The sequence below is a fragment of the Dipteris shenzhenensis genome, chromosome 4 (assembly GCF_047967505.1).
Source record: "Dipteris shenzhenensis isolate YYH24624 ecotype China chromosome 4, Dip_SZ_1.0, whole genome shotgun sequence".
Lineage (NCBI taxonomy): Eukaryota > Viridiplantae > Streptophyta > Polypodiopsida > Gleicheniales > Dipteridaceae > Dipteris > Dipteris shenzhenensis.
This window is the reverse complement of record NC_141599.1, coordinates 37,606,808-37,678,896: the sequence shown is the minus strand read 5'-3', so window position 1 is coordinate 37,678,896 and position 72,089 is coordinate 37,606,808. Positions and strand designations below refer to the sequence as shown.

The 72,089-nt window shown below is 41.9% G+C and overlaps 4 protein-coding genes and 2 pseudogenes across 4 annotated transcripts in view; 4 read left to right on the top strand and 2 right to left on the bottom strand.

The window, feature by feature from the left end:
- Positions 1-12,604, top strand: part of LOC147902814 (26S proteasome non-ATPase regulatory subunit 1 homolog A-like) — a 19,816-nt gene extending 7,212 nt beyond the window's left edge. Inside the window, exons 2-14 of the mRNA XM_087373826.1 lie at positions 3,452-3,515; positions 3,618-3,723; positions 7,405-7,516; positions 7,635-7,803; positions 8,329-8,463; positions 8,544-8,926; positions 9,102-9,237; positions 9,452-9,700; positions 9,848-10,068; positions 10,412-10,670; positions 10,811-11,043; positions 11,308-11,845; positions 11,952-12,604. Of these exons, the coding sequence (XP_087229952.1) occupies positions 3,452-3,515; positions 3,618-3,723; positions 7,405-7,516; positions 7,635-7,803; positions 8,329-8,463; positions 8,544-8,926; positions 9,102-9,237; positions 9,452-9,700; positions 9,848-10,068; positions 10,412-10,670; positions 10,811-11,043; positions 11,308-11,845; positions 11,952-12,269 (2,923 nt within the window). The 3' untranslated portion in view covers positions 12,270-12,604. The remainder of the gene's footprint in view (positions 1-3,451; positions 3,516-3,617; positions 3,724-7,404; positions 7,517-7,634; positions 7,804-8,328; positions 8,464-8,543; positions 8,927-9,101; positions 9,238-9,451; positions 9,701-9,847; positions 10,069-10,411; positions 10,671-10,810; positions 11,044-11,307; positions 11,846-11,951) is intronic.
- A 26,021-nt stretch (positions 12,605-38,625) lies between these two features.
- LOC147902813 (arogenate dehydratase 1 pseudogene) lies at positions 38,626-39,642 on the bottom strand (annotated as a pseudogene).
- An 8,265-nt stretch (positions 39,643-47,907) lies between these two features.
- Positions 47,908-48,384, top strand: LOC147902812 (pentatricopeptide repeat-containing protein At5g50390, chloroplastic-like). The gene has a single exon (XM_087373946.1). The coding sequence runs from the start codon at positions 47,908-47,910 to the stop codon at positions 48,382-48,384; it is 477 nt and encodes a 158-aa protein (XP_087230072.1).
- Positions 48,385-48,402: 18 nt separating this feature from the next.
- On the top strand, positions 48,403-49,335 carry LOC147902811 (pentatricopeptide repeat-containing protein At4g16835, mitochondrial-like). Its single transcript, XM_087373945.1, has one exon. It carries the CDS (start codon positions 48,403-48,405, stop codon positions 49,333-49,335), a length of 933 nt encoding a protein of 310 aa, XP_087230071.1.
- A 7,324-nt stretch (positions 49,336-56,659) lies between these two features.
- Positions 56,660-57,701, bottom strand: LOC147902810 (arogenate dehydratase 1 pseudogene; annotated as a pseudogene).
- On the top strand, positions 57,687-66,552 carry LOC147902809 (pentatricopeptide repeat-containing protein At3g24000, mitochondrial-like). Its single transcript, XM_087373944.1, has 2 exons — positions 57,687-57,782; positions 65,104-66,552. Exons 1-2 carry the CDS (start codon positions 57,687-57,689, stop codon positions 66,550-66,552), a joined length of 1,545 nt encoding a protein of 514 aa, XP_087230070.1.
- Positions 66,553-72,089: the final 5,537 nt, after the last annotated feature.

Sequence of the window (72,089 nt, the reverse complement as noted above, 5' to 3'; positions counted from 1 at the left end):
ATGAATACTGGAATCACCTCGGTGATAGCACCTGATAACTTGGATTCTCGAAGAAGAATGCCACCATGAGCAGTAAAGAGATCTGCATGTATTTGACTTCCCATGGCGATTGATGAATGCGGAACACACCGTTTCCATAGTCTGAACTGGTGAACAGATCTCATTTAGATACTTGTCTTTTTGGAGCTGTAGACAGCACGCTCTCCCGCCCACAAGCCCTCTCTCACATGAGGGGACCCATACCTCAGTGCTTGAAAGCAGGAACAATCCCAGTATTATAAGCAAGATTTTTTTTTCTAAATTTGTACGATTGGATATATTCTAGTCGTAAAGAGGTATATGTATATATTATGAGCAAGAGCTGCCCTAGGATCATCAGACTGGTCATCAGTCTTGCCCTTGTCTTTTGATTTGCCCCAGCAATCCTTGGCCAGGTGTCCTCTCTTTCCACATGAATAGCATGGGCTCCAGCCTTTCTTCTGCACTATTGAAGCACCTGATCATCACTTGGAGCTACCTGAGTCTTGGAGACTGATTTTTCTCTATGAGCAGTGAGTGGAGGTCATCCAAATCTAGTTGATTTGTAGTGACCTGGCACCGCATTGCTCAGGAAGCCATGTTGTGCTCAGGGGGAAGCTTCGTGAGAATAAGGGCAGCTAACTGAAGAGAGAATAAGGCAGCACCCATTGCCAGAAGCTGGTCATGGATGACCTTGGCCAGAACAGCTGCATGAGACTCTGTCTGGGGAACTCGAGGCTGTATAGTTGACCTCGCAAAGTGACAGCTCACATAGCAGAATCCCTGACATAAAGATCCTCTAGTTCAGACCATACCTTGGAAGCACTAGTCAACGTTTATATTGTTGGCAAGACCTCCTTTGTAATGGTGCGTATCAATGCCGGATGTGCCTTGGAGTCACGATCCTCCCAATCCCAGGCAGCATCCCAACAGATCAAGTTCTTCGGAGGTTCGGTCTTTCGCTCGTATCCCTGAACGATCTCCCATAGGCCTTTGTGAATAAACCAGACTTTGAGATTCAGCTTCCAATGGCATTATTGGTGCCCGTCGAGTTTTCCCTCCTTGTTCATGCATGGGGGTGCCATGGAACTAGTCCAAGCTCTTACGCACAAAATTTGGAGTGTCAGATGGACAGCCCATCCGATAGTGAAGAAGAAGAAGTGGAAGCGGCAGAGGCAGGGAAAGGACCTCTTGCAGTCCATGTGTTGCTTCAGCATGCCTTGAGCTCCACGAATGGCTATCAATGCCGGATGTGCCTTGGAGTCACGATCCTCCCAATCCCAGGCAGCATCCCAACAGATCAAGTTCTTCGGAGGTTTGGTCTTTCGTTCGTATCCCTGAACGATCTCCCATAGGCCTTTGTGAATAAACCAGACTTTGAGATTCAGATTCGAATGGCATTATTGGTGCCCGTCGAGTTTTCCCTCCTTGTTCATGCATGGGGGTGCCATGGAACTAGTCCAAGCTCTTACGCACAAAATTTGGAGTGTCAGATGGACAGCCCTTCCGATAGTGAAGAAGAAGAAGTGGAAGTGGCAGAGGCAGGGAAAGGAGGAATGGTTTCTCCTCTTGCAGTCCGTGTGTTGCTTCAGCATGCCTTGAGCTCCACGAATGGCTATCAATGCTGGATGTGCCTTGGAGTCACGATCCTCCCAATCCCAGGCAGCATCCCAACAGATCAAGTTCTTCGGAGGTTCGGTCTTTCGCTCGTATCCCTGAACGATCTCCCATAGGCCTTTGTGAATAAACCAGGCTTTGAGATTCAGCTTCCAATGGTATTATTGGTGCCCGTCAAGTTTTCCCTCCTTGTTCATGCATGGGGGTGCCATGGAACTAGTCCAAGCTCTTACGCACAAAATTTGGAGTGTCAGATGGACAGCCCTTCCGATAGTGAAGAAGAAGAAGTGGAAGTGGCAGAGGCAGGGAAAGGAGGAATGGTTTCTCCTCTTGCAGTCCATGCGTTGCTTCAGCATGCCTTGAGCTCCACGAATGGCTGGCCTTCCTTCTGTGCACCTGATCTGCCCACCACTCAATGCACCACGCTCGAGCACTCCCTCTCTGGCCTCTGTACAGCAGCACACCTACCTGCACTGATGTTTGCTGGTTTGTTGCTTTGTATCAGTAGCAATCAGCCTCGATCTAGACGCCTCCAATCGTCTCTTCTTTAGGTCCCAGCTCCGAACAAACAGCTCGCTTTGATAACATACATGCGGAAGCGTGAAACAGAACGAGAGAGAGAGAATCCGAATCAGAGATGAGGCAAGGTGCACTGGTATTTAGCATAGGAACTGTGCACAAGCAGAGTGCGTGAGTGTGAGTGAGTGTGTGTGTGTGTGTGTGTGTGGAAATGGATACCAACAATGTGGGAGGAGGAGCCCATATATAGGGCAGCAAAGCAGCCGACCAGGGAGCTGTACTCAAGAGATGCCCTAACATGTGTCCCAAGGATCTCGATGACCTCTACCATCTGCTGGAACACGAGTCCCAAGGATCCCACTGACCCTCTAGATCAACAAGTATAAATAGGCAAACTGAAATCTTACATTCATCCTCCACAATGTGTGGACCAAACTGGTATGGAAGTGCTCTACATGTAGGTAGCCAGTTGCTGGGCTACCTACAGTGGGAATGGGCCTATACGCCCCTTCTTATAGATGAGGGAGGAGCTGTCTGCATAGTCTGATGTGCCCTATAGGAGGGCCTGCAGTTCTGTGCCAACTGGATGAAGATGCTGACCCTAGCTGTTAGGCGATCTGTCCTGGCCTCTGGGCAGACCTGTTCTGGCAAACCATGGTATGGCTATCCACCACTCTGTAGTTGGCTACCTATCCACTGCCTGCAGGCTTCGAGCCTGCCTGTAAATTCCTCCATTTGCAATGCTTCCAGCCCCCTGGGCCCGATCTCTGCCCATATGGCAGCCTACTGCATCCTCTTGAGGTAGACGTGGCAGCTCCATGTGGATTCCACACTTATCTATGTGGGATGCAAGCATTGCCCATGTGGAATGTGCTTCAGTCCCAATGCAAACCCTAACAGGGATTCCAGGTCAAGCCCTGCGCAACATCTCATATATAGCTGAGAACATGTGGTTAAACTTCGAGCGATCGGGGCTGTCACAATGTATAGGGATTTAAGAAAGAACTTTGCATTTTTTGTGCGTTCCAATGCTGGAGCGCTTGTTTTCCCCCAACAGATGTATGAGATGATTACATAGCATGTTTTGTTCAGTTAGATAAGCCATTTTAGAACACATCTATTTAAATTTAGGTTAACTTTAGCTCAACCAGTTATTTTGTTAAAATTTTAGTTTGAGCACATTGTGACTTGGAAACTTGCTGAACTCCAAGCCAATGGTCAAAGGCAAAGTTCATGTTGATGCTTAAGAGAGGAATTATGGTCTGTTGAAACATTGCTGATCGTAAATTGTCTGCAGAGAGAGCTTGTATGAAGATGACTCTTTTGTCCAAAGGCAGCTGGCGGCATTGGTTGTTTCAAAGGTGAGATATGATTTCCCCCCTTTTTTTGAGGTGGGTTTTCCAAGTCATTGTTTTTTATTGCTTTTTTTCAAGGATATTTACTGGTTATGCATTGCTATTTAGGTTTTTTACTATCTTGGGGAGCCAAACGAGTCATTGTTGTATGCCTTGAGAGCTCAGAACCTCTTTGATGTTTCAGAAGATTCAGATTATGCTCACACGCTTCTAGGTAAGTGTTTTTTTCCTGCCTTATTATTTTTGTATAACAGAGGAGTTTCTTAAGGACACTATTCACCAAGAGGGGCTAATTGTAGATGGATGTGTATCATGAAAAAGAGTGGCAGTATTGCACATATGAGCCCAATAGGCTAGGTTTTTACATCCTCCACAATGTGTAATATTCTGGCAGATTTGACTTGTTGGCTTTATTTTACTGCTTGTGCCAGCCCCCCTCCCCCCCCCTTTCCCCCCCTCCCGCCTTCTTTTCCTTGTTGGCCCCTCTCCTTGTTAAGAAACCATCCCAACATCATGTGTTGAATATTGTGCATAGCACTAACACATAGAGTTGCTATAAAGGAAAGGGTTAGATGCCCTAACCCTAACCCTAAAAGGGTTTGTATATATTCTACATTTTCAACTAAATCTAGTGTATTGCTTTTTTATTAGCCTTCTCCTTTAGTACTAGCCTTCGTCATGGCTGAGTCTGCCCTTCACCTCCAGAGTGACGACAGAAACTCAGTACAAAGACTTTATAAATGGATGCTCAAGTATGTGTGGGTGTTTGGATTTGTATATGTGAGAGCATATTTTTATACTATGGTCTACTCCCACTGTTGGGCGCTGATGGCGTGAGTGGGGATGTCATAGTAGCTAGTCCTTGCTATGCGTGATAGAGTTTATGGTTTTCAATCTTATGAGTGACTATTGTGAGATTGAAACTATGTTGTGTTTTTCGAGGATGAGTTTGGGAATGTTCCTGGATTCATCTAGGTATATAAATCTAGTGTACAGCTAGTCATTTGTGGTGTGCTCTCCAGCTGTGCCCTCTCTCCTCATCTCCACTCTTCTCCTCTCCCCTCTACATATTTTGTAATGGTATCACAGCTCCCTTGCCTTCCGTTGGGCATTCCGATTTGTATGAGAGTGAGTGAGAGATAGTGATTGAGAGTCTCGAGTGATCTTCTCTTCCGCTGAGAGCAACTAGAGTATTCCGTTCATTGTGAGATTCTTGTGAGAGTTCATTCATGAGAGATTTTTGTTTGTTTGAAAGAATTCCGTCTATTCTTTCCAATTCATTCGTTGAGTGTATTTCTTCAGAGATTTCATTGAAATCCTTTGAGAGATTTTTTCAAGATAGATCTTTTCAAGAAAGAGAGAAATAGGGAGAGTCAAGCTTCACGGTGCTCCCTATAGCAAGGCATCAACATCTTCAACATACTCATGCACCAGCCGCTCCTATCTACGACCCTAGAGGCAACAAGCTCCCAGCCTCTATGGCCTCAACGACTGAGTTTGAGATTTCAGTTTGTGTTCTCCTGTTCCTATTCGAAGTTCTCGTGAAATATTGCAAAAATATTGTGTGGAAGTAGCAATCTTTGTTCTTTCTCTCCCTCTCTTAGTTTGTTTTGATTAATCCGTTGCTGCTCCTCGTCAGATGAAGCTATTAGATGCTGTTTTTCCCTGTTATCTATGAAATTCGAAATCTACCTCGATTATTATCTGCTGTGAATTGAAGATCCAGGCTGTGTTTCTGCCAGCAGTGATTCGTTTTTAGGGTTTCAAAGCGGGATACAGATTCGTTTTAGGGTTTTTGGTCCGGTTTCAGTTACTCACCTCGGGCATGCTATATTCTTGGGCCTTGACAATCTGAAATTAGAGTGTATAGGTTGCGCAGCTGATTGTGCAAATATAATGTCATGTGGAGTGCACCTCTTCCCACAAATCATGTGGAGAGTATGATGACTTGTTGTCTCTCAAACCTGACCCAGCCAGTCATCGTAAATTCCATCCCCTAAAAAAAGCTCTGGAATATAGTGTTGCTGGTCTGACTGGAGAGAAAGAGGAGATACTCATCCAAGCTGATTCAGAGGAGATACTCATGCAAGCTGAATCAGCAAGTGTGCTCCTTTTGAATCTCTTGAAGCACCCTTGTCCTACTGGGGAGAGGAGCTAACAGCTTACTGTGCTGTAACGTTTTTATAGGCTACCGTGAGAGCTTCTATAATGGTACACTGCATAACACACTTTTCCTGCTACTCCCTTGGACAGGCAGTGTTTGCTCTGCTGAACCTTGGCCTCCTTGCTGCTGTGTAGGCAGCCCAATGGTGAGGCACAAGACTCCCCACGATTCCGTCCTTGCTGCTGTGTAGGCAGCCGATGATGAAGGCCTCTTGCTGTAGTTCTGGGCCTCCCTGCTGCGGTGGTGGCAGCCCAAGTTGAGGCACATTGTTTGCTGGCCCATTGTGGGCACCTGATTGCCGCATGGCAGTCCTTGTACTTGCACATCTTTTCTGCACCGCACTAACCTGCAGCTCCAAATATAGCTTCTGTTAACTGCACTACTCCAATCTTTCCCTGGATGCTGCACAGTTTTTTTCTACAGGTTGCAGCCTCCATTGCAGGTCCAAGCAGCCCTTGCTCCTGGTCCTGTCACATGTGTTGTCCCACGGATGTTTCGTTCTTCCCATTGGTCAGAGCTTGTCCAGCCACCAATGACAACCTGGTTATGTTATCTATGCTGCTCACATGGCAGGCTGCATGCTTGGTAGCCCTGCCAATGCACAGATATTTGCCCCTGTGGTCTCTGTTGATGCACCTCCCCATTTGGGGGCTCACAGGTGGCGACGTTCCAAACTCTAACAAATAGTGCAACCAGATGATTACATTATCCTCCCCTGCTTAGCTTGGTGGAGATATTACAGCTATTCCCATGGTCTATTTATTGCATGTCATGAGAATATGGATTCTCATTGTTACTTTTTGCACTATAGGAAAAGCATTTCGGCTCTCACTTGGCTATTTGACTACATTATGTACTTTTTTGTTTCATGGAGTTGTAAACTTCAATGAACCCCCCCCCCCCCCCCCCCCAAAAAAAAAAAAAAGAAAAGGAAAAGGAAAATGTATATTTCCTCTGCTTCATCTCCGACACACACACACTCCTGCCTTTTCCTCTTTCTTTATTTCATTCTGTCCATCCTTGAAGTCTTTCACCCTTCATTCTCACCCTAACTTTGTTTTTTCTTTTCTCTCTCTTCTACACATTTCCACCACACCTAGACTATCAAGCCTGTATTTGGCGTTACGCTTCAATTTTTGTTGTAAGCCTTATGATTAGTGTGCTGTGACCCTTTTTGTGTGAATATGTTGTCCTCCTCTTGAGATCTATAATACTACAAGAGGGAACATACTTGCTTTGCTAACATGAGTTTCATGCCACAAAATTGAACTGTGAGTTTCTCATACTAGATCAAAAGATGAGATCTAGACTGATGGCGTTAGTAAGGATATATTGAATATTTGTATTTCTTATGGGAGATTTATTCCTGATAATGGGGTAAGAAATCACTTCCTTCTTGATTTATTCCTTGTTGGTTCTTGAAAGTCCTCACATACTCATGTGGAAGTGAAGTGGATGTGTTGATCTTATACATCTATACATACTCTTCCCCCACATTCGGTGCTGATGAGGTCTGTAAGAGTCGTTCCTGGTGGAGTTGAAGGTCCTTGTGTGCGAGTAAATGAGGTTCAAAAGTGCACTGTGTGTTTTGCTCTTTACATGATAGGTTTGGGAATGTTTCTTGATTCAGCCGGAGAATGTTATTGTGATTGCTGCAGTCATTAGTAAATTCTACGTTGAGTCATGAACATTTTTGGTCTGCCCTAAGTCTTCTTGTCCTGTATGTTGCAGCCAAAGCCATAGATGAGTATGCCGCTTTGCGAACCAAAGCTGCCGAATCCCATGACTCGTCGATTACTGTTGATCCAAGGCTAGTGACTATAGTAGAAAGGATGCTGGACAAGTATGTGACACATTAATAGAGAGAATTTCTGCAGTACCATTGTGGTCACAGTTTATCTACTGCCTCATATTGGAAGGAAGGATTGTGCTCTGATGTACATCTTTTGGCCTTTTCTCAGATGTATAGCAGATGGAAAATTTCAACAAGCCCTTGGTATTGCACTTGAGTGTCGACGTTTGGATAAATTGGAGGAGTCTATCTTGAAAAGTGAAAATGTCATTGGAATGCTTGCATATTGCATGAACATCTCACAAACGTTTGTGAACAGAAGAGAATATCGACATGAGGTGATGCTTGATTTCTGCACAAATTGCTGTGTCATGTTTGATAGTCAAAGTTGGCTCTGCTCCATTCTAGTACTGTGCTTTAGCTAATTAAAGCTTATAGCTTCAAATTAAAAATAACACATGTGCTAATGGCTCTTGTTGTGCTGGGGGTTAACTTCCTTTGCTATTGAAGCTGGCGAAGATGGATGATCTACTTTTCTCCTGCCCGTGACTAAATATAATTAGATGTATCACCGTGCAGCAATCCTGATTTCCAGTGGCATGTCTACTGTACATGATCCTATGAATCTCGAATCATTGCTTTTCCTCTGTGTGTAGTGAACTGACCTTTTTTTTTTTGGGCGGAGCCGGGGGGTGTTGAAATGAAAGTGGATCATCCTGCTTGATTTTTTTGCTTTCTTAGAAGGCAAATGTATATGCAGGGAACGGTGAAGCTATGAATGCAAATTTACCTGTTTTGTTTTAAGTTGTTCTGCAGGTTTTGATTTTAATCAAAGTGCATGTTTTGTTTGGTGAACTGAACAGGTTCTTAAACTCTTAGTGAAAGTATATCAAAGATTACAGTCACCTGACTATCTAAGCATCAGCCAATGCCTTATGTTCCTTGACAATCCTGGAACTGTGGCTTCCATTCTTGAAATACTTCTGAAGGGAGACAAGGTGGGGGTTTGCTGATTTGCTTTTGAGCATTCCATGCAGTGCCTTGTCATGCTTACTTGCTGCAACTGCTATCCTGACAGGATGCTGCTTTATTGGCTTACCAAGTGGCGTTCGATCTATTCGAGAATGAGAGGCAGCCTTTTCTTTTGAAGGTCAGGGATCTACTTCCTGAACCGAAAGTTGCATCCTCTTCTGAAGTTCCTGAAGAGGGTGCAAGTGCTCCACATGTGGCTGAGAATGGAGGCACTGTCCCCGACCATGCTCCTACTGCAATGGACACAGCACAGGACACTAATGAGACTTCTGGAGAGAGTGCCGCAAGACCTGCCTTGAATCACAGTGGCAATGTTGTTGAGGATGAAGAAAATCTCAAGTATGCCGAGAGACTCGTAAAGCTGAAGAAGATATTAACAGGGGAAACTCCAATACATTTGACCCTGCAGTTTTTATATGGTCACAATAGGTAATTCAAAATAAAAGCATGCAGGTTAGGATCTGCAATTTAATTGTTTGAAATGTCTATGTGACTGGTGCTGGGACTTATAATCTTTTTACTGCAGGCCAAGGACAAGGGACGAGAGATGAGTGGCTACACTGATATTTTACGCTTGATAAACTGTTTTCATTGCTTTTTACAGGTCTGATATTTTAATCTTGAAAACAATAAAGCAGTCAGTAGAATTAAGGAATAGTGTCTGCCACAGTGCCACCATTTATGCCAATGCTCTCATGCATGCGGGAACAACTGTAGACACTTTTTTGCGTGAGAATCTGGTGAGTAATATTAGTGTTTGTGATTTTGATTAAAAATTTCCACTGAAATGGGCCTGTTTGATAATCTAAGGTGTTCTACCATGAACATTTGTGGGATGACTTTCCAAAGTTAATATTGCACCTGTTTACATTTGTGCTTGCAAGTCTGTGATATTTTTTCAGCTATTAGGCAGTTATTGAGTTAGTGGCTAAGGAAGCTGTGTTGAGTTTTCAGGACTGGCTGAGTCGTGCCACCAACTGGGCAAAGTTTAGTGCAACTGCTGGATTAGGTGTAATCCACAGAGGCCATCTTCAACAAGGCCGTTCATTAATGGCTCCATATTTGCCCCAGAACGGAGCAACAAGTGGAGGTAGCCCTTACTCAGAAGGAGGTGCGCTATATGCTCTTGGTTTAATACATGCAAATCATGGAGAGGGCATCAAGCAGTTTTTGATCGACAGTTTGAGAAGTACAAATAATGAAGTAAGTCATAGCTCCTCTGGTGTAAAGGATTGCTTACTAACTTGGTATTGGTAGAGGGTTCTGAGTCAATGGCATACGCTAGTATACTGTGCATGTAATCTTTCTTTTCTTGGGAGTGGGGCCTAGTGTTGACTTCATTGTTGGCAGGTCATACAACACGGTGCTTGCCTGGGTTTGGGTCTTGCCGCCCTTGGGACAGCAGACGAGGATATTTATGATGATGTTAAAAGTGTCTTATACACCGAAAGTGCTGTAGCTGGTGAAGCAGCTGGAATAAGTATGGGTCTATTAATGGTTGGGACAGCTAGTGAGAAGGCTGGAGAGATGCTAGCATACGCTCATGACACGCAACATGAGAAAATCATCAGGTGAATGGAACTCTGGCCAACGGTTGAGAGTGATATTTTGTCTTAAGTATCTACAAAGAATTTTGATTGACATCCAGTAATAGGATTGTGGTTACTTGAGCATGTGCTTGGTTTGGTTTGTTTTCAACCCTAGACCAACATTTGATCCTATTTTTGGTATTCTTGAGGCCATTGAAAGTACAGAAGACTTACAGGAAGCCTAGTAGCCAGTTTATTTTGAAAGAGGGCTGTGATTAGACTGTGAAATTATGAACTTTGAGTGACTGCCAACGGCATATTAGCCTGTTGAATAGCCAACAGGGTTTGACAGGTTATTCATTTGCATGTGTTTGATAATTTGCAGGGGTTTGGCCTTGGGAATAGCTTTAATAGTCTATGGAAGGGAGGAGGAAGCTGATACACTCATTGAGCAAATGACACGAGATCAAGACCCCATAATCCGTTATGGAGGCATGTATGCTCTGGCTTTGGCATATAGAGGCACTGCAAACAATAAAGCTATTAGGCGCCTTCTACATTTTGCCGTTTCAGATGTCAGTGATGATGTTCGAAGGACAGCAGTGTTAGCACTTGGCTTTGTACTGTATTCTGAACCTGAGCAGGTGAAATGTCAAAGATGGTTTTTTTTTTTTGGGAGGGGGGGAGATCTACAATATTCTGATGAAGATTTTGATAACTTTTGAAGGTTAAAACGAAAGTTCTTTTGTTATTAACGTCTTTGGCCAATGTTGTAATGTAACAGACACCACGGATAGTATCTTTGCTCTCTGAATCATACAATGCCCATGTTAGATACGGAGCAGCTCTAGCAGTGGGCATTTCATGCGCTGGCACAGCATCGGCTGAAGCAATTTCTCTTCTTGAGCCTCTCACCTCTGATGTGGTAGATTTTGTACGGCAAGGGGCCCTGATTGCCATGGCAATGGTACTTATTCAAACTACAGAAGCCCGGGAACCTCGTGTAGGCAGCTTTAGGTGAGTGTCTTTTTGTTTGGCGAACCGTAATCCTATGTTGCTTGTGTTTATAGTGCAATCATTTTGGAGTAGATGTGTTGCTTTGTTTGACAAACCTTAAATCAATGTAGACAGTGTGCCGGTTTTTGTTATTGCACTTCGAGTAGGCCCTCAGTATGCCAACTGCAACTTAATGTAGATACGAGGCTTGAGCCAATCAATGTTCGAAATGTTGATCTGTGTTTAAGGATTCTGGCATTACAACTTGTCTTCTATAATTGGCAGGCGCCAATTGGAAAAGATTATTCTGGATAAACACGAAGATACAATGAGTAAAATGGGTGCCATTTTGGCATCTGGAATCCTAGATGCTGGTGGCCGCAATGTGACGATTGCATTACAGTCGAGAACAAAACATGATCGAATAACTGCAGTAGTTGGGATGGCAGTTTTCAGTCAATTCTGGTATTGGTATCCTTTAATATACTTCTTAAGTCTCTCATTTGCCCCCACAGCTTTTATTGGGCTGAATCATGAGATCAATATACCTAAGTTTGAGTTCCTCTCTGAGATTAAGCCTTCCATGTTCGGATATCCTCCCCCAACTGCTGCTCCTGTAGCTACCTCAGCAATAAAGCTACCAACTGCTGTTTTGTCTACGTCGGCTCGTGCCAAGGCCAGAGCCAAGAAAGAAGCTGAAATGAAACATGCGGCAGAAAAAGCTGCTTCCGAGGACTCCTCATCACAGCAGTCACAAACAAATGGTGCGGCGAAAACCCCAAAACCAAATGACAAGGAGGGGAAGGATGTGGAGGCAATGCAGGTGACTTTTCCTGCCTCTTTAAATGGTGTGTAAAGGGTACTTAGATGAAATTATAGATTTTGCCCCCGAAGTTGTCTGACATGCTATGCATGTGTTGTCGGTGCAGGTTGATTCTGTGACAGAGAAAAAGGCCGAAGTGGATCCCTCTTCCGAAATTTTGACCAATCCTGCAAGGGTAGTTCCTGCACAAGAGAAGTACATTAAGTTCCCTGAAGGGTGCAGGTATGTTCCATTGAAGTTGGTACCTTCTGGATTTGTTATGTTGAAGGATATGGATCCTTTGGAGCCAGAGATCTTGGTATCAACAGATGCACCTGCTTCATCAGCTCCAGCCAGTACTTCAAGCGCACAAGCAGGACAGTCAACAATGACAAATGATGATGCAGAGCCTCAACCTCCTCAACCATTTGAGTATGTGTCATAAAGGCATCCTTGGCAATTATTAGAAATGTCATTATTTATGGGGAGCCCAGGGGTACGGCATGTGGTTTTCCAAAACAATGGAAAATTGAGCAATGGAATACTACGGCAAGTATACTGGCCTGATTTTAAATGTAAAAATAGCAGTTTGGAACCTCCCCCTTTCTTTTCAGATTGCTTGATTTAGTTTTAGTTTATTAGTGGGGATAAGGTCCAAAAACATCCACACAAAAAACAGAAGACTAGATATGCACATGCCGACTCTGAATTGTAATTGGTTTTGTATGCACTTCACCTTGTTCTTACATATGTCGACAAAACGTATAATTTGGCATCTTATATCATTAATTTCTTTAGGATTTGAAAGGGGCTTCTTGATGGTAACATACATTCATTTGAAAATTGCCTAACAAAAACAAATATTTAATTGGACAATCATGGACACAACGCACAACATGGGGTTCCTTTAGGACCATATTCCATAAAGTGAAACTTAACTAGGACTTTATCAAGTTTCATGTTGTTCTACTTATGGAAGAGCATGAATGACAATGAATGTTAAAAGTTACTGTTGCACATCTTATTCATTTCTTTAGGATTTGCTAGGAGCTTCTTGATGGTAACATACATTCGTTTATGTTGTACCATTGAAAAATTGCCCAACATAAACCAAATGTTTAATTGGACAATCATGGACATATGCACACCGCGGGTTTCATGAGGACCCTATTCCACAAAGGGAAAAACTTAATGTTATCAAGCCTAGTTAATGTTATGCTGCTTATGAAAGAGAATGAATGATAGTGAATCTTAAAAGGTATTATGGCACATCTTATTCATGAATACAATGGTTTGATATGAAGTCCAAGGACCTTCTGATTGTGCACTAGGGACACCATATAGTAGCCATCTAGCCACTCCATGACTTCTCGCCTAAAAGGTGGATCCAAAAGATGGAGAGCTATGTATTTGCACATATAATTAGTTCCAATAGGGTCCTTTTAATTGAAAAGAATTCGATAATGTATTAATTAGTGAAAAAGTCGAGGGGATGGGTGGAAAGTAAAGTGAAGGGTAATGAGGACATCCCTCTAGTTATGAGGGGAGATGTCCTTGAGTTCAACCCCCCTCCGCATTTGCATTGAAGCTATAGCTCTTCCCAATTGAGAATTCAAAAATATATTAATTAGTAAAAGGGGATGACAATGTGCATATACCTTTATTTATGATGGGAGAGGGCCATTCCCCTTATACTCTTACCTCCTTTACATAATCTTCATGTAACCTAATGGTAAAACCTTGTTAGGAGGTATTGGAGGGCTTGAGAAGTCTTGTACAAAATAGGTTACATGCATTGAATAATGTGTTGAGAGTAAGGACCTTTGGAGTAGGTAGATTAGAAGTATAGGTGAGACATTAACGATTCTTCATATGTGGGGCTACACCCAAGACATTTCTTGTTTGTTTCCAGGGATATCAACACTTCTAATGCTACCCTCTTTGTATCTAGAGGGTCTAAGTTTTGTACCCCTTTCACTTTGCATAGGCCAGAGGTGTTGGTAGAGTTGCCATTCTACAAATGTTTGGGTGCAGGCTCAAGATTGGTCGTCATTAAAATGGCCTAATGTTGTTGTCTCAAATGTTCTCACCAATTGGAGATGATCGCTTGTGTTCTTCACTCTAATGGCAATGTTCAGATACATGCATTTGCAAACCACTACGTACTCTTACTCTACAAGGAGTCTTTTTTCTTCCTTTGCAAATCTGCATACATGTCGTTTTCATTATCATTTCAATATAGTTCCATTTCCTTGCCATTTCTTTTTTGGCCTACAATCTATCTTGACCAAGCTTTTTAGCTACCCTATCTTGTAGCCTGTGTTTAGTTCTCTTGCAAGCTGTGACGAGCTACATCTTGTCATGATGATGAAGGGGCCACTAAAACAATGACCAACTAGCTTGTGAAGCAAGCAAAAAAAGGGAAGATGATGAACAAGGGATTTAATATCAAACAAAAGTGTGCATGGGGAGGTAAGTTGGAGAAAGACATGAGTTTTCAGGTAGCTTATTCAAGCTTTTCTAGAGTGGGAGGTATGAAAATGCAAAAGCCCATGTGGGAAATGTGAAATTTAAGGCACTGTGGTTTCCCACCTCTAATGATCCACATTAGTAAATTGGATATAGTGGTTCCTCCCAAAGCTAGTGCAATATGGCAATATTTAAAAGTAAAAAAAAGAACAAAGGGGACGCTAGCATGTTTGATGCTAGGAATCATGGAATTCAATGACCTTTGACATGCTTATGGGCCTTGTAGCAAGGAAGTTGATGGAAAAAGAAGCGATGCAAAATTATAAAGAGTGTTGGATTTATTCAAATTACACATACATGACCTTAATTTTTTTCTAGTTCATCAATTCTAGGGTGAATAAGACACCAACATGGCCAAAGTTAAATGTTTTAAGACCACTCAGGTTCCAGTCGAACAAACTAATGAATGGATTAGGTGATAGTAGACTCTAGAGGATGGATAAAAGTTCTTCATGTGGGTCTATTGAAGGGCTCCCACGTACATGTGTCACAAGTGTGCAAGCTTGCACACCCTTTAGCTTTATTTTCCAACTCTAATTTGACCCATAGGACCCTAATATACATGGCCATAATGTGTGTAGACCTGTGTGAACCTCCCTCCCCCCCTCCCCCCTTGTCCCCACACTTTTTTGTGTGGTAAAACTCCCTCGTCCCCGCGTGCGCGTGCGCACACACACACAAAATAGGTTGAAACCTATCAAGTTGTGACCATTGACACAGGGCCAAGCAGCAAGTGTCACCATCCACATAGACCAAGTCGACAAGTCAAACATGCTTGTGAAATTAATGATTCTTTGAGGCTGCCATAATAAGTTACACAATGGAGTTTAGTTGAGCAGAGCGTACACGTTTCACCATTCATACATAGGTGTCCATTTGCCAAATTTGCCCCATCACCAATGTGCCAAATTCGCTCCATCATCGATGTGCTAGATTTGTTCTCACAGTATCTACCTTGCAACAGATGCTGAATTTCAACACAAGTTGTCCCATGTAAGCTTGTGAGGATCCCTTGCTCTGAATCCAACGTTAGGGGTCTTGTACAATCACATATCTAGAAGATTGAGGTCACATGTTGGGGACCCCATCTTCTAGTTGCCTAGCCATGTGAGGGCATCTCTCCTTAAAAGGCAGTTGGACAGGATTGAAAGCCTTTTGGTTTTGGTTTAAAGTCCATAGCAAAGATTCCTCTTCAAACTTCACAACTTTCATTTTAACTTCGCTATAAGTTTCAATGTTAATTATAGTAGTGACTAGATGATAAACTATCTTGGACATGAAAATTTGTAATGGAGCAAGATTGTAGCATAAGTAGGATTTGGCAATGCTACAATGTTTTTAAACCATTCCAAACATTTTGTTGACTCTTGGGAGTTGATTCTAATAATCAAAATTTGGTTGAATTACTAGCATATGGTCCAATCCCTCCCCGAAATACCCTACTTCAAACTTTTGGGGGCCTTTCCAAGGTTAGAAGCCCCTGAAACATGTGATAGGCCTCCAACAAGGTATAGATGGGGATGCTTTCGTCTTTGTTGTGCACTCTAGGGGTAGGAATTTTGAGTCCACAAATGAGGATATCCTTGTGTATGCAAGGTCATGATTCACATGGAGCAACCATTAATGGCTTTTGGTTGGTATTTAGACCCAAGTCCAACTCTTGGCTCTTGAAGGGTTTCGGTTAATGCTATGTGTCCAAGAGCCTTTGATACTTTCAGTGCACTGTTAGTAGTCCTGGGGGCTAGAAGCCTTCAAGAGTCCGTTCATCCAAAGGAGTGATAGATTTCAACAAATTTGCATAGATTTTTTGGAGGATGCTCTTTAAGTCTCTTAGAAATAGAAAATCACTATTTTCTTTAGGATTTTTATTCATGAAGGAATTGCAGACAGGCCAGGGTTGTTTGGAAGGAAATCATGCGACTTGTGGTTGCTTTGGTCCCTCCCTTTTTTCCTTACTTGGGATTTAGTGTCTTGGTGACATATTGTACAAGAGGCATATCTCCTCATAGGCTTTCTTGGTTCGATGCCATTTGGTTGAGGTATACTCTTTGGATGATGTTCCATTCTCTCACTACAAACATGCACATGCCTTAGCGGACATTAATTGGGATATTATAATGAGCATATTAGCTTGGCATATCTAGAGATCTAGATGCATCCATCCATCTAGATGCTCAATATGTAGGGATCGTCTAACTAGGACGACTATTTTCCTCAAGAATAGAGGGACTGTCCTTTCTTTTTTGGGGTGGCAATTCCAACCTCAATCTTGGCTCTTTCATTTAAGTAGGACTTGACCATCTCAATATCTTGAGCACAGGGTTTCTTTCAAACTTAATAGAAGCCTTAATGGGGAAAAAGATATATATGTGCTAAGGGGTCTGACACTTGTAAATGTCCACCTTGCAACAACAGATGTTAGACGTTTCCCTAGGCAAGCTTGAAATGATCCTTTACTTTGATGCAATTGTTAGGGCTTGTGTACAACCAAATATCCAAGGTCAATTCATGTTGACAATAGCAAGGATTCCTCTTCGAGCTTGGCAACCATTATACCTACTTGCTATCAGCTTTAATGCCAAGATGCTCAACACTTTGGAAGTTAGGCCACACCATTACGATAATTCCTAGAGGATAGACTATATTGGATATGCAAAGCTTTATGGAGTGAGGTTGCAACCTCAATAGGGTTTGGCAATGCCATAGAGAAATATTTGTGTTAAACAATCAAACATTTTGTTGGGACTTAGGAACTAATTGTAATAATCAAATTTAGTTTCAATTATTAGCACATGATCCAATCCCTTTTCATAGATAAGCCCCCAAAACCCAAATGCCCTGCTTCAAACTACTTCCAAAGCCTTTGATTGTGGTCGTTCTATCTTATGTATACAAAGCTCTAATGGAGCAAGGTTGTAGCATAAAAATGATATGGCAATGCTAAAGAGGATTAGTTATGGTTGAACAATCCCAAACATTTTGTTGGGACTTGGGGGCTGATTGTTATCATTAAAATTTGGTTCAATTATTAGCACATGATCCAATCCCTCTTCATAAATAAGCCCTCAAAACCTAAAATCCTTACTTCAAACTATTTGCAAAGCTTTTGATTCTTAAAACAAAGGGGTCCCACACTTATAACACCAAGAGGAGTGAAGTTCAAATCGAAACTGCCATAGAGAACCTTTGTCAAGATCAAGTTAGCCACAATACCATAGCATGGAGTTTCTTAGTATGCCAAATTTGTTTCATCATCAATATGCCAAATTTACTCCATCATCAATGTGGCAAATTTGCTCCATCATCAATGTGCTATATTTGTTCCCTCATCAATGTGCCAACTTTGGTGTCATGATTACCACCTTGCAATGATTTGGATTTGATAACACGTGGGGCACATATCCTCCATGTGAGTTTGCAAAGATCCCTTGCTTTGATACCGTTGTTATCTCATGTATAGCTACATATCCAAAAGATTGTGAAGGTTGAGTTGCATGTTGAGGAATCCATGTAGCTGCCTAACCATGTCAAGGCATCTCTCTCTAAAAGGGGGATTTGGGGATGGAGACTCTTTTGGTTTTGGCTTAAGGGAAATAGAAAAGATTTCTCTTCGACGTTGAAAACCATCATACATACTTTACTACAAGTTTTAATGCCAAAACGCTCTACACTTTATAAGTTAAGCCACATCATCATGCTAGTGACTACATCAGTAATTTTCTTGGAGTATAAATAGGATTTGACAATGCTACAAGAGATTTTTGTGGTTGAACAATCCCAAACATTTTTTTGTAATCATCAAAAGTTGCTTCAATTGAGCCATTTCAGAAGTAGGCTATAGACTTCATGGGTTCATTCAAGCTCGCAGCAGCTGCCCACACAAGGAATTGTTACACGCTTGTAGCCACTGACTACTGTACCAAATGGGTGCAAGCTTCGGCTTTGCGGGATGATACCGCGAATTCGGTTGCAAAATGCTTGTACCGCGATGTATTCACTCGGTTTGGTTGCCCAATTGAAATTGTCAACGATAGGGGGACTCACTTTGTCAATAAGGTCCTCAAGCCGATGCATTCTTTCTATATGGTGATTCACAAGAAGTCTTCCCCCTACTATCCATAGGCTAATGGATTGGCTGAGTCTACAAATCATGCTTTCAAGAAGATTATGTCGCTCTTGGTGAATGAGCACTGCACGGATTAGGGTGAGAAGTTGCTGGTGGCAATATGGGCTTACCGCACATCGTTCAAGGTGGCCACCATGGGGTTGAATCCTTTCAAATTGGCATTGGGGCTGGAAGCAATTACGCCAATTGAGCATATTGTTCCGAATCCGCGGATTGCGGTAGAGGACAGACTCCTTCCGTAGGAATCTATGGTGTTCTGGTTGGATGTTCTAGATCAGTTGGATGATATGCAGCTAGAGAGCTACTATCTGACTTTGGAGGTTCAAGCAAGGAGGAAGCGGGGGGTGGATTTGGCCTCAGAGCATTTGTTTGCATGTACTAGTTGCTTGCTTGTCTTTCCTCATCGCACTTGCAGTCCTCTTGAGCTCCTTCGCCTTCCAGCTGTCATCTGCATTTAACACGCTTTCCTTCCTTCTACTTTGCATAGCTATGGGGATGGCTTATGCACAGTTTCTTCTTTACTTCCACTTGCTAACATTGATTCCCAGTCGATTGATGCTCATCTTCAACTACTACACCTTAGGAGTTTTAGCAACATTGATTGGCAAAGGGTGAATATTCATCCAGCAGCATTTGCGCTTTGTCAGCAGCTAGCAGTGGGTACTGTTGTGGAATTTTTGGAGGAGCGTCGGGAGCTTATAGTTCAATTGATTTATCAGTGTTTATTTTTGCCCATGGATGGAGAGGTGTTTGTGCAGCCGACATGTTTAGCGGAGGCGATGGTGGCTGAGTTTGGAACTCTTGCCAGATGAGAATACAAGCTGAGTGCATGCCAGGATGCACAGATGTGGGATTTATATCGATGGATTCTGAAGTCTGTCTTTACAGGCCAAAACTTATACAATCACTCCTCGGTCTCGAGGGATGATCACGGTTGCTGAGTAGCGGGTTGCGCCATGGGCCCTTGTTCTGAAGGAGTGCATCCATGCAAAAACTCAAAGGGTGGTGACAGTGGTGGAGAAGAAGGAGGTGGTGAACTCAAAGATGGGCAAATTCTGGAGATCTTGTTTCCCTTGCATTTTGAGTCTACGGCGCCTTGACAGAATATGGCTTTGGTTCTTACTCTTGAGCCTGAGGGACCTGCACAGGGGGAGGCTGAGGGTTCTACTGGCAGAGTGCCCAAGAAGAAGAGAAGACAAGGGCCTCGTTTCAGTCAGGGGGTGGTTTCTTCTCTTGCACCCTTGACTCCTCATGTAGGTGGCATGGGGATTGTGTTCATCAGTGGGGCGGCATCAACTCAGATCAATGTCATGCCTCCACTTGCACCACCCGTCATGGTTGAGAGGGTGACAGTGACGATGACTCCCGCAACCACTGTGATGGGGGTTTCTAGAGGTAGTCCATTGGTAGGAGGGTCACTCACTCAAAGGTGGATGGAGTAGCTTCAACGTTTAGCAACGACCACTGCGGTGACTTCTCCAATGGTGGTGGTGGTGTTTGAGGTAGTGTGGGTGTCTGCACCAGAGGCATTGGTAGTGATCTCCGAGCCTGTGGTTGTTTCTACAGTGTCCTCGATCGGATTTTCTTTTCAGGAGCAACCTCTTAATGTACAGCTACAGTTTTGTTCTCAATTGCTCGCTCGGCTTGTCACGCAAGATGGTGCGGGGGGTGATTCAGCAAGGGTGACAAGCTTGGAATCAGAGGTCACTCAGTTCACACACACACACACACACACACACACACACACACACACACACACACACACACACACACACCTCCCCTTGGGGACCCCTGTGATCCCAAGGTGTACATGTTGAGAGCATAGTACTCATATACTATGGTTCCCCACATTGGGATGAGCAAGGAGTCTCTTATGCTTTTGATTATCTCATACACTTATATTGATGTCTCTTATGATAATTCTATGAGGAATACATGGAGATAATGGAGATATGGTGATCTTATTGATATGGAGAATGCAAGGACCACCATATTGGTAAGATGATTCTATGGAAATATGGGGTAGAGAGATGGTGGAGACTTGGAAGCCAACCCCTTTTGAAATGCACTAGATGAAATTAGTAGGATGACATAGGAAGTTTTGTATGATGTTGGTTGGGTTAGAGATTTATATTGAAGAAAGGGAGTGAAGGTATTGCATGGAGGGAAGAGATCACATATTGATATGTTTTAAATATTATGGAAGGAGTTTTTTGTACTTGAGAAGTTTTACCAACGTGCTCTATTGGGGATTGATTGCATGGGGATGTACATATTCCCTTCCCTTCCAACCTCGAGAAACTCCAAGAGCTCTTCCCTTCCAACCTTTATTCTTGAAGTGAATACACTTTTGGAGATCCAATGACTTACCAAGCTCCAACGACCTACCAAGCTTTGGCACGACCTCTATGACTTATAGAGCTTTGGAAAGCTCCTGACTTTAGTGACTTGCTGCTCGGTATATCGGGCTCAGCAACAAAAGACCTGGAGCATTACCAAATGCTTATGAATTGCGGACAATGAAGCCCTATGTCCTAGGTGTGGCAACTATTCTATTTTAGTTTCTTTTTGCCTCTGGACCCGCATAGCCAAGAGACCACTTTATAGAACACATTACTCCTCTAAGATCCTGGTGGCGCAGAGCATGATAGCCATGCTCATTGTGCTAGCGAATAGTTGGAGATATGTTTCACTATGGGTAGTTAGATAGATTTTTGATGCTGTTGTTGCTCCACAGAGAGATAAGTGATGCTACGGTGTTGTCTCTCCACAAATAGATACTAAGCTTGCTTTACGTGCATCTCAGTCTAGACCTCATGGATGTTTGGGAAAGTTTTGAGCCAAGGACTACATGCTAGTGCACTCACTACATAGATTGTGTACTTCCAAGCTTTATGAGTTGCCTTGCATTATCTTCAATTACATAGAATACGGGCATTGGTTCATGGCCGCCGAGCTCGCGACCTCCCTATATGCTAGTAGATTATGTGACGAGCTGCACCACAAGGGATGTTGGCCTGGTGAACCCCGTGCTTTGGTCAACTATTAGCTACTAGAAGCAATGTGGTCGCTCATTACTGCTACCCCAGCCAAAACCTTGCGTATCCTTTTATTCTATCATATATTAGTTTTTGTTACACCAGCTTCATAGGATGGCCGAGGGCACTACGTTGGATACTCTTCTGGGTGTCCCTTCCATGCCTTCTATAGAAAGCATGCTCTTTCATTGAGCTACTCGTTCCCTTGCTCAGTCTGTTGACCTCAAGAATGAACTCTCCCCTCGAAATCTAGGGCTCATGGCTATATGAAGCTCTGGTAACTTATAGACTCAATTTTCCTCGGGAGATAGGAGAGCACGGTGCTCTTGTTCACTACTATATAATGACTGTGCTTTTGTCTACTTGATAGAATGGTCAAAGTGGCTTGGCTTGTCATTGGTCTTGTGACTATTTCATGCAAAGTACTCTACATGTGCTTTGTGGGTCTCACTGCTTTGTATGTGTGCTTGTCAATGCTTAGCAGTGCTTTGTGACTGCTTTACCACTGCTTTCTCTTTTAAAATTGCTTTCCATATAAACAGTCATTGCTTTCAGTATGCTTTGGCACTGTTTTGTGACTGCTTGTGCATGCTTTGCACTGCTTGTGAGTGGTTTGGTAGTGCTTTGGCACTACTTTCTATGTAAACAGTCACTGTTTTGAAAATGCTTTGGCACTAGCTTTGTGACAGCTTGATTTTGTCAGTGCTTTTGTGACTGGTTTGGCAATGCTTAAGCACTGGGTTTAGATTTTTGTTTTCTTTCCTTCCACTTTTGGACTTCTTTGCATATGCTTTGCATGGGCTGTGCAAGTGCATCGTGTGCTTTGTGATGGTTTTCAGGGAGTGCTTTGTATATTTATTGGTAGTGCTTTGTTTTTGCATTGTTTGTGCATGACTACATGATTACTAAATGTGTTCTTGCATTAGTTTGCACATGTTTTTTCCACCAGGATAAAATCTCCATTTGAAATTTGGCACGTTTTGTGGATGTAGTCTTTGTTGAGAATTCACAGGCAGGATCATCAGACAAGCCTAGAGTACTTGGACTTGCACATGCATTTACTGGTGACCCTGCACCTTTCTTGGGCAGCACAACCCATGAGAAGATTCCTGGGCTTAGTCTAGGGCCTGGGCCCCATTCTCCTTTTTGGAAAGTTGTTTTTGATAGTGAACAGACAAGGTTGTCAGAAAACGTCAGAAGAGAATCTAATTGTATGTTTATTGATGATGAGATAACACCTTTGTCGAGAAGCCCAAGGTCTATGCAAAGTCCTATAAAAGTGGTTGACTTAGAAGATGGAACAAACACACAGATGGGTAATGTACTTGCACAGGAAGGTTTGGATGATCTCATAGAAGCAGCAACAACTATAGGAGATGCTACTCCCAACCAGGAGACCAATGTAGATGGGTTGACTATGGGACAATGGATAAAGGTATTGACAAAGCACAAGACCACACATAACAATGCAACCGAGGCCAGTCCATCAACTGCACAGATGCCTACTAGCAGGGCAAACATGACTAAAACACCAAGTAATGTTGAGAAGGTTCCTAAGAAGGATGCAAGTCCTATAGCTAACCTGAAAGCAAGTATGCAACACCCACGAGCCCATAAGAGATAATTTTTAGATTTGGAATCTGGGTTTACCCCATGTAATGAAATGCCATCTTAATCAAGTCATAGGTATTGTGATGTCTTTTATTGTAGTCTAAATGTCTTCCAGTTATTATGCATGTTCTCCATCCGAACAGAGATCATAAACCTTAGATTAATTTGATTATCATACATTAATATTATACTGTCCAGCATTTGAGGTTTATGACTGCTTACCTCATCACTCCCCTCGAAGAACTTAAAAGATGAGCAGGGAATTGTATCTTATTAAAATTATAGTTCAAAAATTGGGAGTTGTAGATATTTGCACCCGTGTGTAAACATGTGTTGACTTAATGAGAGAGCGAGAGATGGAGAGAGGTGCCTTGATGAAGCTCGATCACGTTGTGGTTTGTATAGGTGATAAAAAACTAGCATTGGTCGTGTATACAAAAGGTCCTTTCAAACTCTGGCCTAAGATGAGTGCAAAGATAGCATGTGGTTCGCATCTAGGTCACCACAGGAGACACTAAAAAGATATTCTGCAAAGCTAGGGATCATTCAATGTACCAGTAATATCGCAATACCCCTCATGAACTCAGAGAGTAGGATTTTGTTGTCTCCCTAGGACCTGACCATTATACGATGCAAAACGACGTGCACTTGTGATAGACATGAATGGTGTGCTGATTTATCATCACAACCATGAAAAGCAACTATTTTGGCCCTGATGGCATTGTCACACACGGCAAGTATGTGACTTGACATTTTTGGTGCTAGAGGACGCAAAGAATTTTTTGTGTTGGACTGCACGATGGTTTGACGTATATATATGGAGCTCCCAACGGAGACACAACCTGTTGGTTGCAGTGCTTTAAGTTGTGTTTTCATGGCGTGGAGAATGTTATCTCAGGATTTCTGGATTAGGAATATTGTGACAGGGCACATTTCACCATTTTGGATGGGAAACCAATCTTTTTCAAGCACCTGTGGTATTTCTGGGAGCAATACCCTTTCTATGATGTGTCGAGCACCGTGCATCTAGATGTCAGCTTCTACAAGTGTATTGGAAATCTAGAAGGGACATTTTGTGTACTCCCAAAGTTAGATTTAGTCCCTATGCATTGGCAGCACAATTTTCTGGTTAAGCATGTAGGACCCTGGTTATGGCGGTGGTTGAACTCATGGGATTGCCAATAGTTTGCATCTGAAGACTACTTTGGTGCTTGGAAAGATATAGATAGCCTACTAGTTGCAAAAAAGTATGATGTGTAGCCAAGATGGGTGACAACCCCAATTGTGGAGCTAATTGCTTATGGGGCACGTGACATGTTTGTCAGACCAAGGTGGAGGACGTAGTTTACAGCTGTTATCTATGAAATTGTTCAAGGACTGCAAATACTACCTGTAACCTTGGTCATGTACCTTGTTGTTTCATGAGCTGTAATTTTTGGCTACTGGATCATGTACAATTGTTCAGCTAGATCATGAATATAATACAAGACCATGTAATTATTCAATTGAAAAATGATCGTATTATATTTATCTTTATGACTTGCATCATGTCTTGCCTAGCTGTAGTGCTTTATGACTACTTGCAAATATTATCAGTAACTTGCATCATGTGCCCTATGGTTGGGCCATGAAGTATTACTTTTGCTAATGGATCATGACCATTGCTTGATTGATGTATATACAATGGTTTCTCACATATTTGGTATAGCCAATCATACTTGGCTTCTTTTTTGGGGGGAGACAAATAAACAATCATAGAAAATGAAAGCAAGCATGGGAAATAAATTAATTAGAATGTGGTACAGAGATCATAAGGCATGCTATTGTAGACAACATCATACTCTTCAAGTGATAGCAAGTACAAGTTTCTCTCTCCCTCAATGGCTTCCAGTGGAAACTCGATTGACTTTACAAGATGGGAGTATAATATGACCTCAGGTTTACGATCACGAAGCTTGTAGTGATGGTCACCTTGATGACCATAAAAGAGACCCTTCACAACAAAGGAGCTTGCAACAATTATGTTGCCCCAAGCATCCTTCATAGCCTTTTGGCTCTTCTCCTTATTTCTAGTACAAATCAAGATGTAGAAGTCAGAACACTCTTCATCGTCTACCTCTACATTCATTACGAAGTTGTCCCTTATGCAAAGAGCATCGCTAAGCATTTTATGATGCCCTTCGTAGAGAGGCTCCTCAATGAGCTCCTCATTAGTATCCAAAACACCTACATTGTCAAGAACAATGATGTGATATTCCCAACAGGGAACATGCTTTTTATTGGTGTAGTGTCCCCAAGACTCTTGAATACAAGCATTGCAGTAGCACGACAACCTTTTCATTGCTATTTGAGTAACAACCCCTTACGTAGCTCCTTGTATACAATGCATGGATTGTGTATGTGGCACATATTGACAATCCCTTTGTATAGATCTATCAATATCTCCTTCCTTAACCTCCCAAAACACTCGTGCTACATTCCTCTCCTTAGATGCATAGCTGGCTTGAGCCCCATGAGGCAAGTTGGTCCTCATAAAATCCACAACATCTCTTGCATTTTTTAAGGTGGCTCCATTTGGCTTTAGTTGCTCATTTGTCAATGCTCTCTTCACAATAGCCCCAACCCCATCATGCTCACCCTTTCCGTGTCCAGATCCAAAGAAATTCCATGTCATCTTCAAACCCACCAGCTGTTCAAATCTAGAAATGAAATAGAAAGGTTTTCTAGCCTTGAATTGAGAGACTGTTCCATCTAGCCAAACCCAATGCCTAGTCAGCTCCAACCCTTGATCTGACAACCGCCTATGATGCAGCATGAAACGATGCTAGACAAATAGGGTGTCATGCACCTTGTCATCTAAAATGAAAAATTGAAATGTCTTCTTCACCTCACATCCAATACTGACATATGTTATGTGGACTAAAATTGTAACCTGGCTAGAGTGCCAGTGCATGGATTGTGAATCTCATTTTGCTCCTTAAAAGAATAGTTCTCTGCAAAGAACCACAACATCTTCCGGAAACCTCAGCAGACACTCTTTGAACTATTCAGCCTACCACTTGCAAGTGTAATTGTTCTTGATGAATATTTTGAGGTGTCTTCATTAACCATATAAGTTCATTGCAATACATCTCCTTGCCAAAAAGGTCTTTCCTTTGGTTTTTTATTTCCCTACACCATGGTTCCTGTCTCCACATTCTTGAAGACCACCCTTCTGGAAACAAAATTCATCTTGCGTGGGCAGCATGACTTAGCTTGCTGATCAAGTTCTTTGATTTAAAATTCGATAAAGGAGATTTAAAATTAGATAGAGGAGAATCCATCTCTTCACATCTAAATTCAATGAAGAGCATTTTGACACAATTATCTGGCATCAAGTTTAGTCTTGATGAAGATATTGTAATTGCCATCTTACTTAGAAGTCTCACTGAAGAATATGGCACTATTATAACCACACTCACCAATATACCAGAGATAAGTCTGGTAGAAATTGAAGCATCCCTCTTGAAAGAGGAAAGAAAGATCAACCAAAGAAGTGATTACAAAGAAGGGGCATATTACAAAGAAGGGGCATATTTGGCCAAAAGCAACTTCAAGGAAAAGAGCAAAATGAAGTAACACACTATTCAAAAATTTTGGACTTTCTCTCCTAGTTTGGACTTTTTTTTGGAGCATATCCTCTCCACTCCACTTCACTTAGTGAGCTCGAAAATTGGGTTTTTTAGAGCACTAAATGGGTCACTTATATACAAATATGGCCTTATTAAGCTAAAAAGTCAAGTGGTGACCTCTAATTAAAAAAAAAAAAGGCTCAATGAAGCTATAATTCCCAAACTTGTGCATGGTGTCCCCATCCAATAACTATAATAATAATAATAGTAGTCACGTAACTCTAGTTCAATTTTAACACTATGAATTTGAAAATATGACACCATATGAAAAGAGTTTGTTGAATTCAACATATAAGTGGTGTATAGATACACCATTTTTTTGAAAAAAAAGAGTTTGTTGAATTCAATATATAAGTGGTGTATAGATACACCCTTTTTTAAAAAAACAAAGCATACAATACATTATCTTATTGGTGGTGTATAGATACACCATTTGTATGGAAAAAAGCATACAAAACATTATCTTATGCATCTGAATCTCGTTCAGAGTCATCAGATTCATGTAATGTATTTGCGCTTGATGGGTCAAGTCTTGCCAAATGATGTTTAATATGGACACAACTTGGATTAGGGATTGTGATACATTTTTCAACATTGTATCCATGTTTCTTTCTAAAACTTCATGTCCTCGATTTCCAACAATGAATAATGCTACTGACTTCCACCTCTGTTAATCCCTCATTATTTGGAACCCATTCATGTTTCTTTTGCAAGCATCCCTCATAGAGTTTTTTCATTGTATATCTTTTTAGGAGATTTTTCAATGGCTTTGGTTCATACCATAAAGCTGTGAATGTTGTAGGAGTTCCCTTGTCATTCCCTTTTTTTTTTAAACCTTTGCAACCCAAATTGGGCCACCTTGGTCATCCAACTCTGAACCTGGATCAGATGTCCAAACTGTAACAAATAGACCCTCTTCAATCTTATTAGATGGTATAAACTTTGGTCTTTGGTAAGGGTTTGTCTCCCTTCTTGCCATAATATTTTCGAGGTAAAAGGCATTCCTCTACTTCCTCCATATCTACTAACATATTTATATCCAAAGGAAAACTTGGTGACCTAGCTTGTTCCGACCAAAAGGATTCACAACATCATACTTTGAAGATGTTTAATGAAGGCTTTCAAGCCTTTCATTTCATCTATGTCAAGTGATTTGTTTTTTGCAAGAACAAATCGAGTTTCCTCCAATGGAATTATTTGTTGTAATAAAGCATATAACTCACTCCATAAATGATCTCCATCTACTGAGTACTGCTTCCATCACATCATTGGAATATTGTTATGCATGTGAAACCGAAAGTAGTGTGGATTTGTGTGTCCTATTAGGGCATCATCTCCTGTTTGTAAATGTGGCTCTATGAATGCTCTCCAATCTACCATCCTCTCTAAGATAGCCACTTTTGATTCTTCCTTGGGAGACCCTCCAATTTTTTTCCCGATTCGAAATAGCATATCCTCCATTGTCAAAACATCCATTGACTTCAACTCACCAGAGATAACACTGAAGATTTGATCTATGTCTTCATGTGTATGGCCGACAAGAAGAAAGCCAGCTTCCACTTCTTCAAATATTTTCAAACCAACCAACATAGAGCATAAAGCAAATATATATTTATTCTTGTTCTCTCTCCAACAATTATCAGCTTGTATTTGCAATGTGTTAGGTAAACATCCACGAGCATATCTGACCTTTCTTATTGCTTTCATGATTGATGTAACAACCTGGTTACTATCATGGTCATGCAAACTATCAATCCATACATCACAAAAGATTCGATATCCATGTACTAATACTCCACACAAGTGTGTTTTTAGTCCACGTTTGCCCTCCAATGCCGGTGGGATATGTCTATATTGTGGCAAAGTTGTTGTATTCTAGTCCATGCCATCAATGGTGATGCACATGGATTTATCGACATGTGAAATAACTTCCTCTCTCCAAGAAGCATACAACTTTCAAGCATCCTGCACATGACGTAAATGGATTGATTGCCATTTAATATATCTTCCTCGCTGCTGCTCACATTTACTATGTTCAATGGCATTTTTTAATTCATCACATGTCTTACATTTTGACATCCTTTGCTTTGATGGTGTCTTGATATGGCAAAAATCTCTACGCCAAATTTTGTACAAGGTTGACCGTGAAATCATGCTCTTGTCTCTGTCTTGTAAAGTTTTATTGACAATTTCTAGGACGACCTTCTTTGTCATTTTCAAAGGAAGATGTTGTTAACATTCGACACGTCCATCTAGCATTGTTTGTTGAAGATGAGGCTGTGGTAATGCATGGTCTTCAAGAACTTGCTTTAATGTTGCGGTTGCATTTATAGTGCTTCCATGGCATTTAAGCTTGTAGGTATCTCCATGAATTGTATGAACCACATTTTCTTTCACTTGTGCCTAGATGGTCCAGTATGTGCCATGTGATAGTCCAGTTAACCATTGATATCCTCGATTGCAAATGGGTCTCCCATTAACCATGGGTTTCAATCTAGGTTTACAATGTCTTGTGCTCAAATATTGATCATTGCCTTGATGAAGAAAGCATGAAAACTCTTGAAGAAGATAGTTATGTCTATTAGGCACCGTCTTACTCCAAATACCAACACGTATGGCTACACAATCATCTTTCCTAGCTTTTCTAATGCAAAATCTCTTGCAGCAAACTCACATAAGCATCCTTTCCATATTCTCCTCAGATAACATTACATGTCTCTTTGGTTCTGGAATTAATGCCATGATTCTTCGCCTCTTCACACTCACATACTTTCTTTTTGTAAATAGTGTCTTGAGTTTTCCAGTTGTAAGACCATCAAACCTCAAATCCATTTCCCTTGAATCTTCATCTCTATAATCAAATGCTGTGTGGGCTTGAGAATTATTTGATGCCTTATAATATCTTGGAAATGGCAATCTGGTAGACATGTTCATTGATGTCAATTTGTTGCCAATGCCTCTTGAATTTTGCGATTGAACTCTTTCTCCTTCGTAACTCAAGATTCTCCCATCTATATTCTCTAGCATGCTAGCAACAATATTACGAACAACATGATAAGTCTCAAATTCTCTGCCCCCTTTGCCCTGCATTCGAGTGGTAACATCATGATCATTGTCACTAATATCATTAATTCCTGTTATTGGATCACTTATCCCATCGATCTTTGAGTGTATTTTTCTTTGTGGTCCCATCTTATAATTCTCAACACAAGACAAGTCTTCTATATCAGTAAGCATGTTTGAGTCACTTGCAACACAGGATGAGTCTTCTATACTAGTGAGCCTATTCGATTCACTTGCAACACACGGACAAGTCTTCTATACCAGTGAGCCTTTTCGAGTCACTTGCAACACAGGACAAGTCTTCTATAGCAGTGAGCCTGTTCGAGTCACTTGCAACATAGGACAAGTCTTCTATACCAGTGAGCCTATTCGAGTCACTTGTAAAACAAGACAAGTCTTCAATACTAGTGAGTATATTTGAGTCACTTGCAACACAAGAAACCTTTTCTGCATCAACATTTGTTACTATAATGTCCTCAATACCTGTGAGCATGCCACTATGATACTCTGGATCACTACTATAGCTTCTTATCAATTTGGATCCCATTTGTGTTATAATCCTTTTCTTCTGATAATATTCTGTTGTGTCTTCCATGACATTGAAGGAAACTATCTTGGGCAAACTTGATTTCAAGAAGGCTAACCCCCATTTACAAGTACTATGAACTTGTAGATGAGACATAGTATTATGGACGTCTAGATGTGAAGTACTATCCATTGCATTTTGAATGACACCTGCACTAGTCAACTTAATTATCTTCACTATATAGAGAAAACTCTGAGCATAGCCCTTAAAGTTGCCAATTGCTAAAACTTCTCCGGAGCAAGATAACATCTCTACTTTTTCTCCCTCAAAATAAGTTTTCTTGATATCTTGAAAGTATGTCTTTGGAACAATTTCATCTTGGTCCCAGAGCCTTTTGTGTGCTTGCATATCAAATATGTCACATTATAAGATATCTCCCAATGTTTCAAAATCTCCATGTGGATATTTTAAATGTACTTTAGGATTTACAATGTTGGTGATTATCACTACACATCTTCTCTCACCACAATGTTGGAAATAACACACGTTCATAGGATCAAGACTATGAATTCGTCCAAAAGCCATCACTTCATTCTTCTTATATAACACCACATCCATACCCTCTGTTAGGCTGAATACCTGTTTTATGTATAAAAATAGATTAGCAACTCAAAAAAACACACAATAAATAATCATTGAGCTTATTATTACTTAATAACTTTTATATTAAAACTAGCAGAGAAGGCATTAAACATGAACCCTATTTCCTAAACTTTAAACAATTAATACCAAAACATCTTAACCACCGTAAATCCTAAACTTTAAACATTTAATCCCTAAACCCTAAACCCTAAACTTCTAAAAACTAATCCTAAACCCTAAACCCTAAACCCAAAACTCTAAATCCTAAACCCTTAATCCTAGATCCTAAATCCTTAACCCTAAGCCCTAAATCCTAACCCTAAAATACAACCAAAATTTAATGATTTTTTTAAATTTGTGCAACAGGTTGGATATATCCCCAGGTTGGGGGTCACCCCAACCTGTTGCTTGAGCAATAGGTTAGGGGATATATCCAACTTGTTGCACAAATCAAGAAAATCAGGTTGGGGTTGAGCAACAGGTTGGGGGATATATCCAACCTGTTGCACAAATCAAGAAATTTCTTGACTTGTGGAACAGGTTGGATAGATCCCCTAACCTGTTACTTAAGCAATAGGTTGGGGGTGCAGCAACAGGTTGGGGGATCTATCCAACATGTTTCACAAGTCAAGAAACCTGTTCCACAAGTCAAGAAATTTCTTGACTTGTGGAACAGGTTGGATAGATCCCCCAACCTGTTGCTCAAGCAACAAGTTAGGGGATATATCAAACCTATTGCACAAATTGAAAAAAATCGTTAAAATTTGGTTGTATTTTAGGGTTAGGGTTTAGGGTTTAGTATCTAGGGTTAAGGATTTAGGGCTTAGGATTTAAGATTTAGTATTTAGGATTTTGGGTTTATGATTATGGTTTTAGGGTTTAGGATTTAGGGCTAAGGGTTTAGGGTTTAGGGTTTAAGATCTAGGATTTAGGGTTAAGGATTTAGGATTTCGCATTTAGGGTTTAGGATTTATGATTATTGTTTAAAGGTTTAGGATTTAGGGTTTAGGATTTAGGGTTTAGTATATAAGATCATGAGCTTAGAGTCTAGAATCTAGGGTTTAGGATATGGAAATTAGGTTTAAGAATTTAAGCTATAGGGGTAAGGGTTTAAGGTTTAGGGTTTAGAGTTTAGGGATTAGAACTGTTATATAAGTTTAAGAGCTTAGATTGTATAACCTAAGATTTAGGGAACTTTAGGATTTAAGATTTAGGGTGAAGATTTAAGGTATATAGACTATATAAAATATGCATTCCAAAGTATTTAGTTTAGATATATATAGACTATATATTATATGCTTTCCAAAGTGTTTTGCTTATATCCAATACTAGGTACGATCCTTTGCAAAGGCTTTACTTTAAGTAATTATAAGTCTACCTAGTCAAAGTATCCTACTGATTAGGGACAAGCACATAGGCTAAAAGCACACCGATTCATATTTTCTTACATTCATGCTGCATGGCGTATCAGAAGAAATGTAGAAGTATGTGATAAGAAATATTCAGAAGAAATATGTATTCCACATCATGGATATCTGGTGGTTACTAAAGTAGAAAAATGATATGGATTCAATGATACTATAGTTTTGTGCAAAGCCTTAAACAAAGTTTAAGGCTTTTGCAAAGTATTACATACTGTAACAAAGATAAGCAAGTATGCTAAACCTCTTCTAGATTCTATGGTTTTAAATACCTACCTTACAAATGCATTATCTAATTCTTCATTCTTCGACTAACAAGTATTATACACATAGAAGAAAAGCATACATGCTAAAAGCATGTGTGTAAAATTTAATATTTTCTTATTTTTTAAATTAATTCAATTCTTTGATTGACTAGTTTTTAAAATTTAAAGGTTATTACTATATAATATACATAATTTTAAATGTTATTAATATATAATATTAATAATTTATATATATTTATTTAATTTATACTATATTTATATTAGTTTTAAAGTTGATAATGTATATTTTTATTAAAATAAAAATTTAATATCTAGTTAATAGCAGGAAGAATATTGTAGAGATTTTTCATATTAAGAACTACCTTACAAATACATTCACTAATTCTTCATTGTTTGAAGAATAAGTATTATATAAAGCACATATGCTAGAAGACCTCCCTTTCAAAAATATTTTCATTGTTATATTCTTTTAATTAATGCAGGATCACCCTTGATGAGGGAAGAAAAGGAAACCTGCCACAAATTGAGTGGATGGAAAAGTTTCAACGGGTCATTTGTCATGTATGCATATTTAAGGATGACTCGAAGTACATTCTAGAATCAGAAAGGCTGAATTCTGCTCCATTTAGGTTGAAAAAAAGCTCTTCTCTTTCTGAGATCCTAATAAAGGCAAGGGAGTTATGGGTGGGCTGTGGAAAGCCACAAACAGTGAAGGGCAGGAAACCTACATTCGAGTACATGGCAAAGAGGACTCGGTTCTATAGATGCTTGAAAGGTGTTGTAAGCAATACGCAAGGCGTACCAAGTAATAAGGTTGAGGCAAAGGATCTGAACACCGCCATTGCAAGATACAGAGATGTTACTTGCATTGTCTTCCGCGAGGACTCAATGTTTCAGAGCATCGTGGATGTTTGCCAAGCATATGAAATAGGAAAGATATCCTTTGAGGCACCAGAGCGCACTGCAACTCAGAGGAAAGAAATAATGAAACCGATTCTATTATTTGGTGGAGAGTATAAAGGTTTGTTCCAAATGCAATAACAGAAGAAATATGCAAGAAGATCCTAAGCAGTGACTGCTTCTTTGGAAAGAAGAGCAAGCATAGCAACTTGGATGAAGTGGTCACCTGAATGATTCAAAGTGAGGCTGCTCTCTCGGCACTATTGTTTTTATTGAAATATGATGATGAGTTAGCTGGTAATTCAATTGATGTGGATAAGAAGAAAGCACTTAGCCTAGGTCAACTCCTTGATTAAGACATGGGCTAGAAAGTGGTTGGCTTCAATGGATGCAAATGCCACACCAACAAAGGATCTAAGAGCTAAAATGCCAAAGGTTGTTGAGATAGAATATATGGACATCAAGAAAAAGGCTTTGCAGTCCACTACCCAAGTAGAGCAATTGGTGGTTTACATGATGGTTCTCCATTCAGCTTCTCCTATGATATCTTGCTATCAGAGAATGATACAAATTTTACACACATCAATGGCATTGATACATAGCATTTCATAACAATGAGCAGTCATTCTTGGGAGAAGACATGTATATTTTTCATAGATGAATTGCAAGACCTTGCAGTGTCACAAATAGTTGAACTTGTGTGGTTTATCATAGAAGGTCCTATGGCAGATAAGAAAAGATCAACGTTGGTCCTGTTCGTGACAAAATCACAAAGGGATGCCTTGTATGCAAGTTTGACATCTGCATTTGGGTATTTACTTTCAAAAGTATACCATGGTATAGTCCTATGCAATCATATGATTGTCTTGGAAGGCACTGCTATTCAAGTCTTGTAGCCTTTCTTGATGTGCTTCTTATGCAAGGGTGGTGGCAATCTAATCAAAATCCCTTTAAGGACTCTCAAGCTTCATTACTTTGAGGACAATAAGGTTAAGCTTGATGCAACAATGGTGTATTATAGAAAGCCGATGCATCCTGATGTGATACTAGAGATGACAAAGAATTTACTGAATGATGGATGGGAAGTAGCATTGTATCGAATGGGTTTTGCTGCTGAGAAATTGCTACGCCAAGGTAGAAATGTAAATGTCATTGATACCCCCCATCAGATTGAGTTCTTTGACACATATTACAGCTGCACTACCTTCTTTGAAGAGGAAAATGTCAAAGAAGAGGGTAGTGAGGAAAATGTCGAAGACGAGGGTAGGGAGTCTAAGGGTGATAATGAGGATGAAAGCTCTGAATCCAATGACTTACACCAAGAAGAAATCTGCACAAAGAATAAGGGTGATCAATTGTTAACTAGAGTCAAGGAGGTTCCACTCATCATACGAGAAGGCCCGCGGCACCAAGAAGTAGTAGTACAACACGTCGTAGGAAAAGGTAAGGCTAAAGAGGTGGAAGCACTTTCCTTGAAATTAAAAGTGAGAAAGGCACCCTTGATCTTGGGTGAAGGACACACAAGTGGATCAAGCAAGCCTACTAGTCAGGTGATTGGAACTGAAGAACAAACTACTGAGGACTTTGCTACTGAGACTCCAGTCTTAGAGCAACCTATTAGTCAAGAACTTGGTAGTCAAGGGTGCATTGAGGACATTGGTAGTGAGCCTATTAGTCAGGACCCTGGTAGTCAAGGGCCTGGCATTGAGGACATTGATATTGAGGAACATGATGGCTGTCGGCTTTGTAATCACAATTTTTGAACTTCGCAAGTTTTGAACTTCTATATAAAGCGAATCTTTTTTTATTTCTTTACTCTCATTATTGTGTATAAAGATTATTTATGAGGTCTATTTTATACTTAATGGTGTATTTTAAACTTTATGTCAATCTATTTTTATAGTTAAGGGTGTTTTTTAATACAAAGTGAGGTGTATATGTACACCACTTACACATAAAAGGATTTATGTACACTACCTTTCTAAGGGGTTTATGTACACCACCTTTCTAAAAGAAATGGTCATAAAGGTGTGTGCATACCACTTATACATAAGAGTGTTTATTTACACCACCTTTTAAAGAGAATTGGTCATCTATTGGTGTTCTTAGGTGATAGTAACTCAATTCATAAGAAGTTATGAAGATGTTTATGTAGACCACCTTTGTAAGAGATTTGGTTATGCATTGATGTTCTTAGTACTTAATCACCAAATCTTTTGTTTTGAGTTGTCAAATCTAGTTCAAAAAACAACATTACTACTATATTCAAAATTTTTGGATTGTTTTTTAGTCCATTTCTCAAATTGGACTTTACACGAGTCCAAAAATTTTGAATAGTGTGTTAAGTGTAACTTTTGTGGCAAACCTGGACACTTTGAAAAGGAATGTTATGCCAAATCTAGTTCAAAAAACAACATTACTAGTATATTCAAAATTTTTGGACTGTTTTTTAGTCCATTTCTCAAATTGGACTTTACACAAGTTCAAAAATTTTGAATAGTGTGTTAAGTGTAACTTTTGTGGCAAAGCTGGACACTTTGAAAAGGAATGTTATGCCAAGAAGAGATGTTCAGCCAATCTACAGAGAATGTCAAAACTCTCACTGCTTACAACACCCAAGTCAATTCTGACAAGGGTGAGGATCCATATGTTTTCTAAGAACTTTATGTGTGTGTGTGAGGTCAATAATGGTTCTCTGCCATGGATAGTCCATCCTTAAATGATTGTTAGTCTTTTGAGATTTTTTCCTTGTTGGACTCATTGGGCTTTTCATACATAGTCATTGTCTATCTCCCAGTTGTAAACCAAGAATCCTAAGAGTGAGTCACAGGTTGGGGCCATGTGTGTTGCCACATGATGGTGGGCAAGCCATTGAGCATCCCATGTACTACTGTTGAGGGATGAGGTCATCAATTTGGGGGGGAGGAATGAAGGGGCAAATTGATGTGTGTGTGTCTGTGCCTATGGGCTTGGAGTCCTATGCAAGGAGTGTGTGAGTGCAGGTGTGCTAGAAGGTTCTAGTGACTCATCAGTTAGGTGTGTCAGGTTGGTGTGATGTGTGAGTGATCATAGGAAGTGACTGATTGAGATAATCATGGAGATGATTGTGGATCTGGGATCTACCAACATGGAGGCAGTTGCCTATATATGTAACCACTCTTTGAATAAAGCTTTACATTTGTGCCTCATTGCTTTCTCTATGGATTCACACCATTCTTGTAGCGGTTGGCAGAGTTGGGGGTGGGCGGCCTTCATGGGTAGAACATAAATCTTTTATGTCAGTGTTTGGGCTCGTGACGGGAATCCTATTGGAACTAAGATGGTAGCCAGTCATGCCACCTTTTGGAGAATGGCTAGTAGGTAGTCTGAACCCAAACTTAGTTGGCCAAGTTTTGTATGATGGTCTATCATTCTGGGTGTGACCATCCCTTACATAAAAGCCAGCTCAGCTTGGGGGTAAAAGTTAACAAATTAAAAAAAGTGTGCCTTCCATTTATTGGCTTGTTGCATAATGCTCATCACAGAAAGATTGTCTTTTGGGTTGTTTGCGTAATCGAGATCCTAGCTAAGACATAATCTCTGTTCCAAACTCAATTTATGACATTAATGATGATGTGCAAACATGACAACAACGATCCCGGGTGTTGACAAACTTAGATCAAAGTTGGATTGATTTTTGCTTAAACTTGAGTTAGTACCACAATCCCAACTTTTTAGAACATTTCAATCTCCCTAAGTAAGTACCAAAACCCTTTATCCTTAATTTAATGCTAGCACATAGAAATCACATGCAATCACTACATGCACAATCTAAGGACATTCTTGGTTTCTCTTTTTGTCTCTTTGTCCAACATTGTCATGTAATTTAGGACCTACCCACTACATGGATGCACATTCTTTCTTTGTTGCACTCGACTTATAATATTCAAGCCATGGAGATGGGTGTGTTGTTTTCCAAGGGCCAAATGAAGAGCATACATAGATCTCCAATAGAAACACACACACACACACACACACATGAGAGAGAGAGAGAGAGAGAGAACACAAATTCCAATAACCACCTACAAGTCGCTTGCGTGGTCTTATGGCTTCAACCCAAAACCCTGTCCCCTTGCACCATGCAACATTGGAAGAAAATGACATGGAAGCGTTGGAAGAAATCATGGCACACCAAGGAAACTATTGGGAAAACACTCTTCGAATGAACAGATGGGAAGGCAACACACCCAAATGGCTTTGCAATAGACAACAGAGAACTCCACAACATAGCTCTTGATTTGGGCTTGAAGATGGGCATAACATCTACTCAAGAGGAGGAGCAAGAGGATGGATGGGGGATGGATGGAACAGAGGAGGAGTCAAGAGCAGTAGCAAGATGAATGCTACTGCAAACTTGTGGTAAGTAGAAGGGAGTTGTGGGTAGTTGGAAGTAGGGGCGAGTTGGTTAGCACTTACTTCGAATTGAAGGAAATACTTACTTGAGGCTGATTTTTTGCCATTTGGGGCTTGATTTGGTGGTAGGCTCGCAACCGCTTGGAATCCAAGGCATTTTCATTGAAATCTTTCATTAAGTCCCACATTCCAGTGGATTCTCGAAAGCCATGGCCCACACGATACACCCCATCCTATAACTCATGACATGGCACACCTCATGGTATGACTCATGGCTCATGAATCATGAGCTGTAAGGTAGAGCCTTGTTTTACAATTTAGAAATTTGCAAAATTTTCAGTGGCAATTCAAATACCTTATGGTCTATTGAATGTCACATTAAACTAATGTTCATTTTGTTATAGTAACACTTGCAATTCATGAAACCTTCTTTAAAAAAAATTCAAGGTTAATTCTCAAATTGTGCCATTCATGTGACATTAAACCTCGGTTTTTCAAATCAAACTGCTGAAACACATTCTAGTTACATCTGTAGTTCTTAGACAATGGAGATGTCGAAGTCTACATAGCGTCTGCTACGAGAGCACATGCGCTTAATATGAGTTGCATGCTTAGGCTAGAAGAAATCGTACAACGGAGGAGGCCACACCAGAGGGGTCATGTCCATGGGATAACTACCCAGCACCCTCACGAAACTCGTGAACTCCTGCAGTTCGGAAAGCGCGTTTTGAGCTCTAGGATCAGCCATAGAAGCTTCAAAATCTATGTAGAACAAGTATTCGAAGTACTTGGCTTCCCCCCTGTTGGTGCTGTCCACAATACGAAGAGGCTGCTCCCTCTGAGGCCGGCTTTCTATCTTTATAAGATTTATGTTTCGGAAGGCGAACGCCGACAGCACCTTGAAAAGAGAGCCTGTGGCTTCTTCGTTTGCGAAAACGATGCTGGTCTTGAACGGCCGGTCGACCCTGGGCATGATGGGTTCTCTTGCTAGCATCACGAAGCGCGTTACGTTTTCGCAGTCGTCCTGTATGCCATCGGCCAGCACGTTCATGCCGTAGATCTCAGCCGCTCGCAGACTAGCGATGGCTGCAGTGTCCCTCAGATTGTTGTCAAGGATGTATTGAGCTGCCCCTGCGGTATCATCCACGGCGTTGCAAGCTACATAGAGCCCCAAGCGCATCAAACTGAGCTCGCACTGAGCGAGCGCTTGCGGATGACTAATGACGTGTCGCAGCTCCGCCTTGCAGACCCCAGGCATTGCGAGGAGGCAATGGTGCATGGGGAGTTGGACCTCGCCAACGATATGCAAGCGATGGCGGAGAAGCAGATCGTAATTCCGGTGAATGCTACCTCCCACAGAACTCTCCACGGGCAGAACAGCACGATCGGCAAGCCAGAGCTCCACAGCTTGAAACGCAGCCTCGAAGTGCTCACAGGGGATGGGCTCGAAGTGGGGGTAAGCTTTACAGGCTGCTGCATCAGTGTAAGCACCGAGGTTACCCTGAAAGGCAACGCGAAGGGTAGAACCATGCATAGGGGAAGGGGAGAGATCAGAGATGGAGAGGGGACGGGGAAGGTTGACATATTTGGGAAGGAGGCTATCATGGAGAGGTACGAGGTCGAGTTTTTCCATGCAAGCGACATCGTGGGCATCAATGGTGGCACAAGCGCTGTTCCTGCAGAAGGAGAGGGAAGGGTGGTAGGGAAAAGCGACGGAGGAAAGAGGGGAGATGGAGGAGGAGAAGAGGGAGGGAACCCATGAAAGCAAAGAGTAAGCAGAGTGAAGTAAGACGTAGCAAAAAGCTTTTGTAGAACAGTCAAGCTTTGAGAACTTGTGTTGAATAAAGAGTCGTGTCTTTGTGAATGTTTTCTTTGCCCGAGTTTTTTGTGCCTCCTTCAAACCTCCACTCAAACTATGTAGGAACCCACCTTGATTTTGATTCAAGGCCTCGTCTATAAGACTCTTTCTCTTCAAGGTTTGAATCCCTCGAGAAGACTCTTAGCATAGGCCATGGGCGGGTGTGTCGCCCAGATAGCCATGCGTGTGTGTGTGTGTGACGTTTTGTTTTGTTTTTTAGAGCCGCCTTTCTCGTTAGGCACTCCAAGTCGTTCTTGGGGGTGGACCCCTAGCACAAGACTCCTTTGCTTCCACACAAAAAAACACTTACAAAAGAAGAACCAACAACCCCTTGCATCAAGCTTACTTGATTACACATGCCCTCACCCTTGGGATTTGAAAGGCTCCACCTGATAAGATGCCCTCACCCTTGGGATTTCAAAGGCATAGGGACCTACACGAACGCCCTCTATTACTATATTACATATTGCCTCACTAAGTCTTCCCAAATCATGGACCGATGCCCCATTTCTTTCATTGTCACACATTTTAAGCGTTTTCTTATCTTGTCATAGTGAAACTCTTCTCTACTCCTATGACACTATATACACATTGCCTTTATTTTATTGAACCATGGTCATATGTCTTAAGGAGGGTGAGGCTATTTCTAGGGTGAAAGTCTCTTTTGGAAATGGTAAATTTAATTCAAGGGTGGTTTAGGTTGGGGCCCATAGTATTAAAAGCCAAGTTATTACTTGTGCTTTTACCCTTCGCCCACTCCCCTTGCAAGACAATTTGTATCTACCTTAGTATGGTCTGTAGTGGCTATGCCACCCTGTACTAGAAGCTTTGCACAGATCCATTTTTCTGGTGGTCCCAAATGCATCCATCTATGCCTCACTCCATTAACTCTCTTCACACTTTTCCACACATTAATACAAATTGTTGTCACTCTTATTGAAGCCTCAAATCACAAGCTTGCAAGTTGCATGCCTTGCTTGTACTTACTACCAACCATACTTTTGTACTTCCATCCTTGCAAGCAAACCTTGTGACCAAATAGTGAAAGAATTCCAAGGTAATAGGTGACCTAAGATTTTAGGTTTGAGTTGGGATTAATGGTTTCTCTCTCTCTCTCTCTCTCTCTCTCTCTCTCTCTCTCTCTTACACACACACACACACACACACACACACACACACACTTCCCTACTTGTTGAATTTTTTTTTCACACACACTTCCCTTATTTTGTTAAGAAACCCCCCCCGATTTTTTCTTGTACCTCCTTTGAAAATTCCCATTACGTCCCTTTCATAGTTGTTGTGATAACCAACCAAAAAAAGATCCCCCCATACTTTCCTTTAGAAATATTTTATGTATTTTTTTTAAAAAACCCCCCCTTTTTTTTTCTCTTTTAACCCTTTTTAAAAAATATATTTCCTATTTAAACTTTTTTTTAAATTTTCCTATATTTTCATTTAATTAGTTATCTTGTCCTAATTTATCTTTCCTTTACTTCCCCCCTTTTTTTTTAAATTTAAAATTTCTAATTATTTCAAAAGAAAGAACCAAACCCTTCCTCCCACTGCATTTTAAAATCCTCTATCTTTTCTCCAAATGATGGCACTCAGATTAAGGATTTCCCTAGAGCCACCTAAACTACCCGCCTCTGTAGAATATTTATTAAACCCCCCCTCAGACCCCCCCTCGCCCGCTGCAATTTCTCCCACTTGGCACGCACATTAATACTTTCCCTAGAGCTGCCTACTTGCCTGCCTCCCTAATACATTGATTTCACCTAAAGCCTACCTACATGCTCGACTACCCGACTACTTAGCCTATAAGAGTACCTATGCTACCCTCCTCTCACCCCACTAACTAAGCCCTTACTTAGTCTCTACCTGCTGCGCTACGCTCTTGCAATCCTACTCCCTACTCTCCGCAAGTACTAAGCCTTTAAATCTCTGCGTACTACACTGCACTGCCCACTGCTCTATGCTCTTTATTCTCAGAACTGTGCTCCCAACTCCCTACTCCTGTGCTACCTCGCCTCCCCGATCATTTCGCCTCCCTCCCGTACTTCATATTACGTGACCTCTCCCTTCATTACTTGACACGACCTTGCGGATTGTATTGCTGCTCACTATTGCGCCAAGAATACTATTTGCCTCGACGTCCGGACTACATGGCTGCTCAGGTTTTTCAAAGTAAAAAAAAAAAAAAACCCTTTCTTTTCCATTTTTATTAACATACATGTCACCCCCACATCCCCTCTCCTCTTCCACCCTCCCTTGTCCCCAGCGACGCCCCCCCCCCCCTATCCTTTTTTTATTCCTTAATTTCTAAAATTCCCCCCTCTCTATCTACCTCGTTCTTTTAAAAGCAAAACCCCCCCCTTTTTTTTAGTTAAAACCGTTTTAAACCCCTTTTTTCTTTTCTTTTCTTTTTCTTTTTTCTTTTAAATTAATAACTATGTCTTAATTAGTTATTTAATGCTTCCTACTTTGAAATATTTTAAAGCATGTACCCTAACTATGGGTTTAATTTCTAAGAATATCATGGTTAGGCCTTGTTCCTTACCTCTTTTTCTATAGCAAAATAATTTTTTAACGTGGCGAACTTGAAATAGACCCCCATGGATTATTTGAATACAATATCAATGATTACCAGGGCTTCATGGACTATTACTGAGTTTATGTTTCGTAATTACTTGCTTAGTAGTTTCCTCTTTTCAATTTAATATTTTCTAGGTCATTTTAGGTGCCTAGATAGGGTCTTTTTTACAAGTACCATAGGACACTTTATTCAATATGCCTAATGTCTTAACAATACTCCCAATTTTTACTTACCAAGTTAATCATTTCTTTGCTTAAACTATTCTTTTGGTCCTATATGAGATATATGTTCTTCCTACTGGCAAAATAATTTTTAATTAAAGCATTTTTAAAAAAAAAAGTTCTAGTCATAAGGGTGTGATGCCCCCTTGTTACTCCTTTTAAAGATGAGAAGCTAATTATCTCTAGTAAAGGAACAGGATCCCCCTTTTTGTACTTTCTAATGTGTTGATACTACATATTGTTTTCATTTCAGAATTCTGGTAGGTGTCTTGCTCTTTGGTATAAGCGATAACAAGCTGGGGTTTATAGGCATTACCTGTCTTCCCTCACGAAACTATGATGTTCTAACAGATTGTTTTGTTTGGATGGTGGTAGGTAAGTGGACCCCAACCTCAGAGTGGAGATTACTAGATGGATTCGACACTTTGTACTTATAAATATCCATATATAAAATAATTTTTTAAAATAAAGATTTTTCACCCTTTTCTGAGCATCGTGTGCCGTGTTGTTTCGAGGTTTCTTTTTTTTTAACACACACACACACCCAAACCTTGTTAACCTTTGGCCGTATTAACCATGGATCATGTTGGTAATCCTTGGTTGGACTACCACATTTTCCATGTCACGTGCCACGTTGCTCATTAAAACATTTATCAAGTTAGGCAAGAACAACTATTTTTTGCATAACTCAACTTTTTTACATGCGTAACAGGATTGCTGGAATGATTTCTTATTGAAACTTGGATTCAAAGATGACATTTGTTCCCCTCCAGCCCAAGACATTCGGACTATACTTGCATGTTTTTCAAATAGTGGATTCCATCAAAAGTTGATCAAATTTGAGGAAGAAGCAAAGAGAAAGGACACTCCTTCTGCTATTGGTATTGCTTCTATTAATGACTGGCTGCAATTACTCAAAACTTTTTGAAAGGATCCACACACCGCCAATGCAGCTTTTGGTTCGTTTTTGCGGCAGCTCATCGACGTTAACACTTCCGATGAGCAAGATTTAGAGTTCTACCACAAGGCTCTCCCAGCCATTGTGAACAAACTCTTACTGGTAAATAACTTACCCTTGATTCCCTTACCTGCCCAAATTGCCTGTATTCCCTTGAATCCTTTGGTTGATGTTGATGGACTTGATCCAGTTGAGAAAGAAGCCTTAGCAAGCCTAACCCAAAACTTTGCCCCCTCTGAAAATTCTTTTGACAACCCTCTTTCTGAGTTTGCTTCCTTCATTCCTCTCCTTCCCCCTAGACAACTTGAGTTGGATTCTAGTGGTCTCATTCACAAACTCTGGGCCTTTGAAACTGTTAACCACCAAGCTCCCTTCACCTTTGATTTCCTTATTACCTTATGTAGTCTGTCTCTGAAGCAGTTGACCAATGCAAGATATCTGTCTAGCAAGGCAAACATTTCCTCTCAGCTGACCTTAATTTTACCCTCCCCTTGTTTTCTCTCCAAACCTTTGACCAATCCTAATGTTCAAGCCCTAACGTATACTTCCGTACCAAAGCTATCCCTCCGGAGAAATCAGGCAAGAAATACATCAAAACCCTTTGGAACATACACAAGCCCTACATTTTTAGGCTTGAAACCCCGAAAGGTCAATTTTATGCTTTTATAGCTTGGATTGCTTCTTTCCCTCTTGAAGCTAGGACAAGTTTGATTGCCTACTACCTGTTTCAAGAACAACTACTTGAAGGAGCTCGTAACTTGACACATTCCACCCCGAGTTCCCCTCTCCTACCAAAAATCAGCCACACTCCTCTTGCTCTCATTGTTGAACAAATCCTGAAACCTAACCTCGCCATCGAGTCCTCCAAGGGATCATTTAAGAAATCAAGGTTCTCCACTCCACATGGTCCTCAACTTCCAATTCCTCCAAGTGCCCCATGTGTGGAGCCAAGAGATACAGTGATGCTTCAGACATTGCCAAACAAATCTACAATCGTTGACTACCCAGGTTAATGGTATGAGGACACTTTTTGTGGAGAGAAAGATCTCCAAAAGGTTTATCCATGTATGTTTTTCCTCAAAAGTTTTTGAGTTTATTACACCCAAACGGGTCTTTTGGAAGTGATTAAATGTTTTGATCTCTCTAAGGAATACATATTTGTGATAGTATTAGATTTGCATGGTCATATACTCCAAATATTTCAAAATGGTTTTATCGTCCTATGGACACATTTACCACTTCTCAAAACACTTCATGCATTTGTCGACAAAGCAAACACACCCACACACACATACCCTTCCCGTCCCCTTGAAAAGAGGAGGGGGGATGATAAGGCATGGGAATGGGACCCCAGGTAATAGAAATGATAATGGACACACATACCCCTTCAAATCCCTTGGGAAACAAAAATGGGGAGAAGGTATAAGGTATGGTAGTAAAATAGTCTAGATGGCTAAACCTAAGGGGGCTATATAGCCCCAGATACCAATAGGTTCAACAATTTTATTTAAGGAATGAAGGGAAATCATTGAACATAGCTGAGAAGTAATGTAAATTGACATTTAGTCTCATTTGATCATATGGGGCTAATACGAATTATTAAGGGTCATGGGGAATGACCCCTTAGGACTAGTAGACATGAAACCAAAAGGTAATTATCTTCAACACAAATTCGCCACTTAATCAATTGGAGAAGAAGAGCATAATCACACCACGAAAACGACAGCAGACTGGGTACAATCTCCCCCCCCTAAATGAGTGGCTCACGCTTCCTCATCTAGAGTATTTATGATATTTCATAAAAGCACCAAGGAGCCAAAATTATCCCTCTCTTCCAAAAGAGGGATTTGCTTTACATAGCCATCTTAGGGCCCAAAAATGAATTATGTCCATTACAAGATATATTGCTCAAACTTGCAATAATAAAGCAAATACAAAAGTAGCCCATCCAGCCATATATATTGCACTGTGCGACACCTCGATCAGTACCCTCGCACTAACTCCAATCCTCGCTATGAGTTCCATCACCTGTACTCAAGCCGCCAATTACATTAGTTTATTAACAATCGATTGAACGAATCATCGAATCAACCGATCCCAACATAACCGCGCTCAAAGCACAATAATCAAGCACAACACCAATAACACTAGCAACATCAGTATTAATATGGAATCACCCCACAATACCGACCATCTAGCATGGCAAAACACAAGCTAGTCAGGCGTCCCCAACTAACCACACAAAGTATCCACTAGGACCCCCGCTGCGTCCGATGCGCTCCTATGGAGTACTTTGCCATAGTCACACTTGACTAAAATATAATGTCCAAAGCAAGATATACCAGAAATATAATTTCCGTAACAAGACAGTATACTACACCTTGGGGCAGGACGAGGACTTATGGGATGCTACCCTTAAACTTGTGGATAAAAGCCATAAGTTGGAGAAACCCTTGGACTAATAGGAAAGGAAGTATTATAGGGAAGGGGTAAAAAGGGATGCTACCCTTAAACTTGTGGATAAAAGCCATAAGTTGGAGAAACCCTTGGACTAATAGGAAAGGAAGTATTATAGGATGGAGAATGTGAAAAAAAAAGGAGATCAGGGATAAACAAAGGGGATGAATATAGAATACCCCAGTACTCCATTGGAGATTGGCAGTCAACATGTCATGAGGGTAAAGAATAATGGGGACCTCTCAGAATACCAATTGGTTGAAACCCTGCGAACAGGTGGAGAATAAGTATACACATAGTAATAAGGACAGACACAAGTGGTATGGTAGGGTATCCAAACTAGAGGGTACCGTTGGAGGAACGACACGTGAGAGGAAAGTGGATGTACTAGCACTTGCATTAGTGACGAAGGGAACGCGATAGGATGGTTAAACCATGGCGCCAAAATGACAGAAAGACCTGGAGTTATGAGCCCCGTGCCTTGAAAGAAGGAGAGGACTAAGCTTGTTCAACTACATAGCCTGAGGCACCTTGGATACCTTGGGAGGCATTCGAGCATTAAGGGAAGACCCTTTGGCACATAGATCGGTGAAGATACGAACAATAATAGTCGAGACGATGCCGCTGAACTTTGGCTAGCCAGTCGGATAACCTCGAGGGATGAACCCTGACACAGAGTAGGCAAGGAAGAGGATGACGAGCACTTACGTTTTCTCCCCCACTAGATAACATGGACGATTCCTAAGTGACACACCTATTGTATTTCAAGCTTCATCTCTTTCTTAGCTTAAAAAGAGCTTGAAGATTATAACTGGAGTGGCTGCAATGCAAAAGAGTCTTATCTTATTGTCATTGGCGTTTTTCGAAAGCGTTTTTTCCCAAACCATGGCCTTTACATTTATCTGTCATTTGCCACTGTTAGGGTGGCCAGCTAAAGTTTTGGTTGTTTCAAAGATATTAGCGAATTGTGCCAAGTGGAATGGCTGGATGAGGCCCTTCAGGGAATGGACCTTATGCACCAACAAGGTATGCTCATACCTAGGGACATGATTTACTGTCTTCTGCAGAGTTGCACGAAAAAGAAAGCTCTCGAAGTAGAGAGGCGTGTATATGTTTTCATGGTTTTCCGCGAACTTGCATCAGAGGCAAATTTAGCGGACCATATCATTCGCCTGTTTGCTTCATGTGGAAGCAAACAGGCAAATGATATGGTCCGCTGTGGGAGCAAACAGGCGAATGATATGGTCCGCTAAATTTGCCTCTGATGCAAGTTCGCTAAAAACCATGAAAACATATACACGCCTACTTGCTTCGAGAGCTTTCTTTTTCGTGCAACTCTGCAGAAGACAGTAAATCATGTCCCTAGGTATGAGCATACCTTGCTGGTGCATAAGGTCCATTGCCTGAAGGGCCTCATCCACCCATTCCACTTGGCACAATTCGCCTTGTTGGAAGAAAACTTAGTTTTCAGCAAGGTTGCAAAGCCAAGTACTTACACATGGCATGCAATCATTTCAGCACATGCCAAGCTCAAAAGGCTTGATAAGGCTTTTGAGTTGTATCATAAAATGCAGCACGAGGGCTCAAAGCCTAGCAAAATTATGTTCTCATGCATATTGAAAGCTTGTGGCAGCAATCAATCCATAGGTGAGGGCAGGCTCATACATGACTAGATCATCAGGTTTGGACTCGAATCAGATTTAGTTGTTGGGAGCACCCTTGTTGACATGTACTCCAAGTGTGGGAGCCCGCATGAGGCACAGGAAGTATTCAATGAATAATCAAATAGGGATTTGGTGTTGTGGAATACAATGATTGCTGGATATGCCCAGCATGGGAATGGACTTCCAGCTCTGCAATTATTTATGAAAATGCAAGAGGAAGGCATAGAGCCAAACAACGTTACGTTTTCATGTGCCCTGAAAGCATGTAGCAGCTCTAAGGATATACAGCAGGCCAGGCAGATACATGCTCATATCAGTAGGAGTGGGCTAGAATCAGATGTGGTGGTTGGGAGTGCCCTTGTTGATGTGTATGCCAAATACGGAATGATGGAGGAAGCCCAAAAAGTCTTTCATAAATTGCCAAATCGAAAAGTGATCTCTTGGAATGCAATACTTGCTGGATATGTACAGCATGGGCATGCTCACTTCACTTTTGATCTTTTCATGGAAATGCTACAGAGTGGCATAAACCCAGACAGGATCACATTTTTGGCAATATTGAAAGCTTGTGCTAGCACACCGGTTGGTGAACAGGGCAAGCTGATCCACGATCACATAATCTGAAATGGATTTGAATCAGACATGACCATAGGGACCACTCTTGTGAACATGTATGCTAGGGGTGGGAGGCTAGAGGATGCAAACAAAGTGTTCGATACAATAGTCAATCAAAATGTGGTCTCATGGGAGGCAATGATTGCAGGATATGTCCAGCAGGGCCATGGTCTTCAGGCTCTTGAGCTTTTTTGGAAAATGCAACACGATAGCATCCAGCCTGACAAAGTCATGCTTTTGTGCATGTTGAAAGCATGTGGCAGGATAGGAGCCATTGGACAGGGAAGGCTGATACATGATCAGATAATCAAATGTGCACTTGAAAAAGACGTGGTTGTTGGGACAACACTCATCGACATGTATGCCCATTGTGGGAGCCTTGAAGAGGCTTATGAAGTTTTTGCTAAATTGACAAAAAGAGATATTGTGTCATGGGGTGCAATGATTGCAGCTTATTCTCAGCATGGCAAATTCAGGATAGCAAATATGGAGATAGGAAGGCAGTGCTTTGATCAAGTTGTCCAGTTGAATCCAAATATTGCTGCAGGTTATGTGCTCATGTCAAACATCTGCGCTGATTCTCACATGTGGGAGGATGTTTACAAGTTACAAGATTTGAGAAAATGCGCGAGTGCATGGAAGAAGCCGGGGAGCGCCTTTATTGAGGTGAACAAAAAGGTGCATGAGTTTATTGTGAGAGACAAAGCCCATTTAGAAAGTGATCAAATTGATGCCAAGTTAAATAGGGTAAGGAGTTTTTTGAAGGAAGAAGGGTATGTGCCACAATGGGGATTGGTAGTGGAGCCAATGCCAAATGCTTATAGGGAGGCTGTGTCGGATGGACATGCTGTAGCTTTTGGGCTTTTGAATATGGTTCAAGATACAATACTTGGTGATGATAAATTAGCACCTGCTAGTACCCCGAATGGCATATTCTCTCAAGATGAAATATCAAGTTGAGCGAATATGAAATTGTCTAGTTCACAACTAGATTGGTATAAAAGATTGAAGAAAAGGAATTTAACTGGAAATGCAACTGAAGGAAAAGGAAACTCAGATGTACTCCACAAAGAGAGAGTGGATGTTGCATGGGGCCATTGGGGGAAATTGGGGATGCCAACTGTGAGAGGATATTCTTAGTTGCATCCAGTGTCTATAGTGCCATTGGTCTTGCTGAGCCTACCCTCACCATGTGCCAGGATCATTGGACCATTCATGTGAACTTAATGCTCGGCATAGAAATTGCTGATTATGGATGGAAATGACCAACATCAAATCAGTATCTTGGAAGGATCACTGCAAGCTGGGAAGCTCGTGGGAAATGTTTGTTGCTCCTGCAGAGGTGATAGTGGCATGTGCAGAAGCTGTTGCTATTGGCAACCTTGTTAAAAGTGGGTTTATAGTAAGTAGGTAGGCTGGCAGGTGGACCTGAAATGACTCTTCATTTGCATCATGTTAAGGAGGTGGACTGTCCAAACAGACAAAAAGGTTGGCTGCCCAACCTAATGTGAAGTGAGATTTTTGAAAATATATGACTTGCAAGCTCCTTTGCTTTAAAGTCTATTCTGGTCTCACATACTACATGCTGTTGGCTCAGTCTTGTTGTTGTTGTTTTTATTACTATTTGAAACAAATGTTGGGCTATGGGTAGGTTGAGCAGGGAAGCATATATTATATATCATAGAATAGCCGGGCAAGCATAAAAAGGGTCATGTGAAGTCCCTCAAAGCATGAAGTGCTTGGTAATTGCAGGCTACCACCTCTATTTCTGCATCAAATTCGTCATTGGCTTTCTCAAACCTCATCTATCTCGTCGCAGGGATATCAACTGGCATTTGGTACTTTGAATTGACATGCAATCACCATTATCTTTAATGGGGATCATAGAATGATTTCTCCATTCTACTCCTCTATGGAAGTGTCTGTAGGTGACGTGAGTGGATGCAGAGGCACTTGTGTGCAAGGTGCCTTTGAACTTCCCTGCAACAAGGGCAGTGAGCTCTCACTGTGGCAGTGGAGTTGGATTTCAGGGTTCACAGTAAGAACCAGGCAACTCAAGCATCGACATGCAATGACGATTATCTTTAATAAGGATTCTAGAATGATTTGTCCATTCTACTTTTCTATGGAACTGTCTATAGGTGATGCGAGTGGATGGAGAGGCATGAGTGTGCAAGGTGCCTCTGAACTTCCCTTCAACAAGGGCAGTGGTGTGGCAGTGGAGTTGGATTTCGGGGTTCACAGTAAGAACTGTGCAACTCAAGTCATCCTATTACTACCAATTATTAGTTGAATCAACCTTGTGAGAACACAAGGGAAAAAACCTGACACACAAAGCTTAGAGTAGACACGTAGAACATAGTGTAGGTGAATGAAGCGTATGAATATATAATGTGTGATCCAGCACAAGAGCTCAACGTGAGACTCTGATAGAATGCCGAAACGCAAAATTGAGTGAGTAGATGAGAGGCTCGCGTCGATGACAGCGGTAGTTGGGAGCTGCAAACACAACCTCTGTGTGGCTGTAAATGGCAGCAGCAAATCTGAGGCAGAAGCGCCTCCAAAATGGCAATAGATGATGCCGGATACACTTGCAGATAGGTCTGCAATAGAGGGCTCCAACGCAGCAATAGTAGGCTTTAGATATGTGGCAAAAATGCAGAACAAATAGGTTGCAAATCTGAGTTGAATGGCTGCAGATATATCTCAAAATGCAACTCTTATGGGCTGTAAACCCTATAGCTTGACACCCCCTCTCAGACCACCTTTGGAAGAGAGAGAGAGAGAGAGTGGCCGTGGAAAAAAGTGCCCCACCCTCAATTCCTATATTTCACAAAAAAGTGAGTCACTCACAATGAGGCGAGTACACAAGTGGCCTAAAGGATCTTAGTCCATTAGTCTTCAGCTTACCAGTGTATGAAAAATTCAAACTACCCATGTATATTTTATACCTTCTCAACCACATCTGTTTCATCTCTCCTAAGCCACATGCCTTTAGGGTGTATTCAAGTATCGGGGCAACAAGTTTTCTAATAGCCCCCTCAATAAAAGAATGCATTGGACCAAACAACCATCTTACATTTTACAGACTCCATGAACAATGGATTTGCCTTTAAAATGTTAGGCACTACAAAAGAGTTACAACATGATATTATCAACCACATCTGTTTCATCTCTCCTAAGCCACATGCCTTTAGGGTGTGTTCACTTATCGGGGCAACAAGTTTTCTAATACCCCCCTCAATAAAAGAATGCATTGGACCAAACAACCATCTTACATTTTACAGACTCCATGAACAATGGATTTGCCTTTAAAATGTTAGGCACTACAAAAGAGTTACAACATGATATTATACATTAAGAATAGGACTAAAAAAGTTCATCTGGTAATTTCATGAAGAAACAACTGCAAAGTTAACTCTCCTCTTTGTTGTGTTGCCACTATGCACTGATGAGTTAAATGTCCCATCTCCCCACACTTACCATCTACTTGTGAGGATCCTTTTTGAAGCACCATAACTCAGCATGGCCCTTTTCTTACAAAAGGTGTACCATAGCTGAGACTTGGCCACCGTGGATAAGGCCTGAAAGGTGGATTTGGTGGACAATCCTGAACCTTGTGCTCTTCTTTCAAAATTCCAGCAATGCACCCGTCGGGAGTCGATGATGGAAAATTCTTCAAGGCAGGACTAAGGTGTCATATTTAGCAGGCATACTCTTGAGGAGCATGGCAATTGCATCATCATTATCGACCTTACAGTAAATTGATGCTAATTGAACTATGACATGTTAGAATTATAGATATAATTCAGCAGTGACCAATGTAATTTAATAAGCTAGTTAGGGGCACTTTTCCCTCTTTAAGAGGTTTTTCCCCCTAACCGCAGTTAGTTCACTAACTATGGTTAGTGACTACTAAGGTTTTGTCACTAGGACAAAACCTTATCTCTAACTCTTTCAATTGTACTCTTACACTCTTCTATTGCAACCAAGCTATCAAGCTTTCAGCTCTCAAGCTCACTCTCTCTTGCTCTCTCTCTCTCTCTCACCAAACACTCACATTTGGTATCAGAGCAGGTTCTTCCTGCATTTGCTCCTGCTGCACATTCGCCTCCAGCTCCAGCCCGCAAGCTCCCTGCTCCATCAGTTCACCGTCCGTACCGATCGTCCGTACAATCTGTACGGACTGATTCTGTACAGTACATGCGTGGCCGTCATACAATCTCGTCGCCCGTACAAGTGAAGCGTCGTACAGCCTGCAGCTCCATTCCGTATAGCAGATCTTCAGCCGTACAGCCCGTCGCCAGACTGTACGGTTTGCCATACAGTTCCGTACGGTTCGTTGTCGCCAGCCGTACACCTGCGTCGACCGTACTGCTCCTGCGTCATTTTCGTCGTCAGTTCATCAGGCGTCCGTATTGTTCCATACAACCTTAGTACCTTCCGTACTTTTTGCGTGCAGCCCATCCATACAGGTGTTGTAGCCACCGTACATGTCCGTACATTTCGTACAACCTGCAGTTGACAGCTCGTCCGTACAATACAGCCATCCGTACCTCTGTCGTACAGTCACCATACAGGCCGTACAGTTGCATTTGGCCTTCTGAGCAGGTTTCATTCCTGCAGGCATTCTTGCAGTTGGTCGTCTGGCAGACATTTCTTTGCAGGAAGCCATTGTTTGGCAGAGCAGTTTTTTGGGCAGATTTGAGCATATTATGAGAATTGGGCATTTTGCAAAATTTGGGGCTTTTCTTGGATTTGCCCCAATTTCAACTCAATTTCACCTTAACATTTGGGGCTTTTGCAATTACACTGCAATTTTGCAGTGAAATTTGGGGCTTTTGCAGATAGAGAGCACTTTGTGCAACATTTGGGGCTTTCAGACCATTTGCCCCTTTCTGGTTACAATTTCAAGCCTATTTTTGAGCTTTTGTGTTGGGAGAGCAATTTTGGAGATTTCAGTTCATACTGCCTTTCTTGAAGTGTTTTGCAACACTTTTGGCAGATTTGGATGCTTGGACAGATTTCTGACAGTGCAAGTGCAGAAATCTGAGTTGCATTTACAGCCAGTGCTTGGCTGTGTTTTTTTTGGAGTTGTGCATTTCATTCCCAGTAAGGGAATTCAGTTTTGTATCTGCTTAAATCTCTTTCTCACATATGGCCCAGCAAAATCAGAATGACTTCCAGTCCGGTGGTCTTTCACAGGAAGAGAAGTTGGATGGTACAAACTACTCCCTCTGGAGTTTTATGGTACGCAATATTCTGATTTCTCGCAATTTATGGGATTATGTGAATGGGGGTGAAATCCGACCAGCAAGTATGGCACCTAATACCCCTCCTCAGCAAGGAGGTGAAAAAGGTCGTGCACAGGGTGCAGCTGCAGAACAAGTTGTTGGTGCAGCTATAGCCACTACTCCAGAGCAAAAGAGATGGGATTCACGGGATGCCTTAGCTTTGTCATGCATCTCTCTTTCAGTGAAAAGATTTATCACTCCGCATATCCGGTCGTATAAAACCTCGAAGGCAGCGTGGGATATCTTAGAAAGCATGTATGCAGCTCGGAACGATGCAAGGATATCTTTCTTGAAAAGAGAGTTAAGTAATACACATATGGAAGAGGGTGACTCCATGTCAGTCCACCTCACAAAGCTACAGGATCTCAGAGAGCAATTATTGAACATAGATGAGATTATTCCTGATTCAGAGATGATTACTACCACTCTGAATTCTCTTCCTGAGTCTTATCTTAACTTTCATACCTCGCTGAACTTATCATTGAGGGGGGGTGCAAATCCTTTCACTTTTCATGAGTTGATAGGACTTCTGCTTCAAGAAGAGCAGACCAGGAAAAACTTGGCTTCATGTGCAGGTGAACAAGCTATGCTCTCAAAGTTCAAGTCAAAAACAAAGGGGCAGGCAAAGACATCAATAAATCAGCCTTCCAGTGGGTCAGGACAGCCTTCACAAAAGGCTAAAAATGATGCAAGTAAGCCCAAGAAGAAGGGTTTTTGTCATTACTGCAAAAAGCCAGGTATCACATTGCAGAATGCAGGAAAAGGCTTGCAAAAGAGAAGAAAAACAGCTCCGGTATGGCTGTTTCAGATTCAGCTCCTCATGCATCTGACAGTGGGGATGCTGCAGCCAACTTTGTTGGACAGGATTATGCCTTTTTATCTTGCATTTCAGATTCTAGGCTGGTTGCTCCAGATGCTCGGGATAGTACAGCCACTTGTAATGATGATACATATGCATTTTTGACTTGCAGTTATGACTCTTCTACGGATGCATCTGCTTTCAGTGTCAATGAAACACTGAACACTTGGTATTTTGACAGCGGTGCATGCAAGCATATCACTTCTAGAAAGTATCTTTTTACTTTCTTGCATCCACCTCCCGTTGGTAAGAAAGTCACTTGTGCCAATAACTCGTCATATTCAGTACGTGGCACAAGAGAAGTTGAGCTTACTGCCATTGATGGCTCAGTTTTCAGACTTTCAGATGTCTTATATGTGCCTGGTATCACCAAGAATCTTCTTTCAATGTCCACTCTTAACAGAGCTGGATTGCAGGTCATATTTGAGGCTGACAAATGTGCTGTCCGAGATAGGGAAAATGATTATGCCTTAAGATTATCTGATACTCTGCTGCGTGGGGTTTTTCAGCTTGATCTTTTTTAGAAAAGAGCAGCCCATGCTCTTGCAGTTTCTACCCCTACGGCTGCCATGCAGAATGCAGAATTATGGCATGCCCGATATGGCCACATGCATTACAACAGCTTGATGACACTTTAGAAGCACTCTATGGTTGATGCATTGCCACCTCTTGAAATACCTCCTCCACATGCCTGTGAAGGGTGCATTTTAGGCAAGATGCATAGATTCCCCTTCAAAAAGGATGGTTCAGTTAAAGCTGTCCGTAAATTACAACTTATACACAATGATGTCTGTGGTCCCATGAGGACTCCATCATTGGGTGGTCATCTCTACTTTGTTACCTTTATTGATGATTACTCCAATTTCACTTGAGTCTTTGGGCTGAAGCGCAAATCAGAAGTGTTCATGGTGTTTAAACACTTTTCAGCCATGGTTGAAAATGAAACCGGACTCAAGATACAGACATTGCGCACAGATAGAGGTGGGGAATACTTGTCTGCAGATTTTGATGCTTTTCTGAAAGGCAAGGTTATTGTGCATCAGCTCACAGTGAGGCTGACCCCTCAACAAAATGGCAAAGCTGAGAGGAAAAATAGAACTCTTATGGGTGTGTTGTTTTCCAAGGGCCAAATGAAGAGCATACATAGATCTCCAATAGAAACACACACACACACACACACACACACATAAGAGAGAGAGAGAGAGAGAGAGAACACAAATTCCAATAACCACCTACAAGTCGCTTGCGTGGTCTTATGGCTTCAACCCAAAACCCTGTCCCCTTGCACCACATTGGAAGAAAATGACATGGAAGCGTTGGAAGAAATCATGGCACACCAAGGAAACTATTGGGAAAACACTCTTCGAATGAACAGATGGGAAGGCAACACACCCAAATGGCTTTGCAATAGACAACAGAGAACTCCACAACACAGCTCTTGATTTGGGCTTGAAGATGGGCATAACATCTACTCAAGAGGAGGAGCAAGAGGATGGATGGGGGATGGATGGAACAGAGGAGGAGTCAAGAGTAGTAGCAAGACGAATGCTACTGCAAACTTGTGGTAAGTAGAAGGGAGTTGTGGGCAGTTGGAAGTAGGGGCGAGTTGGTTAGCACTTACTTCGAATTGAAGGAAATACTTGAGGCTGATTTTTTGCCATTTGGGGCTTGATTTGGCGGTAGGCTCGCAACCGCTTGGAATCCAAGGCATTTTCATTGAAATCTTTCATTAAGTCCCACATTCCAGTGGATTCTCGAAAGCCATGGCCCACACGATACACCCCATCCTATAACTCATGACATGGCACACCTCATGGTATGACTCATGGCTCATGAATCATGAGCTGTAAGGTAGAGCCTTGTTTTACAATTTAGAAATTTGCAAAATTTTCAGTGGCAATTCAAATACCTTATGGTCTATTGAATGTCACATTAAACTAATGTTCATTTTTGTTATAGTAACACTTGCAATTCATGAAACCTTCTTTAAAAAAAATTCAAGGTTAATTCTCAAATTGTGCCATTCATGTGACATTAAACCTCGGTTTTTCCAATCAAACTGCTGAAACACATTCTAGTTACATCTGTAGTTCTTCGACAATGGAGATGTCGAAGTCTACATAGCGTCTGCTGCGAGAGCACATGCGCTTAATATGAGTTGCATGCTTAGGCTAGAAGAAATCGTACAACGGAGGAGGCCACACCAGAGGGGTCATGTCCATGGGATAACTACCCAGCACCCTCACGAAACTCGTGAACTCCTGCAGTTCGGAAAGCGCGTTTTGAGCTCTAGGATCAGCCATAGAAGCTTCAAAATCTATGTAGAACAAGTATTCGAAGTACTTGGCTTCCCCCCTGTTGGTGCTGTCCACAATACGAAGAGGCTGCTCCCTCTGAGGCCGGCTTTCTATCTTTATAAGATTTATGTTTCGGAAGGCGAACGCCGACAGCACCTTGAAAAGAGAGCCTGTGGCTTCTTCGTTTGCGAAAACGATGCTGGTCTTGAACGGCCGGTCGACCCTGGGCATGATGGGTTCTCTTGCTAGCATCACGAAGCGCGTTACGTTTTCGCAGTCGTCCTGTATGCCATCGGCCAGCACGTTCATGCCGTAGATCTCAGCCGCTCGCAGACTAGCGATGGCTGCAGTGTCCCTCAGATTGTTGTCAAGGATGTATTGAGCTGCCCCTGCGGTATCATCCACGGCGTTGCAAGCTACATCGAGCCCCAAGCGCGTCAGACTGAGCTCGCACTGGGCGAGCGCTTGCGGATGACTAATGACGCGTCGCAGCTCCGCCTTGCAGACCCCAGGCATTGCGAGGAGGCAATGGTGCATGGGGAGTTGGACCTCGCCAACGATATGCAAGCGATGGCGGAGAAGCAGATCGTAATTCCGGTGAATGCTACCTCCCACAGAACTCTCCACGGGCAGAACAGCACGATCGGCAAGCCAGAGCTCCACAGCTTGAAACGCAGCCTCGAAGTGCTCACAGGGGACGGGCTCGAAGTGGGGGTAAGCTTTACAGGCTGCTGCATCAGTGTAAGCACCGGGGTTACCCTGAAAGGCAACGCGAAGGGTAGAACCATGCATAGGGGAAGGGGAGAGATCAGAGATGGAGAGGGGACGGGGAAGGTTGACATATTTGGGAAGGAGGCTATCATGGAGAGGTACGAGGTCGAGTTTTTCCGTGCAAGCGACGTCGTGGGCGTCAATGGTGGCACAAGCGCTGTTCCTGCAGAAGGAGAGGGAAGGGTGGTAGGGAAAAGCGACGGAGGAAAGAGGGGAGATGGAGGAGGAGAAGAGGGAGGGAACCCATGAAAGCAAAGAGTAAGCAGAGTGAAGTAAGACGTAGCAAAAAGCTTTTGTAGAACGGTCAAGCTTTGAGAACTTGTGCGTGTCTTTGTGAATGTTTTCTTTGCCCGAGTTTTTTGTGCCTCCTTCAAACCTCCACTCAAACTATGCAGGAACCCACCTTGATTTTGATTCAAGGCCTGTCTATAAGACTCTTTCTCTTCAAGGTTTGAATCCCTCGAGAAGACTCTTACTCCCTATTAGCATAGGCCGTGTCCCCCAGATAGCCATGCGTGTGTGTGTGTGTGACGTTTTGTTTTGTTTTTTAGAGCCGCCTTTCTCGTTAGGCACTCCAAGTCGTTCTTGGGGGTGGACCTCTAGCACAAGACTCCTTTGCTTCCACACAAAAAAACACTTACAAAAGAAGAACCAACAACCCCTTGCATCAAGCTTACTTGATTACACATGCCCTCACCCTTGGGATTTGAAAGGCTCCACCTGATAAGATGCCCTCACCCTTGGGATTTCAAAGGCATAGGGACCTACACGAACGCCCTCTATCACTATATTATATATTGCCTCACTAAGTCTTACCAAATCATGGACCGATGCCCCATTTCTTTCATTGTCACACATTTTAAGCATTTTCTTATCTTGTCATAGTGAAACTCTTCTCTACTCCTATGACACTATATACACATTGCCTTTGTTTTATTGAACCATGGTCATATGTCTTAAGGAGGGTGAGGCTATTTCTAGGGTGAAAGTCTCTTTTGGAAATGGTAAATTTAATTCAAGGGTGGTTTAGGTTGGGGCCCATAGTATTAAAAGCCAAGTTATTACTTGTGCTTTTACCCTTCGCCCACTCCCCTTGCAAGACAATTTGTATCTACCTTAGTATGGTCTGTAGTGGCTATGCCACCTTGTACTAGAAGCTTTGCACAGATCCATTTTTCTGGTGGTCCCAAATGCATCCATCTATGCCTCACTCCATTAACTCTCTTCACACTTTTCCACACATTAATACAAATTGTTGTCACTCTTATTGAAGCCTCAAATCACAAGCTTGCAAGTTGTATGCCTTGCTTGTACTTACTACCAACCATACTTTTGTACTTCCATCCTTGCAAGCAAACCTTGTGACCAAATAGTGAAAGAATTCCAAGGTAATAGGTGACCTAAGATTTTAGGTTTGAGTTGGGATTAATGGTTTCTCTCTCTCTCTCTCTCTCTCTCTCTCTCTCTCTCTTTCTCTCTCTTATACACACACACACACACACACACACTTCCCTACTTGTTGAATTTTTTTTTCACACACATTTCCCTTATTTTGTTAAGAAACCCCCCCGATTTTTTCTTGTACCTCCTTTGAAAATTCCCATTACGTCCCTTTCATAGTTGTTGTGATAAACAACCAAAAAAAGATCCCCCCATACTTTCCTTTAGAAATATTTTATGGATTTTTTTTAAAAAACCCCCATTTTTTTTCTCTTTTAACCCCTTTTTAAAAATATATTTCCTATTTAAACTTTTTTTTAAATTTTCCTATATTTTCATTTAATTAGTTATCTTGTCCTAATTTATCTTTCCTTTGCTTCCCCCCTTTTTTTTTAAATTAAAAATTTCTAATTATTTCAAAAGAAAGAACCAAACCCTTCCTCCCACTGCATTTTAAAATCCTCTATCTTTTCTCCAAATGGCACTTAGATTAAGGATTTCCCTAGAGCCACCTAAACTACCTGCCTCTCTAGAATATTTATTAAACCTCCCCTCAGACCCCCCCTCGCTCGTTGCAATTTTTCCCACTTGGCACGCACATTAATACTTTCCCTAGAGCTGCCTACTTGCCCGCCTCCCTAATACATTGATTTCACCTAAAGCCTACCTACATGCCCGACTACCCGACTACTTAGCCTATAAGAGTACCTATGCTACCCTCCTCTCACCCCACTAACTAAGCCCTTACTTAGTCTCTACCTGCTGCGCTACGCTCCTGCAATCCTACTCCCTACTCTCTGCAAGTACTAAGCCTTTAAATCTCTGCGTACTACACTGCACTGCCCATTGCTCTATGCTCTTTATTCTCAGAACTGTGCTCCCAACTCCCTACTCCTGTGCTACCTCGCCTCCTCGATCATTTCGCCTCCCTCCCGTACTTCATATTACGTGACCTCTCCCTTCATTACTTGACACGACCTTGCGGATTGTATTGCTGCTCACTATTGCGCTAAGAATACTATTTGCCTCGACGTCCGGACTACATGGCTGCTCAGAAAGGAATAGGATTCCCCTTCTTGTGCTTTCTAATGTGTTTATGCTACATATTGTTTTCATTTCAGAATTCTGGTAGGTGTCTTGCTCTTTGGTATAAGCGATAACAAGCTAGCGTTTACAAGCATTACCTGTCTTCCCTCACGAAACTATGATGTTCTAACACATTGTTTTGTTTGGATGGTGGCAAGTAAGTGGACCCCAACCTCAGAGTGGAGATTACTAGATGGATTCGACACTTTGTACTTATTAATATCCATATATCAAATAATTTTTTAAAATAAAGATTTTTCACCCTTTTCTGAGCATTGTGTGCCGTGTTCTTTCGAGGTTTCATTTTTTTAAACACACACACACCCGAACCTTGTTAACCTTTGGCCAGGTTAACCATGGATCATGTTGGTAATCCTTGGTTAGACTACCACATTTTCCATGTCACGTGCCACGTTGCTCATTAAAACATTTATCAAGTTAGGCAAGAACAACTATTTTTTGCATAACTCAAAACTTTTTTACATGCGTAACAGGATTGCTGGAATGATTTCTTATTAAAACTTGGATTCAAAGATGACATTTGTTCCCCTCCGGCCCAAGGCATTCGGACTATACTTGCATGTTTTTCAAATAGTGGATTCCATCAAAAGTTGATCAAATTTGAGGAAGAAGCAAAGAGAAAGGACACTCCTTCTGCTATTGGTATTGCTTCTATTAATGACTGGCTGCAATTACTCAAAACTATCTGAAAGGATCCACACATCGCCAATGCAGCTTTTGGTTCGTTTTTGCGGCGGCTCATCGACGTTAACACTTCCGATGAGCAAGATTTAGAGTTCTACCACAAGGCTCTTTCAGCCATTGTGAACAAACTCTTACTAGTAAATAACTTACCCTTGACTCACTTACCTGCCCAAATTGCTTTTATTCCCTTGAATCCTTTGGTTGATGTTGATGGACTTGATCCAGTTGAGAAAGAAGCCTTAGCAAGCCTAACCCAAAACTTTGCCCCCTCTGAAAATTCTTTTGACAACCCTCTTTCTGAGTTTGCTTCCTTCACTCCTCTCCTTCCCCCTAGACAACTTGAGTTGGATTCTAGTGGTCTCATTCACAAACTATGGGCCTTTGAAACTGTTAACCACCGAGCTCCCTTCACCTTTGATTCCCTTATTACTTTATGTAGTCTGTCTTCTGAAGCAGTTGACCAATGCAAGATAGCTATCTGGCAAGGCAAACATTTCCTCTCATCTGACCTCAATTTTACCCTCCCCTTGTTTTCTCTCCAAACCTTTGACCAATCCTAATGTTCAAGCCCTAACGTATACTTCCGTACCAAAGCTATCCCTCCGGAGAAATCAGGCAAGAAATACATCAAAACCCTTTGGAACATACACAGGCCCTACATCAAGTGTCTGTGTTCTACTCACGATGGTTCTAGGTGTACTTCCTCTATCATGTGGCTTGACCAAGTACTATGGTACATGATCCACAACCTTCAAAACCTTTTTAGGCTTGAAACCCCAAAAGGTCAATTTTATGCTTTTATAGCTTGGATTGCTTCTTTCCCTCTTGAAGCTAGGACAAGTTTGATTGCCTACTACCTGTTTCAAGAACAACTACTTGAAGGAGCTCGTAACTTGACACGTTCCACCCCAAGTTCCCCTCTCCTACCAAAAATCAACCACACTCCTCTTGCTCTCATTGTTGAACAAATCCTGAAACCTAACCTCGCCATCGAGTCCTCCAAGGGATCATTTAAGAAATCAAGGTTCTCCACTCCACATGGTCCTCAACTTCCAATTCCTCCAAGTGCCCCATGCGTGGAGCCAAGAGATACAGTGACGCTTCAGACATTGCCAAACAAATCTCATTTGAGTAAAGGCCCCTAACAATCATTGAGTACCCAGGTTAATGGTATGAGGACACTTTTTGTGGAGAGAAAGATCTCCAAAAGGTTTATCCATGTATGTTTTTCCTCAAAAGTTTTTGAGTTTATTACACCCAAACAGGTCTTTTGGAAGTGATTAAATGTTTTGATTCCTCTAAGGAATACATATTTGATAGTATTGGATTTGCATGGTCATATACTCCAAATATTTCAAATTGGTTTTATCGTCCTATGGACACATTTACCACTTCTCAAAACACTTCATGCATTTGTCGACAAAGCAAACACACACACACACACACATACCCTTCCCGTCCCCTTGAAAAGAGGAGGGGGGATGATAAGGCATGGGAATGGGACCCCGGGTAATAGAAATGATAATGGACACACATACCCCTTCAAATCCCTTGGGAAACAAAAATGGGGAGAAGGTATAAGGTATGGCAGTAAAATAGTCTAGATGGCTAAACCTAAGGGGGCTATATAGCCCCAGATACCAATAGGTTCAACAATTTTATTTAAGGAATGAAGGGAAATCATTGAACATAGCTGAGAAGTAATGTAAATTGACATTTAGTCTCATTTGATCATATGGGGCTAATACGAATTATTAAGGGTCATGGGGAATGACCCCTTAGGACTAGTAGACATGAAACCAAAAGGTAATTATCTTCAACACAAATTCACCAAGAAGAAGAGCACAATCATACCATGAAAACGATAGCACACTGGGTACAATCTCCCCCCCCTAAATGAGTGGCTCACGCTTCCTCATCTAGGCTATTTATGATATTTCATAAAAGCACCAAGGAGCCAAAATTATCCCTCTCTTCCAAAAGAGGGATTTGCTTTACATAGCCATCTTAGGGCCCAAAAATGAATTATGTCCATTACAAGATATATTGCTCAAACTTGCAATAATAAAGCAAATACAAAATTAGCCCATCCAGCCATATATAATGCAATGTGCGACACCTCGATCAGTACCCTCGCACTAACTCTAATCCTCGCTATGAGTTCCATCACCTGTACTCAAGCCGCCAATTACATTAGTTTATTAACAATCGATTGAACGAATCATCAAATCAACCGATCCCAACATAACCGCGCTCAAAGCACAATAATCAAGCACAACACCAATAACACTAGCGACATCATTATCAACATGGAATCACCCCACAATACCGACCATCTAGCATGGCAAAACACAAGCTAGTCCGGCGTCCCTAACTAACCACACAAAGTATCCACTAGGACCCCCCCTGCGTCCGGTGCGCTCCTATGGAGTACTTTGCCATAGTCACACTTGACTAAAATATAATGTCCAAAGCAAGATATACCAGAAATATAATTTGCGTATACTACACCTTGGGGCAGGACGAGGACTTTTAGGGATGCTACCCTTAAACTTGTGGATAAAAGCCATAAGTTGGAGAAACCCTTGGACTAATAGGAAAGGAAGTATTATAGGGAAGGGGTAAAAAGGATGGAGAACGTGAAAGAAAAGGGAGATCATGGATAAACAAAGGGGATGAATATAGAATACCCCAGTACTCCATTGCAGATTGGCAGTCAACATGTCGTGAGGGTAAAGAATAATGGGGACCTCTCAGAATACCAGTGCTCAGTTGCTTGAAACCCCGCGAACAGGTGGAGAATAAGTATACACATAGTAATAAGGACAGACACAAGTGGTATGGTAGGGTATCCAAACTAGAGGAGGGTACCGTTGGAGGAACGACACGTGAAAGGAAATTGGATGTACTGGCACTTGCATTAGTGACGAAGGGAACGCGATAGGATGGTTAAACCATGGCGCCAAAATGACAGAAAGACCTGGAGTTATGAGCCCCGTGCCTTGAAAGAAGGAGAGGACTAAGCTTGTTCGACTACATAGCCTGAGGCACCTTGGATACCTTGGGAGCCATTCGAGCATTAAGGGAAGACCCTTTGGCACATAGATCGGCGGAGATACGAACAATAATAGTCGAGACGATGCCGCTGAACTCTGGCTAGCCAGTCGGATGACCTCGAGGGATGAACCCTGACACAGAGTAGGCAAGGAAGAGGATGACGAGCACTTACGTTTTCTCCCCCACTAGATAACATGGACGATTCCTAGGTGACACACCTATTGTATTTGAAGCTTCATCTCTTTCTTAGCTTAAAAAGAGCTTGAAGATTATAACTGGAGTGGCTGCAATGCAAAAGAGTCTTATCTTATTGTCATTGGCGTTTTTTGAAAGTGTTTTTTCCCAAACCATGGCCTTTACATTTATCTGTCATTTGCCACTGTTAAGGTGGCCAACTAAAGTTTTGGTTGTTTCAAAGATATTAGCGAATTGTGCCAAGTGGAATGGCTGGATGAGGCCCTTCAGGCAATGGACCTTATGCACCAACAAGGTATGCTCATACCTAGGGACATGATTTACTGTCTTCTGCAAAGTTGCACGAAAAAGAAAGCTCTCGAAGTAGAGAGGCGTGTATATGTTTTCATGGTTTTCCGCGAACTTGCATCAGAGGCAAATTTAGCGGACCATATCATTCGCTTGTTTGCTTCCACATGAAGCAAACAGGCGAATGATATGGTCCGCTAAATTTGCCTCTGATGCAAGTTCGCTAAAAACCATGAAAACATATACACGCCTGCTTGCTTCGAGAGCTTTCTTTTTCGTGCAACTCTGCAGAAGACAGTAAATCATGTCCCTAGGTATGAGCATACCTTGCTGGTGCATAAGGTCCATTGCCTGAAGGGCCTCATCCAGCCATTCCACTTGGCACAATTCGCCTTGTTGGAAGAAAACTTAGTTTTCAGCAAGGTTGCAAAGCCAAGTACTTACACATGGCATGCAATCATTTCAGCACATGCCAAGCTCAAAGGCTTGATAAGGCTTTTGAGTTGTATCATAAAATGCAGCACGAGGGCTCAAAGCCTAGCAAAATTATATTCTCATGCATATTGAAAGCTTGTGGCAGCAATCAATCCATAGGTGAGGGCAGGCTCATACATGACTAGATCATCAGGTTTGGACTCGAATCAGATTTAGTTGTTGGGAGCACCCTTGTTGACATGTACTCCAAGTGTGGGAGCCCGCATGAGGCACAGGAAGTATTCGATGAATTATCAAATAGGGATTTGGTGTTGTGGAATACAATGATTGCTGGATATGCCCAGCATGGGAATGGACTTCCAGCTCTGCAATTATTTATGAAAATGCAAGAGGAAGGCATAGAGCCAAACAACGTTATGTTTTCAGTGCCCTGAAAGCATGTAGCAGCTCTAAGGATATACAGCAGGCCAGGCAGATACATGCTCATATCAGTAGGAGTGGGCTAGAATCAGATGTGGTGGTTGGGAGTGCCCTTGTTGATGTGTATGCCAAATGCGGAATGATGGAGGAAGCCCAAAAAGTCTTTCATAAATTGCCAAATCGAAAAGTGATCTCTTGGAATGCAATTCTTGCTGGATATGTACAGCATGGGCATGCTCACTTCACTTTTGATCTTTTCATGGAAATGCTACAGAGTGGCATAAACCCAGACAGGATCACATTTTTGGCAATATTGAAAGCTTGTGCTAGCACACCGGTTGGTGAACAGGGCAAGCTGATCCACGATCACATAATCCGAAATGGATTTGAATCAGACATGACCATAGGGACCACTCTTATGAACATGTATGCTAGGGGTGGGAGGCTAGAGGATGCAAACAAAGTGTTCGATACAATAGTCAATCGAAATGTGGTCTCATGGGAGGCAATGATTGCAGGATATGTCCAGCAGGGCCATGGTCTTCAGGCTCTTGAGCTTTTTTGGGAAATGCAACACGATAGCATCCAGCCTGACAAAGTCATGCTTTTGTGCATGTTGAAAGCATGTGGCAGGATAGGAGCCATTGGACAGGGAAGGCTGATACATGATCAGATAATCAAATGTGCACTTGAAAAAGACGTGGTTGTTGGGACAACACTCATCGACATGTATGCCCATTGTGGGAGCCTTGAAGAGGCTTATGGAGTTTTTGCTAAATTGACAAAAAGAGATATTGTGTCATGGGGTGCAATGATTGCAGCTTATTCTCAGCATGGCAAATTCAGGATAGCAAATATGGAGATAGGAAGGCAGTGCTTTGATCAAGTTGTCCAGTTGAATCCAAATATTGCTGCAGGTTATGTGCTCATGTCAAACATCTGCGCTGATTCTCACATGTGGGAGGATGTTTACAAGTTACAAGATTTGAGAAAATGCGCAAGTGCATGGAAGAAGCCGGGGAGCGCCTTTATTGAGGTGAACAAAAAGGTGCATGAGTTTATTGTGAGAGACAAAGCCCATTTAGAAAGTGATCAAATTGATGCCAAGTTAAATAGGGTAAGGAGTTTTTTGAAGGAAGAAGGGTATGTGCCACAATGGGGATTGGTAGTGGAGCCAATGCCAAATGCTTATAGGGAGGCTGTGTCGGATGGACATGCTGTAGCTTTTGGGCTTTTGAATATGGTTCAAGATACAATACTTGGTGATGATAAATTAGCACCTGCTAGTACCCCGAATGGCATATTCTCTCAAGATGAAATATCAAGTTGAGCGAATATCAAATTGTCTAGTTCACAACTAGATTGGTATAAAAGATTGAAGAAAAGGAATTTAACTGGAAATGCAACTGAAGGAAAAGGAAACTCAGATGTACTCCACAAAGAGAGAGTGGATGTTGCATGGGGCCATTGGGGGAAATTGGGGATGCCAACTGTGAGAGGATATTCTTAGTTGCATCCAGTGTCTATAGTGCCATTGGTCTTGCTGAGCCTACCCTCACCATGTGCCAGGATCATTGGACCATTCATGTGAACTTAATGCTCGGCATAGAAATTGCTGATTATGGATGGAAATGACCAACATCAAATCAGTATCTTGGAAGGATCACTGCAAGCTGGGAAGCTCGTGGGAAATGTTTGTTGCTCCTGCAGAGGTGATAGTGGCATGTGCAGAAGTTGTTGCTATTGGCAACCTTGTTAAAAGTGGGTTTATAGTACGTAGGTAGGCTGGCAGGTGGACCTGAAATGACTCTTCATTTGCATCATGTTAAGGAGGTGGACTGTGCAAACAGACAAAAAGGTTGGCTGCCCAACCTAATGTGAAGTGAGATTTTTGAAAATACATGATTTGCAAGCTCCTTTGCTTTAAAGTCTATTCTGGTCTCACATACTACATGCTGTTGGCTCAGTCTCGTTGTTGTTGTTTTTATTACTATTTGAAACAAATGTTGGGCTATGGGTAGGTTGAGCAGGGAAGCATATATTATATATCATAGAATAGCCGGGCAAGCATAAAAAGGGTCATGTTAAGTCCCTCAAAGCATGAAGTTGCTTGGTAATTGCAGGCTACCACCTCTATTTCTGCATCAAATTCGTCATTGGCTTTCTCAAACCTCATCTATCTCGCCGCAGGGATATCAACTGGCATTTGGTACTTTGAATCGACATGCAATCACCATTATCTTTAATGGGGATCATAGAATGATTTCTCCATTCTACTCCTCTATGGAAGTGTCTGTAGGTGACGTGAGTGGATGCAGAGGCACTTGTGTGAAAGGTGCCTTTGAACTTCCCTGCAACAAGGGCAGTGAGCTCTCACTGTGGCAGTGGAGTTGGATTTCAGGGTTCGCAGTAAGAACCAGGCAACTCAAGCATCGACATGCAATGACGATTATCTTTAACAAGGATTCTAGAATGATTTGTCCATTCTACTTTTCTATGGAACTGTCTATAGGTGATGCGAGTGGATGGAGAGGCATTAGTGTGCAAGGTGCCTTTGAACTTCCCTTCAACAAGGGCAGTGGTGTGGCAGTGGAGTTGGATTTCGGGGTTCACAGTAAGAACTGTGCAACTCAAGTCATCCTATTACTACCAATTATTAGTTGAATCAACCTTGTGAGAACACAAGGGAAAAAACCTCACACACAAAGATTAGAGTAGACACGTAGAACATAGTGTAGGTGAATGAAGTGTATGATCTAAAACGTTAGGCACTACAAAAGAGTTACAACATGATATTATACATTAAGAATAGGACTAAAAAAGTTCATCTGGTAATTTCATGAAGAGACAACTGCAAAGTTAACTCTTCTCTTTGTTGTGTTGCCACTATGCACTGACGAGTTAAATGTCCCATCTCCCCACACTTACCATCTTCTTGTGAGGATCTTTTTTGAAGCACCATAACTCAGCATGGCCCTTTTCTTACAAAAGGTGTACCATAGCTGAGACTTGGCCACCGTGGATAAGGCCTGAAAGGTGGATTTGGTGGACAATCCTGAACCTTGTGCTCTTCTTCCAAAATTCCAGCAATGCACCCATCGGGAGTCGATGATGGAAAATTCTTCAAGGCAGGACTAAGGTGTCATATTTAGCAAGCATACTCTTGAGGAGCATGGAAATTGCATCATCATTATCGACCTTACAGTAAATTGATGCTAATTGAACTATGACATGTTACAATTATAGATATAATTCAGCAGTGACCAATGTAATTTAATAAGCTAGTTAGGGGCACTTTTCTCTCTTTAAGAGGTTTTTCCCCCTAACCGCAGTTAGTTCACTAACTATGGTTAGTGACTACTAAGGTTTTGTCACTAGGACAAAACCTTATCTCGAACTCTTTCAATTGTACTGTTACACTCTTCTATTGCAACCAAGCTATCAAGTTTTCAGCTCTCAAGCTCACTCTCTCTTGCTCTCTCTCTCTCTCTCACCAAACACTCGCATTTGGTATCAGAGCAGGTTCTTCCTACGTTTGCTCCTACTGCACATTCGCCTCCAGCTCCAGCCCGCAAGCTCCCTGCTCCATCAGTTCACCGTCCGTACAATCTCTGTATGGATTGATTCCGTACAGTCCCGTACAATACCTGCGTGGCCGTCGTACAATCTCGTCGCCCGTACAAGTGAAGCATCGTACAGCCTGCAGCTCCATTCCGTACAGCAGAACAGCCCGTCGCCAGACTGTACGGTTTGCCATACAGTTACGTACGGTTCGTTGTCGCCAACCGTACACCTGCGTCGACCGTACTGCTCCTGCGTCATTTTCGTCGTCAGTTCATCAGGCGTCCGTATTGTTCCGTACAACCTTAGTACCTTCCGTACTTTCTGTGTGCTGCCCATCCGTACAGGTGTTGTACCCACCGTACATGTCCGTACATTTTGTACAACCTGCAGCAGACAGCTCGTCCGTACTGTACGGCCATCCGTACCTTTGTCGTACAGTCACCGTACAGTTGCATTTGGCCTTCTGAGCAGGTTTCATTCCTGCAGGCATTCTTGCAGTTGGTCGTCTAGCAGACATTTCTTTGCAAGAAGCCATTGTTTGGCAGAGCAGTTTTTTGGGCAGATTTGAGCATATTATGTGAATTGGGCATTTTGCAAAATTTGGGGCTTTTCTTGGATTTGTCCCAATTTCAACTCAATTTCACCTTAACATTTGAGGCTTTTGCAATTACACTGCAATTTCGCAGTGAAATTTGGGGCTTTTGCAGATAGAGAGCAATTTGTGCAACATTTGGGGCTTTCAGACCATTTGCCCCTTTCTGGTTGCAATTTCAGGCCTATTTTTGGGCTTTTGTGCTGGGAGAGCAATTTTGGAGATTTCAGTTCATACTGCCTTTCTTGAAGTGTTTTGCAGCACTTTTGGCAAATTCTAGAAAGTTTTGGATGCTTGGACACATTTCTGACAGTGCAAGTGCAAAAATTTGAGTTGCATTTATAGCCAGTGCTTGGCTGTGTTTTTTTGGGAGTTGTGCATTTCATTCCCAGTAAGGGAATTCAGTTTTATATCTGCTTAAATCTCTTTCTCACATATGGCCCAGCAAAATCAGAATGACTTCCAGTTCGGTGGTCTTTCACAGGAAGACAAGTTGGATGGTACAAACTACTCCCTCTGGAGTTTTATGGTACGCAATATTATGATTTCTCGCAATTTATGGGATTATGTGAATGGGGGTGAGATCCGACCAGTAGGTATGGCACCTAATACCCCTCCTCAGCAAGGAGGTGGAAGAGGTCGTGCACAGGGTGCAGCTGCAGAACAAGTTGTTGGTGCAGCTATAGCCACTACTCCAGAGCAGAAGAGATGGGATTCACGGGATGCCTTAGCTTTGTCATGCATCTCTCTTTCAGTGAAAAGATTTATCATTCCGCATATCCGGTCGTGTAAGACCTCGAAGGCAGCGTGGGATATCTTAGAAAGCATGTATGCAGCCCGGAACGATGCAAGGATATCTTTCTTGAAAAGAGAGTTAAGTAATACACATATGGAAGAGGGTGACTCCATGTCAATCCACCTCACAAAGCTATAGGATCTCAGAGAGCAATTATTGAACATAGATGAGATTATTCCTGATTCAGAGATGATTACTACCACTCTGAATTCTCTTCCTGAGTCTTATCTCAGCTTTCATACCTCGCTGAACTTATCATTGAGGGGGGGTGCAAATCCTCTCACTTTTCATGAGTTGATAGGACTTCTGCTTCAGGAAGAGCAGACCAGGAAAAACTTGGCTTCACGTGCAGGTGAACAAGCTATGCTCTCAAAGTTCAAGTCAAACACAAAGGGACAGGCAAAGACATCAGTAAATCAGCCTTCCAGTGGGTCAGGACAGCCTTCACAAAAGGCTAAAAATGATGCAAGTAAGCCCAAGAAGAAGGGTTTTTGTCATTACTTCAAAAAGCCAGGTCATCACATTGCAGAATGCAGGAAAAGGCTTGCAAAAGAGAAGAAAAACAGCTCCAGTATGGCTGTTTCAGATTCAGCTCCTCATGCATCTGACAGTGGGGATGCTGCAGCCAACTTTGTTGGACAGGATTATGCCTTTTTATCTTGCATTTCAGATTCTAGGCTGGCTGCTCCAGATGCTCGGGATAGTACAGCCACTTGTCATGATGATACATATGCATTTTTGACTTGCAGTTATGACTCTTCTACGGATGCATCTGCTTTCAGTGTCAATGAAACACTGAACACTTGGTATTTTGACAGTGGTGCATCCAAGCATATCACTTCTAGGAAGTATCTTTTTACTTCCTTGCATCCACCTCCCGTTGGTAAGAAAGTCACTTGTGCCAATAACTCGTCATATTCAGTACGTGGCACAGGAGAAGTTGAGCTTATTGCCATTGATGGCTCAGTTTTCAGACTTTCAGATGTCTTATATGTGCCTGGTATCACCAAGAATCTTCTTTCAGTGTCCACTCTTAACAGAGCTGGATTTCAGGTCATCTTTGAGGATGACAAATGTGCTATCCGAGACAGGGAAAGTGATTATGCCTTAAGATTATCTGGTACTCTGCTGCGTGGGCTTTTTCAGCTTGATCTTTCTGAGAAAAGAGCAGCCCATGCTCTTGCAGTTTCTACCCCTACGGCTGCCATGCAGAATGCAGAATTATGGCATGCTTGATATGGCCACATGCATTACAACAGCTTGATGACACTTCAGAAGCACTCTATGGTTGATGCATTGCCACCTCTTGAAATACCTCCTTCACATGCCTGTGAAGGGTGCATCTTAGGCAAGATGCATAGATTCCCCTTCAAAAAGGATGGTTCAGTTAAAGCTGTCCGCAAATTACAACTTATACATAGTGATGTCTGTGGTCCCATGAGGACAACATCATTGGGTGGTCATCTCTACTTTGTTACCTTTATTGATGATTACTCCAATTTCACTTGGGTCTTTGGATTGAAGCGCAAATCAGAAGTGTTCATGGTGTTTAAACACTTTTCAGCCATGGCTGAAAATGAAACCGGACTCAAGATACAGATATTGCGCACAGATAGAGGTAGGGAATACTTGTCTGCAGATTTTGATGCTTTTCTGAAAGGCAAGGTTATTGTGCATCAGCTCACAGTGAGGCTGACCCTTCAGCAAAATGGCAAAGCTAAGAGGAAAAATAGAACTCTTATGGAGATGGACAGATGTATGCTAAAAAGCAAACACATGCCTCACAAATTCTGGCTTGAAGGTTTGATGTGTGCCAACTACATTTTAAATCGGGCTCCCACTAAGGCTTTGAAAACAAAAACTCCCTATGAGGTTTGGAATGGGAGAAAGCCTTCAGTGGATCATTTCCGAGTCT

Bases quoted from the DNA above. Each gene is read 5' to 3' on its own strand.
- LOC147902812 (XM_087373946.1), top strand. From the start codon at position 47,908: ATGATTGCTGGATATGCCCAGCATGGGAATGGACTTCCAGCTCTGCAA.
- LOC147902811 (XM_087373945.1), top strand. From the start codon at position 48,403: ATGACCATAGGGACCACTCTTGTGAACATGTATGCTAGGGGTGGGAGG.
- LOC147902809 (XM_087373944.1), top strand. From the start codon at position 57,687: ATGGAGAGGTACGAGGTCGAGTTTTTCCGTGCAAGCGACGTCGTGGGC. The intron at 57,783-65,103 runs GTAGGGAAAAGC...ATTATCAAATAG, and splicing joins CAGAAGGAGAGGGAAGGGTG to GGATTTGGTGTTGTGGAATA.